Raw genomic sequence first — 65,537 nt, forward strand, 5'->3', positions numbered from 1 at the left:
GTTTAATCATCCGATTCACAAAGTATTTAATTAAAAATTTTGAACAACAAAATCGACTGATATTTTATTTATGAATGAATGATAGAGCTATACATATGATAAATTGATATATTAATCTATTTTAATCTCATGATGTATAAAATTTCTAAGGATTTGTTAATATTTATTTAACTCATTTATTCTTACTGTTATTAAATACAAAATAAATGAATTAAAAATTTAAATATTAAATTAAAAATTTTGAATACCAAAAATATACCGGAAAATAGTAGCTGAAATGCCAGCAAAGAAACCTTTGATGCCAGATGTTCGCATAATATTTTGACAAATTTGTTTATATGAATGTATGCTATCATTAGCTTGAAATTGTGTTTTTATCACATCTAAAGGATAATTACATATCCATGACATAATACCCGCAATACCTAAAATATGAATGAAAATTAAATTATTAATGATATTTAATTAATTATTTCATACCAAATGATAAAATTATAACTAAAAATTATGATATAATTTTGTGGAGTAGAAAGAAGGAAATCAATTATTAATGACATTTCAATTAATTATAATATATTAATATATTAAATGACATAATAATATATTAAATGACATAATTGTGATTGGAAATTATGATATAATTTAATTGAAAATACAAATATATGATTAATTATAATAATGATTTTTTCTTTGTGCAAAGTACTATCATAATTTCAAAATGATATATCGTAGTGATAATAAATGTTATGATACGAATTCATTTTTTTTTTTTTTTTCATTCAATTAATTAATAACCTGGAAAAAAAAATGTAATAATAACAATAGTAATAAAACAATAATAATAATAAATATTAAAAATGATAATTCTTTTCATCCAATTTTTTTTTTCATTTCATTTCTCTTTCATTTTCATTTAATTAATCAATAATTTGCAGCGAAAAAAAAAAATGATAATTAATAATTGGTAAAATTTAACCTCCAGCTAAAAGTAATTGAAATGTAGTTAACGACGAAGCTGTACCATCTTTACTTAACTTTTGTGTACAAAATTCATATGTGACAAACCACATGCCATAACCAGGACCATCTCGTGCAACTGTAATCCATGTACCTCTTAAATAACATATTTTTCAAGTGAAAAAAAAAAAGAAAACAAAAAGAAACGAAAGACAAGATAAAATAATTCATTTTATAAATTTGAAATAAATTTCAATTATTATATTACTAGAAATTATATTTATAACTTTTATTAACTTATATGTAGAACATACTTATATATCGAGAAAAAACCATGTTGTTTTACCATTTGTTGAGCACAATCATATGATGATATATACAATTTTTGTCTGTTATCTTTCTAAATATACAAATATATATATGTAATGAAATTATTTTTATTTATATAATTTGAATATAAATTTAAAAAAATAATAAATTTTCTTGCCCATTCTTTTCTTTCTTTCCGTTTTTCTTGTTGTTTGTTTGTTTTTATAACAAAATTAATTTGATAATTTTATAATTAAGTCAATAAAAAACAATGGAACAGAAAAAGAAAGAAAAAAAAAGTTCGCTTTTATTTAAAACAATAATAAATTATTAAATATCATTTTTCAAAAATATCAATGTCCTGTAGTAATAATTTAGATGAAACAAAAAAAAAAATTTATAAAAAATAAGAGTTTGTAAAAAATTTTATTCGTCTTTATGCAACTAATAGGGGAGAAAAAAAGGAGTAGAATAAATTTATTTAAAACTAAGAAATTTATTCAAAAAAAAGGAAGAAAAAGTAAATTAATTAGCAATTGAATAATTTTAAAAATGATTATCAATGATATACTTTTATTTCTTTTACATATTTAATTTAACAAATATTATACTTGTAATTGTAACTTTATTTTAACTAAATCTGATGGAATACATATACTGCATTGTGCAATACCAGCTATATTGCCAGCAATAAATGAGCCAAGTAAATTGTGATAATTATCAAAAAGTTTGATTGTATTACCATAAACACCAAATGCTATAGCATGAATTGCTGTAAAACTTATCAATGGACTTGACATTCCTGAAATTAAAAATTTATGAAATAAACTAGAAATAATAAAAATGACTTATGATATTAAGAAATTAAATCAAATAAGCAATTAATATTTAAAATTTTGAAATTTAAAAAAATTTTTCGAAATAATATATAATAATGTGTTTTTTTTTTCTTTTTAGAAATAAATGATAATAAACATTAGTCTTTCCAAATTCACTTCAGAATCATTTTTTATCATTTTTATCATGGAAATCAATTTTGTCATTATATGTAATAATAATAATACAATTTAGTTCTCTCTTTTTTTTTATTTATTCATTTGTTTCATTTATTTCAAAATTAAATCTGAGCGATAAAATTTGCTAAATTTAATGTGTAATATAATTTCAATATTTTATCACAAAATTTTATTTTTAAAATGGTAAAAGAAAAGAACTTTGACCTATTTCTATTCTTGAATAGCAAAGTTTTTCAGTAATAAATAGTAGATAAAAGAGTAGTAAACATTGTTAAAAATATCATTTGACGTAAACAAACAAAATTTTGCACCTTTAAAAAATCCCAAAATGCTCTCATTTTGTATGATTGATGAGCAACAACGATAAATACTTTGTGTTTCAGTTTGTTGACGTATTTTAACCGTATCCAATGGATGACCTGTTAGCACACCTGCTGCACCTATAAAAATCTTAGAAAATCTATGATTAAAAAAAAAAATAATAATTTGTGGGTAAAAAAAAATTTGATAAAATCCAAATTAAAAGATAGTAAATTCCTTATCAATATCAACAATTCTCTATTTTTTTAAAAAAATTAATATTGATATGTATGATTTACTCAACTTAAATATTTAAAAAATATAAAATAATAGCATAATTAATGAAAAATATTAGCAAATAATTCATTATTCATTACAAATTAAATTTTTAATCATTTCCGTAAATATTATAAAACTAAGAAGTAAGATGATAAATAGAAGGAAAATAAAATAGTAACAATCTTGCATAATATTTTTAGTTAAATATTATCACAAATGAATTCAAATCTTTATCTATCTATTGATTGATCTATTGATCTATCTAAATACTGTAAATGCAAAATACCTGCCACAACACCAATTAGATAGTGTAGTATAGGTTCAAAATAGCCGAACCGTTCGAGCTTTCGATCATAATGCTCACTACAATAGCCTATAGCAAGCATTATCACAAAATAGGCGTTGCTGATATGTTATCACAATAACATCTAATTTGATAATTGATAATACACGGTTTACAACTGATTAAGATATCCTAAAATACAACCAAATAATGAAATTAAATGTGAAATTATCACACGTAACAAACAAATATATTATCAACAATTTTATATTTAAATTTACATATTATAATTTAACAAAAGGTTGTTTGTCATTTGATGATGAATTAAACATTAAGCAAAATTTGAATAGAATTAGCAACTATTTGGCTATTTTATTTAAAAATATAAATTATAATTAAATAAAATTAATTTAATTTTAAAATTAAAATATGACTTCTAAATTACTTGTTATGAATTTTTTTGTTTATAATATAGCTGAACTTTTTTCCACATTTTTTTCTTCTTTTTTGTTGTTGTGTTAGAAATTTCATTCAATGAATAAAAAAAGTTAAAAGTTAAAAATTGCTGAACAACTAACTATAATGTATGATTATGTAACATTTTATTATTTAATTCTCAAAATAATCCTTATTTTTTTCAAATTTAATTAATTCTTCTTCCATATCTTTTATAAGCCCTAATTAATGAAAAATGAGTGATGTTGCAAATGGATAATAATTAATTGTTTTATCATTTAAAATAATTATTAGTAATAATTCCATACCTGAATACAAATATACACTAATGCTATCTACAGGATAAAATATTCTTGGAACGATAGCATTCATTGATTTCAATGAACATTAACATAACTCAATGAGGACGGATGTTTTTTTTTTTTTTTCGTCCCCCTCTCTTTCTCCCTCTCTCCCTTTCTCTCTTATTTTTAACAGTTTTAATTTTTAAAAACACTCTACTCTTTCTCTAGGCTAAATTTCCTCTTTCTTTTTTTGCTCTATCTATATTAACCAAAGATCAATGATGTTTTGAAGTTGTTTTCAAGCTAACAAAACAAAAAAAAAAAATCTTCAAATCATTTTGCTATTAATCAATGCATATTTTTCACTCATTCGTCTGAAATGTTGATGATTTGAATACATTTAAATTATTTAATAAGGCATTTGAAAAGATATTTCAGTGGCACAATATATTTTTTCAAAAAAAAAAAAAAAAAAGAAAATTGAATAAGGTATACAGTTCAAACGAAAAAAAAAAAAAAGACCGAATTCCATATGGAAATTTCATTTTGTTAAAGAGATAAATTGATTGGAAGCTAATAATAATAATAATTGTTCATAACATCATCATATATCATTGAAAAACTTTTACAATCTCATTTGTTTAATTTTAAATAATTCATTCTGCATGTATACATATATAAGAAAAAAAAAAGTAAAAAGAAAAATAAATTTTTTAGAAGCTAATTAACATTAATCAAAGTAAGAAATCAAGTAAAACGGAATAATCTCAACCTGGCATACATACATATATATGTATTTGTTATCCAAAAGCTATGTCCCGGTAAATTCCAATAATTTATCACATCATCAATTATTGTTAAATCTCCCTTTTTATTTGTAATTCTATAATCTTTTAAATCTTTAATCTTTGAATATTATACTATAAAAAAGTTTCACTTCTGCATTAATAAACTTTAACATGTTAAATGAGATTCTAATTACCGCTCAAATTAAATCTGAAGTATTTCCATCGATTTTAGAATAAAGACAAATGTTTAAACAAATTAAGAAATTTATTAATGAAAGAATAAAACTTCAAAAGAAAAAAAGGAGAAAGGAAAAAGTTTTAAATGGAATAATTCACAAAAGACCGGAATTTTTAAAATTTTTCTATGATGATAAACTGAAATAGAATTGAAGAAAAAAAAAATAAAAAAAATGGACCAAGAGGCAAAATCAAATATACCTAGTAATGTAAAATATGCAAATCAAAAGTTTGGAAGAAATGTAGTCAAATTAGAAAATATGATAAAGCAGATACAAGGAAAAGAATTGAAAGCACATCAAACAGAAGACCTCAACACTGCCAGTACAATAATTACAGTGAGACATTGGTGGAATAATAGTTTCAATCATAGTTCAAAAAGAAATTAGGAATTTGTATTTTTAAAAAATGAATAACTTTCAAAAAATTTAAATAATATAAATGAATTTAGAAATAACAGCGAGAAGATTTATCATTTCTAAAATTAACTAAAACACTACACTAATCAAGAAATCCTGATTTTCTGAAAAGATTGATTGTGGAATTAAATAAGGCAATAAAATGAGACCGTAATTAAATGTAGTAACGAAGAAACTGAACAACAAACAGTTTCTACGTTCATAACTTTTTCCGGAAAAGAAATATTTTATATGAAAAATTGTTGTCTGAGGAAAAAAAAAAAATGCATACATAATCTAGTAACAAAGCAATACTAATCTATTGCTAGAATTAAAAGACAAAAAGCTAAAAAATTATAAGAAAATAAATTGTTTAAGGCATAAAGCTAAAAGGCATTGCATTACAATGACCAAAAGAACTAAACTAATGCAGTAAATGTAGTTTTAACTAAACGAAAAATTAAATAAAGAAGAAAATGGAATTCTTTGATAAAGATATAAAAAAACCTAGAAGACATTTACAATTTAGATAAAAAATAAATCATGATATGTTTTCTATAAGCACAAGCATGATTTTTTGATTTGAAATTAATTAGCAATTTTCGAATGTATATTAAAAGTCTCATCTGAATTTTTTAATGTTAAGTCTTCGTAATACACTTAAAAGAATTAGCATAGCAAATACATTTTCAAGATGGAAATCAGAAATAAATTCACTAATTGAAAGGACAAAAATAAGGGCAATATTAATTGTAAGGCTTTTTAGCTGAATGCAAATGATGTAACAATATTTTACTTCCCAAATTTCTCATGAACAGATTGAGAACTGGATGATGAAGAAACAGCTGTTGTTGTTGTTGTTGACTGAGTGCTATCAGTAGTAAAATTTTTGATTGAATTCCAAATTTTTGATAACTGTGGCACCGGACTAAACGATCGTACCGTATCTGTAGCATTCAGAAGATTTGTTGAAGATGAATAATTCGTCGTTAAACCACCAGCTGATAATTTTGCTTCTGTAATGTTTGAATTTAAATTTGTATTCTACAAAGATTAAATTTTACAAAAGATTTGTAAAATCATTCATTAACTATCAACAATAGCACAACAAATATGATTTTTAATAAAATTAATATACACCATTTCACACAATTATATGATCCTCTTTGGAGCAATTAAATTAACTCAACTTACAAAGAATAAATTTGACAGGAAAATATTTTAAAAAATATCACAACTAATTTGACCAAATTCTAGGAGTGAACAATTCAGTCGATAGTCATATCAAATCCGCATACCACAAGAATTTATAGGCTACGAACTCAAGTGACTACAACTCCCAGTTAAACAAAAAAGGATCCAATAAACTAGGATATTAAAACCGATCTACTGGTTTCTTTTTTTCTCTTTTTTTAACCAATACTCAAAGTTTAATATAATATTATTAAAAGAAATGAAAAGAAAATGATCAAGAAATCCTCTAATTGCATATATTACATTAATAATACCTATTTAGGATTGTTGCAATCTATACAATATCACAATTAAAATATAGTATATCTCAACTTCTTTCATAATTTAATATTTAAAGAAATTTTTTTTTTTTGCTAAAAGAAGGAAACACAAACAGAACAAAAGTAAGTTAGAGCATGCACAAGAAGACAGCTGACCGATGCTGCCACTAAGCGGCAAGCTAGCACGTCTTCCCATGCTGCTTGATTGTTCAGTAGTTTCCTGATCACGTTCAATACATGCTGAAGTATAATTCCCACTTCTTCGTCTTTCTTCCAAACTTTGCTGTAATGCCACCGGTGTTAACCATTCTTTGGGTAAACAACGCTCCAAAAATGGTATCGAACTTGATACAGTAGCAAGTCGATTTACCCATGAGGGTATTTCTTTTCCGGTTAGCGTCTAAAATGAAATAATAGCTGCTATCATTGTAAAAGTCATAAATTATTTGGTAAGCTAAAATGTTATCATATGTATGCTATAGAAATTGTTTTCATTCATTTAAAAATTGACTGGTTCATATTTATTTTATGCAAGTTTCAATTTTTTTTTGAATAATATTTCTTTCACTATTTGAAATGTTTCTTTAACAATAGCTCCTATGCAGACTATATGCTACATTAAAATATGAAATTAAACTTGATAACATTATATAATATTTCATTTTTTCCGACTCATGATTATGCCTCCATTGATACGCTTTTCGACTTATGTATTTCCATTTTTCATTTCACCATCAAATTTTGCATATTTTTATGTTACTCGAGAAAAAAAAAAAAAAAAAAAAAAACTAACTAAAATTACTTATTATATACCTTAGCCAAAGCAGCTGTGAAATGATTGCAATTTTTTGAAATTAAATGATATTTGTCGCCTCTGTATTCACTTCCCAACATCTGGATAAGATGTCTTATATCAGTAGCACTGAAGTCGGTCTCTCCAATAAGGATACTTTCTCTGAAGGCATTCGTTTTTTAGAAAATAATCTTACTAGCAATTTTCATAGTGCCTGTTAGTATGCTTCGAAGAAATGAAATAATCACAAGATATAAACACCATGTAAATTTTGGATAAAATTACTCACTTAAATTTAAAATTCTCGCCTAACTCTTCTGCATCTTTTGGTGAATTTTCGAAAATTCCAGAAAATGAGAAAGGATGCCCACCATAAGCATATTCTGAAATAAAAAAAAGTAAACAAAAAAAAAGAGAACTTCTTAACAAATTAATTTGGAAATTGAGTTTTGAAAATAGTAGATGATTGTTGAGCTTCAGTGAAAGTATGTTAAGTTATGTATAAACTTGATTTCCTGGAAGTCAGACTTACCAATACCATATACTTCAATGCCTGTATGATACACTCCAAATCCAAGAGTAGAAGCATAATCGTTCAACCAGTACTAAAATAATGAAATTTAAAAGTAAACCAGCAAGACTCAAGCAGCAAATTAAATTCAAATATCAAACAATTAGATTTGTAACAAAAACCAAAAAAGGACCATAGTAAATACACTACAATCTAATTTGAAACATCAATCATCAATTAGTTCAGCTTTTTCATCTTTAATTTTCTCACATAAATCTTTTGATGAATTCTGAATTTAATTTGCTTCAGTTATGCAAAAAATGTGCAAATATATCAAAATGTTAAATTCTACCCCTTGAGATTGGTAAGAGAAGGAAAAAAATTTTTGTAACATTTGAATATTGCACATTTGTGAATGTTAAAATATCAAATAAGCCTGAATAAAATCAATCAATTTCAAACTATCAGTCATTTTTTAACAAAATTTCCACCGATAACTATATATGTAATAGAATTAGCCAAAAAAAAGTGATACTGAATAAAGAAATTAATGAAAACTTACCATATCGTAAACATTTAATCTTACTGGAGTTCGTGCCATGTTCAATGATTAATATTCCTTATTTCGAAAGAAAAACAACAAGAATCGATTAAGCAATAATTAAATTACGCATGACAAGAACCATATTTCTCTAATCGTCGTCAGATGATCCAATTATAAGCAAATGTTGATAATTGAGGATGAATAAAATGTATTCACCAGAAATATTTGTTGCTATTTTCACCAATGAAGTTAATTTAATCGTTAGTAATATGTAATCTTAACAAAATATTCAACAATAAATATAATTATTTAATTTGTAAAAATGACAAAGTTTATCACATATATATGTCTATGATAAACTTTAATCATTTTTAACATTAACACAGTTATATTACGCAAAAATATTTACATCAATTATTGAAAAAGAAACAACAATTAGGCATTCATTATTCAAATTGTATAATTTAATAATATTTTAATATTATTAAAATTGTTAAAAATGCTAAAACAAGACAATGAAAGAGCTAGAAGAAATATTTCCATAAAATATTACTGCAAATGCTTTTATTCTATCTTTTTTCTTTTAATTTTTATCAATGCACCACACATGTGTATAAATTTCATATAAAATATTACGAATATAACATAAAGACTTTATATCAAAGTCAGCAAATTTCGCACAAATTAATCATAACTACATTAAATGTCATATGTAAGTCTACAAACAAACAAATAAAGACATACATATGTAAGTCTACAAACAAACAAATAAACACATACATATATATATGCGTACGCCAAATCTACTAAACGTAAACGCACGTCCCATATTTACGTAACATTTCATATGAATCATTTCTATATAATAATAACCCTATACATGCATGACAATAAATGTCACTTTATAACAATAGCATCGACTATTTTTAATGATTCACAAAATGCTATCTGCTGTATCTGATAATAATAATAAAAAAATTCAGCAAAACCGTAAACAATATGAGCAATAATTTTATCAATTCTATGATAATATGGGAATGAAAGTAGCACATTACTCTATCATTGTGCTTAACTAATTATCAGAATTAACTTAATTAGTAATATATAACATGAATATTGCATGATAAAAATTGATAAGCTTTACGCATATTACGTAAATATAATTAACATTTTGGCTAATTAAAGTAAAATCATGCATTTGATTAATTGCAAATTTATCATTATGTTTATTATCTTTGCAATTTGTTAACAAACAAACTTCATTCAATGTTGCTGCATCTTGAATTAAACTTTATAAATTAAAAAATTATGAGAGATATTTAGGATCAAAGAATTTTGATGATTAAAACAAAAGATCAAGAAATCTCAACCAAATTTGTTATGCTAAGAAATCTTAACAATTGTATAAATTTATAAAGTTAATTTCAGATCAAATAATTCTTACTTACATCCTAAAAATTCCCATCCCAAAAAAAAAACCAATCAACTGATAATAGAAAACAACAATGGTATCACTCGAACTAACCTCGTAACACCGTTCCAAGAAGCGATATGCAACCGTTGGATCCTAGCAATCATTGTAATATAATTTTAATTTTGGTTTGAATTTAATTTTACATTTTTGAAGTGTTTTATTTACTATTAAATAAAAGGATTTAAGGATAAATCATCGAAAAAAGAACAAAAGAAGGTTTTTTTTTCTTTTTCCTTTTTTTCTTTTTTTCATTTCTTATTGAATGAAATGACAATTCATTAAAAATTTAATTGTAATTTAGATGGAGTGATTTCATTATGATTTCTTTTCTTTTATTCTATAGCAATGAAAAAGTGTAAATTGTGTAATTGTGAAAAATTCCTAGAATATAATCTAAGATATCTCAGGGTTTTTTGTACTTTTTATCTTTTCGAGAATTATCTTTCATATAATTGTTTTTCCTTTTTTCACTTTTTTTTTTCAGTAAATTTCAGTAAGAATTTCCTGTAATCTCATAATGCATTATGAAAATTTTGAAATGTTTGCAGAAATGTTTTAATTTTTCAATTTTTTTTTGACTTTTTCAGTTTCATAAATTGTTATCATTAAATAGTCCGTTTATTTTATTATACATCTTGAAAATTATATATACATTTTGAAAAATTTTGAAATTTTCAAAAAATTTTTTGTTCTTTTTAGAATTGTTGCAAAATACAAAATTTTTTTCTTCACAACAAATTAAAAATGCGTTTTGTTGGGCCAAAGTAAATTGTTTAAAAAAAATGCGTTCACGAAAAATGTGTGAAATTCAACTTAAACTTAAAATATAAGGCTGATGAATTTATCGAATTCTTAATTCTTTTATGATATAAAATGGTGATTTTAACAATTAAACTGACTGATCCCTTATCAGTGAATGCAATCAGAAGAACAAAAAGAAAAAAGAAAAGAAAAATATTTACAATTAGTACAAATTTTCCCAGGAATGTTTAGAGGAGAGAAAAAAAAAAAAAAAAAAACAATTATAAATTTACAATAGTTGAATATTTAACAATATCAAAAGAATATGTATATTTATATAAACAAATTAAGAAATGATAAATATTCAAAAAAAAGGAAAAGACAACAAAAAAGAAAAAAAAAACTGAAAAGGTAGAATATCATAAACAAGAAAAAAGATAAATTTAAAAATAGCTTATTTAAATTAAATGTAGTTGTAAAAAAAATTTTGGGAAGTTTTGAACAAATTCAAAAGAAGTAATATTGCATGATAAAAATTGATAAGCTTAAAAAAAGGGAGAGAGAGAGAGAGAGGAGAGAGAAAGGAGAAAAAAACTCTAATTTTCAACAACAAAAAAAACTTTGACTGCTTTTTCAGTTTTTTTTTTATAATTTTATAATTTTTTTTTAGAATTTCTTTTTGAAATTATTTCAAACAAAAAAGTTGAGAGAAAAAGAAAGAGAGAGAGAGAGGGAGAGGGAGAGATGAGAAACCAGACAGTAATTTATTTTAAGCTTTTCAGTTTTTTTTTTTTAATGAGCAAATAAATTAATGATTGAAAAGATAGGATTTAAATAAGAGAGGTTGATCAGATAAAAGGACGCAATGAAGTGGAAAGAGAAATAGAATTTAAAAAAAAATGGTAATAAACAAAAAAAATTTACCTAAGAAAGAAACAAACGAATTATCTTTCTTAAATTATTTAAATTTCAAATTCTTTTTTCCTTGCCCAAATTAAGAAATATTGGTAAGATACACAAATATTTGACAAATTTTTTAATTTCAATTTTTTAGTATAATTTTTGTTTTGTTTTTTTTTTCTTTTGTCCATTCAAATTAGAATAAAGAGATAATGGATGAAAGCTTCTATTTTTTGATTAAAATAGACATTATTGGGAGGAAAAAGAAAAGATAAACAAAAATAATGTTATTAAATTTAAATCGAAGAAAGAATACTGGTAATAATTTATTATTAATGGGTATGAAATGATTATTATTAATGATTATATTCTGATATTTGCCGTATTTAAAGTAAAATAAACTGTTATCAGCAATATGATATTATCATAACACTGTTAACAGGATACTGTTATTATGATTTTAATGATATTGTTCATTTATTACAATGAAAAAAAAAACAATAATAAAACAAATATGAATAAAATAAAAAATTTTCCACATCAATTATTTATTAGCATATTATTTACATTTAATTGTACAATAATTCTATAAACAAATTAATCACATCCATTCACAAAAAAAATAAGTAAAAATTTAACATAAAAAAATCCCAAAATTAAGCATAAAAAAAGCGATGAAAATGATTAAAAATTAATATATGTATTGGAAAATAAAAGAGAACTTTTAATTATAAAGCAACTTAATTAGCTAGAAAAAAAAAGAAATAATTTAACGTCGATGCAATTACATTTTATTATTTTATTAAATTAATATCGCTAATCAAATATTGTTACTAGTAAATGAAATTATACAAATATATATAATTAGTATGATTTGCTTTCAAGAATTTCATTATCACAATATGTTTAATATATATTTAATATATATTTTCATCTTATCACTACAGCTATTAATCACATAATCAAATATTATAATCATATTAGAAATAAATATTAAAAATAAATATTCAGATAGTATAATAGTAAAAGTAAAAAATTTGTTATTTACTGTTATCATTTATTCGCTTATTATATTCATTCATTTCATTTACGATTAAATTTTCATTCTCAAATTTAATAGTTAAAAAAATTTTTTGTTGAATTTATTTCAGTTAAATAAACAAGTAAACAAGAAATATCACTCTATTGGTTTCATTTTTTATTTTTAATTATTTCATTTATTTCAGTTTGTGAATAACAAACATTTACACTTATATCTCTTACTCTTTTTTTTTCATTTTCAAACAATTTTATCATTTTTTTTAGCATTACATTCAATCATTGAAATATATGATGTTAATATTTTATTTATTTATCAATTTGTATTGATTGATTAGCATAAATTATTAATTTGAATATTAATATGAAATAAATGTGCTTTTAGTTGTATTTCAGTTTGAAATTTTTAGTTTTATTTCAGTTATAAATTTTAATTACTCATTTTTATTATTTAAAATTTACTTTTTGGATCATTTTCATTTGGAAATGACATTGGAAATGGTATAATACTAGGATGATTTAATTGCAATTGCACTTTTCGTGAATGAATGGTATCCTCGTTTTCTTCTGTTAAATCTTCCAAATGATGTGGCTCAGTGATAAAATTAATTGAATCATGTGAAGTACGTGCTGATAATGTTGAACGAAATGGTAAATGAAAATAATCACCTGTAAGAAAACAAAACAAAAATTAAATTTAAAATGAAAAAAAAAAGGAAAAGTACTTATTTTATTTATAATATCCAAAAAATTGATTAAAAATTTACTTTATAATTTGCAAGAAAAAAAATGAGTAAAATTGATAAACAAATAACAAATTAATAGCTTTTGCTAAGCAATAGCTGATAATTATTTAATTTTTATAAATTATAAATATTTATCACTACATATTTTGATATAACTTTTATTAAGTAATACTTGATAATTATTTAATTATTATAAATTGTAAATATTTACCAGTACAAGTTTTGGTATTAATTTTATTAAGTAATACTTGCTAATTACTTAATTGTTATAAATTATAAATATTTAATCATAAATATTCATTTTTTAATCATAAATATTCACTTTACCTAAACTAAATCGTCGCCGTGTATGATTGGCAGTATCAACAATTTGTAAATCGTTTCCACATTGATCATTTTTTAATAATTCTTTATCATTAACATCTTCAACTTCACTTACTGATCTAAAAATTTGCATAAGAAAAAAAAAGTAAAACAAAAATTAAAAAAAAATTGTGAAATTATTTTTCTGTCTTTTTTTTTCATTTTTCATTCTATTTTCTTATTCTTAACTATTTCAATAATTTAAGTAATACTATTGAAATGTAACGAAATGTCATTTTTAATTTCACTTATTTTTTATTTTTTAAATTCTTGACTATTCCAATAATTATTGAAATGAAAATTACTTACTTATTACGCTTATTAAAAGAGTAATTTTGTTGAAAGTAATGAAATAATAAATTAAAATGTAAGATTTACCTAGTCCATGAAGTTGCTTTTAACAAATAATCTAATGGATTTCGCATAGAATCTGTGCTATGCGGTAATGGCATCATTTGAATTTTTTTATCACCTGATAATCTGAAATTAATTAAATTAATTAGTGAAATGATAATAAGAATTCAATGAAATAATTTTAACTCATTGTAAAATTTCATTTAGCGTAAATGCATTTTATCGTTATTAAAAATAATGCATATATTTGTAAATTTCAAAAAATTAAAACTTTAAATTTTTTTTTAGAAAGATCAAATTATAGCAAATTTAGAGCAATTTTATAATTTATTAGTTTTTTTTTTTTTTTATGACTGTAATATTATTAGCACTAATGAAGCATACGATTAATTTTATATATGATATATTCATTGCTATTTTTAATTAAGCAATACTCGTAGGATTGAAATAGTTATTAATCGTAGACTAATAATTGTTCATAATAAAATAAGTATTATTAATTTCTCAATTTATTTTTTCAACGCAAACAGTTGAAATTTTAAAGTTAAAAATTTATTCATTCGAAATTATAAATCCATTTGATATTTTAAAACTCAAAAAATCCTTTTTCTTGTTTTTTTTGGATAAAAATTTATAACACATTTTTTTTAAGCATATAAAAAATATTATGTATAAAAATAAAAAAAATCTAATTAAGATTTTTTTTTTGAATAAAAAGTTAATAATGCAACCTAATATGGGCAAGTGAACCGGTAATACTACTCATTCGTCGTTCAAGTACCATCGATTGTTGTGTATAAAGTGGTTCAATAGGTCCATTCCAAAATGCATCTTTCTCAATTGCTGGCGGTTGATTGTAACCCAAATCAACGATCATTAAGCCTACCTGAAATGATTGGTTGCCCAAATCAACAATCATTAAGTCTACCCGAAGGGATCGTATCCCAAATCAACGATCATTAAGCCTACCTGAAATGATTGGTTGCCCAAATCAACAATCATTAAGTCTACCCGAAGGGATCGTATCCCAAATCAACGATCATTAAGCCTACCTGAAAGGATTGTTGCCAAAATTAACAATTATTAAGCCTACCCGAAGGGATCGTATCCCAAATCAACAATCATTAAGCCTACCTGAAAGGATTGTTGCCAAAATTAACAATTATTAAGCCTACCCGGAGGGATCGTAGCCCAAATTAACAATCATTAAGCCCCTGAAAGGATTGTTGCCAAAATTAACAATTATTAAGCCTACCCGGAGGGATCGTAGCCCAAATTAACAATCATTAAGCCCCTGAAAGGATTGTTGCCAAAATTAACAATTATTAAGCCTACCCGAAGGGGTCGAAGCCCAAATCAACAATCATTAGATGTCGTGAAAGACGAAATATTTAATTATATCCAAAACTAACAAATTCCTCTTATCTGATTCCTTTTCCTCACACAACAAAAACCCTTTGTTAGCAAACCCTTTGTTAGCAAAACCCTTTATTAGCAGTCTTTGTTTCACATCAGTTAAATATCCTCTGCCGGATATCTGGTCAGCTCAGTTATGCATATAAACCATCGTCCTCCATACGGTGGTTCATTCTGCATTTTGGGGTGGTTTTGATATCATTTTAATGTTTTATAATTATATCTTTCGTTACGCGTTTGTTAATCGGTGTAGCATCCGTATGATATGTATAAAGCGCTATTATTTGCTTCATGTTAAATAAAGGTTTAATTACCCAAGTTTGAGGTTTCACGACATTAGACCTAACCTAAAAATTACCTTTTTTCTGCGGTGATTTTATTTTTTAGCTTAAAAGATTTGATTAAAAATAATTTGGAATATAATTAAATATTTGGCATTTTCTTTTTTCTATTTTTTTTAGTCACAATTTATGGTACACTTATTATATTTATATAAGAAATTTAGTTAATTATAATATGCTACTAAAAAATTAAGAAAAAAAAAGAAACAAACAAAAAGAAAAATTTTTTTCTTTCTCTCTGTCTCTTCCGCCTTTTTATATGTTTTTCGAATTTTTATAGTTTTAAAAAAATTAAAAATTGTTGAAATTCATTTTTCATGACATTTACAGTAATTGTATGATAACAGAATGACTAAAAAATTATTTTGCCTATATTTTTATTTCATTTAAAAAAATGATAAAATTTTTTTATTTTTAAACTTCATGGTTGTTGAAGTAATCAAATTAAAACACAAATTTTTATATGCCAAAATTTTTAATAAAAAGAAAAAAAAATTTTTTAATTTATTTTTTAATTCAAATAATTTACTTTAATAATTTTTTTTAAATTAATATTTTTGATGATAAAAAATTAATTAAAACGTTCGATAAATTATTAAGAAATTAAAATTTTTTTTCAACAAAAATTTAATTTTCAAAAAACATACAGCAAGATTTTTATCGAGTAGAAAATTACATTCAAAATCATCGTCATCTTCACCAAATGGATTCAGTAGTACTTCGGCTACTTTTAACCAACCCATATAAAAAATAAATTGTAAAACGGACATAAATGGAAAAAACGCATCGACCTGAAAATAAAATTGAAAATAAGAAGTGAAAAAGAATTTTTTTTCTTTTTTTTTTGATTGAATAAAGTAATATAAAATGTGGAAAATTTCAAATATTTGCTAAATTTTTAGCAAATTATTTTTAAAAATTTCCTTAAGGACTTTGTTAAATTTAGCTTTATAATTTATAGCTTTCAGTTTTTCATTTATTTGTTTTTTTCCTTTTTTCCTTTTTTTTTTTTTTGATTTGTGACTAAGGGATTCAATAATGAAAGAGATTTAATAATTTCTTTCTAATCCAATTAAAAAAATAAAAACAATTTTTTAAAACAGAACTGAAAGCATTAAATTTATTCAAATTTTAAATTATTGATTATTAAAATTTGAATTTTAATAATCAATAATTAAGAAATTAAGTAAGCTATTGCATGTTATAACTTTTACTTAAAATGAGCGATATAATGCTAAAATTAAGTAAATAAAACTAAATCAATAGTTTCATTTATTTTAATTTTTTCAAGAAAAACAAAATATTACTTAATTTTTTGCAATATCAAAAAAAAAAAAAAAAAAAAAACAGAAATAAAAATTTGTAAGCGTCGAGTTTCTTTTTTCTTTTTTGACTAAAAATAAAATTTATAATTAATTATTTACTTTAGACTTATTTGGTGCTTCATCTGAAAGAATATGTTGTCGTGATATGGCGCACACAAAAAAATACAAATGAACGCCAAGGACAACAATTTGAGCATACATAATTGGTAATGGTACCCAATCGAAATTGTATAAATTTGCCATATTTGTACGAAATCGTTTAATTTCCTGCAAAAAAGAAAATAATATATTTTTTTATTTTATTATTAATTATTGATTTAATTATTGTTTTAAATGATTAATAATTCTATTCCTTCAGCAATTAGTTAAAGAAACTCGTTTTTTTGTTATTATTATTTTAATTCAGTCTCAGTTTACATATGTATTTTTTTTCTCCCTTAATTATATTCGTATTTATTATTAATTAATTAATTAGTCGATTTATAATTTGATAAAGTAATTCCATTCATTCCATTCATTCGATATTCATGTATTATAGTCATGTTTTTTTTTCCTTTTTCCAAATTATTATAAATTTTTTAAAATTAAAACTTTTGTATTTTTCACCCTAAAATTTTCCTCATAAATGCATTTATTTGTTTATGCTTACTTATTTATTTGTTTATATCGTCTCGAAATTAAATTTAATATAAAATAAAGTGTAAAAGTTAAAGTTTCATTCTAATTTTTCTAATTTTTCTTCTCTTCTTTAAAAAAAAAAAATACAAGAAATAATTAATTTATAATAGTAATTAACTTACTTCACAAACTTTCTGCTGTAACCAATCGCTTGCAATTTTTTGTTGTTGTCGCGCATCGTCACAAATTGCCAAAGCCCATTGAAATGGTATCCAATGCTTATCATAACGATAATGAATTTCATCTAATTTAGCTTTTTCATGTGACATCATAAATCCTTAATAATATTTGTTTACAATTTTGCAAATGAAATTTTGATAATTCCTTTTAGCATAAAATAGTAAATAATATAATAATTAAAATTGGCCACTTTGTTTTGTCTAAATTTAATTGCATTAAGTTATTATTATTACTAATGCTATTTAAATAATATTTCCATAGTGATATGGAAATATTATTTAAATTCTTAATGAAAAATCATTTAAATTATATTAAATTATCGTTGTTTAGCCTATATTAAATTTATCATTACTATTAGATCAAATTATATTAAATTATCATTATCAGACTAAATTTATATTAAACTATCATTATTACTTAGTTAATATGAAATTGTCAGATAAGATTATCATAATTAATTGAGTATTTTAAGTGATGAAGCATATGATTGAAATATAGAATAAATAAGTCGAATTATATGCAATTATTAGTGACTTTTATTAGTGCTGTTTTTAATAAACAATAATTTTCACTTTAATAATACTTTAAACAGCTGTTTTAATAAAGTTACTTTAATAATTGATACCCTCATTTACTGTTACCCATAGTTATGGGTAGAATATTGAGTAGAGAAGTTTATTAAGACAAAGAAAGCAGTTTACATGAATGATAATTCTCAAACACCTCAAAATATTTAATTATACAAATAAAAATTTGATTATACGAATGAATAAAAATCATTAAAAATTGTCATTTAAAAAAATCGTTTAATTATTAACTTTTTTCTATTTTTGATAGAAGAAATGAATAAATATTTGTTAATTTATTAATAATAATATAATTTATGAAAAAAAAAAAAAAAATTTTTTTAACTTTTCTAAACAAACCTGATGCAACAACAGAATCTAATGTTGGAAATCGTTTTCTTACTTTCATGCTAATGTCACGGAAAACAAGTGCTTGCGATAAGACGCAATAACGAACAATGTTACGACGCATTTTACGTGATCTTTCATCATCGCCACGTACATACGCTGCTGTCATTAATGCAATACTACAATTAATAAACAAATAAACAATGCTAGTAATTTTATAAAAATATTTATAATAAACTTATAATAAAAATTAAACTTTTTATGATTCACTGGATAATTTTATCGTTTTTTGTTTTATTTTTTTGACAAATAAATAAATTTAATATGTCAAAATAGTAATCAAAAAAAAAAAATTAGAAACTAATAAAGAAGGAAGAAATAGCACAAACTTGTCAATGTAACCAATATTATTAAAGAATTTAAGCCATCGATTGATGACAGATGTGACAAAAAAGCCAAGCATGAAATCAAGTGGTATTAGATTCAATTTTTCATCCAATATATGAGCAATCCGTTCGAAATCTCTATAAAAATATTATTAAGATTAGAAAAAAAAAAACAAGTAAATAAATTATACCTCTCAAAATTTATTAAAATTAACAAAATAATTAGAAAATTTTTGATAAATAATAGTATTTAGTAAAGTCAAAAATATTTCTGTGTCTTAATTTATTACCAATCAACAAAATGTTAATTATTCTTTCAATTTTTCCAATATTTATGCAAATTTCGTTCAAATTTGATACAATCAAATTCAGTATTAATTGCAATAAAATTTGTTGTTTGAAATAAACAAGAAAGCAAAATTGAATTGTGTAAAGATTTAAATAGAATTTGGTTTTATTAGTTTATTGTACCAATTGAATTTCAATAAAAGAATTTTTATTTTTTTATTTTCAGAATACAAATTTTTTCTCAAAAAAGAAATAGTATAATTGAATCATACCTAATTTGTTGAGGTGACAACATTTTACGATAAATAATACCGATAGTAAAATAAAGCAATAACCAAATGACAAGTTCAAAGGTCACCGACTTCCAAACACTTCCACGCCATCGAAATAATAATTTGAACAGGGTCCATGGTCGTGATGTTGATACAGCCAAGTTATATTTTACGGTCATCTTTGAAATAAAATTAAATAATCTGGAAAATAAATTTCGAACATTCAAATTTCACATATTAGAGATTTTCGGAATGAAATGATCTAAACAATGTAATTTAATTGGAATAATTTCAAATAATTCTAATTTGAAATAACAAAAAAAAAATGTTATTTGTAAAATGTAATAATAATAATAGTAATACTAATAATATGGATGAAATTTTTGATCTTTGGAATTAATCGTTGAATTAAACGAACAAAGGAAAAATGAATTCTTTGAAAATAATATTTGTTATTGAGCAGAAGAAAAAAAAAAACTTTTTTTTGTTAACTACAATAAAGAAAAGAATTATAAATGTCAATAATACTTTAACATTCATAAACAAATATATAATTGTAAATACAAATGTAAATAAACAAATATACATATATTTGTAAATACACAGACACAGACAAAAACATATACACAAATACAAATATATGTAAAAAGAGTTAAAAGGTTAAATTAAGCAAGTGCAGTCGAAAAACTGGTGATTTAAGAGTGGCGTTGACATGACAATTGGTGACAATGACAAGGTAAACATTTTAATTACACAGGAAGGTGACAGTAACAAAACGAATGTGAGAATAATATTTACTAGAATGAGTGAATTCAATTGGTGTAATAGTATAGGATGGAAAAGAACTTGCAAAAGGTTAAAGGTTGAAAATTAGAAATTAAAAAACCTAAGCAAATGAAATGAACCATTTATTGTTTTTATTCAAAATAAGAAAAAATAAACCAAAAAACCAGCAGTTTTTAAATTATTGTTTATCGTAATTAAAGTGTTTATAACAATTTTTAAATGTCAAATTTTCTATTAAAAAAATTCATTTTTCTTTTTAAAGTAATTTACTTTAAAACAATTTTAACAATGAAATTTCAAGTTTCTTTGTAAGAAAAAAAAATTAGTAAATGAAATTAATAAATCCATTACTACTGATCCAAATTTTCATTTTTTTTGATCTTTTACAACTAAATGCATTTTTTACCAATCAGTAATTGTTGTTTTATCAAGTAATTAGAGAATAAAAAAACTTTTCTTTAAAGAAACTTGAAATCATAAACAGTAAAACTAATCTTTGATCTTTTCATGTAATCATTATTTCATTTTTCTGTTTATGTAATAATTATTCGTAAGATTCTACAAAAATTCGATTTATTGTAATTCAGTAATGTAATAATAAATAATGCAACAATTGACAAAACAACAATACACAATTTGCAATGTAATAATAAGTCATTTGGCTGAGTTTTCATAAAAATTTGTCAAATTCAATAAATTAATTACTTGAAGTTATGCCTAAAAATAAAATATTTACTTTGCATATAGAATTTGCAATTACATTTCAAAAAAAAAAAAAATCAAACTTCAAATTTTATATTAAATGATTTGTTGAAATGTCATATCCAAGATTTATTCTCTAAATTAACTTCTGGACATGAATTCTGCCTACGAATTGCTGTTTGAACAAAAGCGCAATTTGCATCATTCGATGGAACACTTCGTTGTCGAGTTACAATCAGTGATGATCCATCGACAGCACTAATCCGTACGTCACTATTCGGTGACCTTACGTAATTCACGTAAGTGTAGCCAGTGACAGGAGCAGTATTATCTGCTTTGGTATTTTTCCTACTTATAGCATCTTCTGTTTCCTCTTCCAAATCTTCCAGTCTGTACAGCGTTGACGTTTGTGACAGTGCAGCATGGCCAGTATGTCGTCCATCACTCATCGATGTTTGCTTTAATGTAAGGGGCAAATCTTCATCTATAAATTTAAAATTATAAATTTAGAAGGTCGAAATTTGATTAAAATATGAAAATTTTCCATTTAGAAATAATTTTCACACACTTTTTGCTGATATTAATGATGATATTAAAATTTAAAAGTTAATACTGAATATTTAAATAACCTTTGCAATAACCTTCCTCATCTTGCTTTGCTTACCTGATAAGTTAACATTTGGATTATCATATGATTCTTTGATAATAGTCTCCAGAACACGATTTAAACTGCTTCGACGGCTTTCACTGTTACTTATCCATTTTGAGTAACCTTTTTCCACGACTGACAATTCGTCCACAGTTTGATTCGTTTTGTTGCTGTTATCATCGGCATTTTGGCTCGTATTGAAATGTGAATGACTTAATGACCTAAGAATATGACCTTTGACATAATTCTGCAATAATTGCTAATATCAGTGCAAAACACTGATAACATTAAACTGATAACATTTCTCGTTCATTCATTGATTATTGTAAACATAGAGAAATAATTGAATGAAAGATAAAATTTTGCGTACAAAAAATACAAAGATTGATTTAAATTAAAGAAATAAATTTCTATATGTAATAATTACCTTACCTACCAAATTTTTGACGAACAATGTTCATAATACCGCCATGATGATCAGCTCTAAAATTTAAATATTTTGAAATTAAATCACTCTATACTTTATCATTAGAGTTACTGTGATATCACTTATTTCGCACTGATATCATTTAATGTTACAGCTAGCACTTTCAGAAAGCTTTGAAAGTGGATTTTTTTTTTCTTTTTTTTAAGATAAAATGATTAAATTGCATTGAAACAAATTAATCAAAGAATTAATCAATTGAACGAAATTTTTTTTCACAAAATTTAACTATTTTGCAACTTTATAATAATTACTTAACAGAAATCTCACTGTTTTATGCCGCATTTAATCAATACATTTATCACTTTTTATCATCATATTAATCACGTCAATTAACCACGTCACATCACTTTTCATCATAAGTAAGTATTACTTTTTACTTACCTTCCAGCACGCAGACTATGCCGCATTGAACTTCGTAAAAGTTCCGAAATTGAATGATGATTGTCTAATTCTCGTGATAAAGGTAACATTTTAATTTTCCTATTTTGATCAGTTAACCTAGAGAGAATTGCAATGATCATAGAACAGAAGAAAGAAATCAATGAAAATGAAAACTTTTTTTACTTCTTTTGAAATTTTAAATTTGTTTAGAAGGAATCATCGTAAATAAATTCAACAAAAAACAAAATTCATACTGAACATTTGCGGTTGAACCAGTCAAACCGGAAAGTCGATATTCTCCACGAGCCGATTCCGCTGAATACAAAGGTTCAATTTCGGTTTCGCTCCAGAAAACATCTTTAAGTAATGCCGGTATTTTGTTGCATCCGTCATCGACGATTGTTAAACCTACCTAAAATGAAAAAGTAAAAACAAGCGTTGATGCATGTCATAGCATCGTTTTTGATTATTTAAATTCTCATTTTAATTATTTAATTTGCATATTTATTAGTTCGTTCAATTTTATACATTTCCATGTGTCCACTTTCAATCAGATTTTCATTAAGGAAATGATTGAATAAATTACGCTAAGATTTTTGTCGAGCAGAAAATTGCATTCGAAATCGTCGTCGTCTTCACCAAACGGATTTAGCATTGCTTCTGCTACCTTTAGCCATCCCATGTAGAAGACAAACTGAATAATAGTCATAACCGGAAGGTATATATCCAACTGCAAACGGAATATTTTAACAGTTCAGTAAAAGGTAAACAAATAAACAAAGTGCAATTTTTGATTCTTTGCCGCTAAAATGATGTAAACTCAGAATTGGTTGCAGGATTTTGTGAAAGGATTTCATGACTGTCACTTATAGGTCTGTCTCGAAAAGTTGTTGCTTGGATTTGGCAGGCCTTTACCGGTAAATTTACTGTAATTAGACAATCAGGCAGTTATGATGCCAAAAATAAAAATAGTTATAAGAAGGCTCTGCCTTTCCTTCCTGATAAATCTCTTAAAATAAAATTATCTCTCAGAATAAAAATTTTTCAAAATTTCGATTGGTAAGATTAAAATTTAAGAAATTAACGTTTTAGAGAATCAATAAAAAAAATCTTAAAACAAAATATAAATAAAGAATATTAACCGTTGATTTATTCTTTGCATTTTCACTAATAATATATTGCCTGGCAATAGCACCAACAAGAAAATATGTGTGAACAGCTAAGACAATTAGTTGTGGGTACATAATTGGTAAAGGTACCCAATCAAAGTTACACAAAATGGCCAAATTCGTACGAAACTTTTTAATTTCCTGAAATTCAAATTAATAAAAGTGGTTGAAGTTTTGCTAATTTATGATTGACAGAGGCGAAGAATTATTTAAGATTTGTGAATGTCTCTTCATTTTAATTTATTTAAAAAATTTTCAGGCCAAAAGAGAAGTGTTTGTATATGAGACACTGAGAGTCTCTAAATGTCCTTTGTTAAAATTCAAGTCGAAGTGATATTTCATAGTACAAATGACAAAATTTATACAAATTTAATTAAAATAAAGGAAAGAAGAATGTTTCTATCATCCAAATTTAATATTTAATTCAATTTAAATGACAATGATAATTTCAGGAAAGCTATGATTATGCATATATGCTGAGATAATTAGATAAGCAGAAATTTCTTTGAGAAAATAAAAATTTCTAACTGTGTTTGGCTTAAAAATTACATATTAATTGTATAAATTGACGTTTTGATGATTAATTCTTGAATAATTTAAAAATAAAATTGATTGATTGATTAAAAGTGATTCAGTTCAAAGGAACCACTTACTTCACCAACTTTTTCAAGCAAAATATCACTGGAAATTTTTTGTTGATTTCGTGCTTCTTGACAAAGTGACAATGCCCACTGGAATGGCATCCAATATTTAGCATAGCGATATTGGATCGCATCGTACTTTTCCTTCTCGTGTTTCATCATGAAACCTATTATAAATACTCAATGTATTAAAATTTCGTTAAATTTAATTTTACCAATTAATTAAAGTATTTTTGCTTAATTTTAATTATACAATTGTGAACACTTAACACATATTTTATGACTGTGTTAAATTTTGATCACTGAACTGAATTGAATTAGAAATTGTACCGGCGGCAACCAATGCTTCGATGGTCGGAAATCGTTTCCGGACTCGCATACTGATATCGCGGAAGACAAGTGCTTGTGATAAGACACAATACCGAATGATATTTCGGCGCAGCATTCGTGCCCAATCATCCGAACCTTTTACATATGCTGCTACCATTAAAGCTATACTATAAATTAGCATACTTAATAAGTTTACTGTATTTTTCAATCTTAGAGTCACTTTTTTGCACGATGACACTTCCATTTTCCGGAATTCCGTTCAGTATAGTATACGGAATTCATAGCGTTTTACAAGAAAAATGGCTTTTAACGAAATAAATAACTTTGTTTTTCCAAAACTTTACTAAGTGTAATGCTCGGTAAGCCCAATGATTGGTACAAATTTCTCGAAATACTTTTAATGATTTCTATTAATTATTGCAATTTTAGTTAGTACCAATACTAATCAAAGATCCATTACAAAAAAGAAAAAAAATTCATTAATAAAATACAATATTTTACATTTTAATAATAATTTTAAATATCTTTTCACTTTATGAATTAAATTAGCGAATAATAAAGTTTTTGCATCATTTTACAACTCAAAAACGAAATGAATAATTCAATTACTAAACTGAAACATATTTTACAAAATAAAGAAATTTCTGAATTAAAAAAAAGAAAAAAAAAAAAAAGTTAGCTAAAAGAAATAAATTCCTGAAACGAACTTGTCAATATAGCCAATATTCACGAAAAAATTAATCCATCTTGAAACAACGATTGTAACAAAAAATCCAAGCATAAAATTCAATGGAATGTAATCCAATTTCTCATCGCAGTAATGTACGAACTGCTCGAATGTACTAAAATGATAAGTTAGCATTAATATAAACTTAAGTAATAAATGAATTTCTGAAATCAAATATACTAACTTATGCAAAATTGAGTTTTTGTTCAAATTTTCAGAATATTATTTAAAAGTTTTACATAGACCAAATTTTCTTTCTTTTTTTTTTGATCATTGATGGCATAAATTATAATATTTAGCAGTTATTGCATCTAATTTCAGTAACATTTAAGTTATTAATAGTTTTGAAATAGTTTTCAAAATAATTTCAACCGAAAATGATTTTAATTTACAAACTTGAAATTATGCTATATATATCTTCTTTTTTTTTTTCGGCTTATGTAAGGGTCCTATAAAATACCTTTATCACTATTATCACCAATTTAACAGCTGACATTTTCTTTTTGTATTTTATTAATTTGCTTAAATTGAATTTTCTTGGAAAGATAAAATACCTTTATCATTTCATAATGTGTCAACATAACACTGTAATTTAAGTTAGTAGAAACTTATAAGTAAATATAACAGTCAAAAAGGAATTTTAGATTTTTGTGTGCATTTTCCTCAAAATACTATTTTAAATAACTGAAATTAAAATTTGAAATTCTTTTGCGATTATTTCTATTTGCAGAATTGTATGTAATGTACCTAACTTGTTCATTGTTTAAAGCAACGCGGTATATCACTGATATTACGGCAAATAACAACAACCAAACAAATAATTCGAGAGTTACTGATTTCCAAATACTTCCGCGCCACCGGAATAAAAGTTTGAATAAGGTCCAAGGCCGAGAAGTTGACACATCCAAGTTGTACTGAACAGTCATCCCTGTAAATTACACGGTATGAGAGCTCTCACTGAGATTCCCCACAATTTTACCGCATTTCGATTTACCGATCGCTTTCAGTTCGTTGTTGAAAACTTCCATCATTAATCATAGCTTCTTTTCTCTCTCTCTCTCTCTCTTAAATGAGAAATTAAACAGTAATGGGAAGAGGGCAATCTGTGTATTTGTCCTCAATTTTCTAATTTCCCATTAATTTCTAAAGAGAGAATTTCAAATTTTCATTTTTTTTGATTTTTATTGAAGATTATTTGTTCGTTTTTTTTTTTTTTTTTTTTTTTTTTTTTTTTTTTTTATAACACTAAATGAATTTGCGATCCGTTTTGCTTTATCTTTGTACTAAATGCTTGCAAATTTTACAGTTTTCCTTGCCGTTCAGCGATCGATCAATTAATTCTTAATTTCTTATTTAATTTCAAGACGATAATATATCCTTCCATATTACTTTTCCGTCCATTGCATTTACCTATCGTTGTTTGAGATTATTAACTAATTTCCTATTTATAATATCTAAGAATCAAACTAAATTAAGCGCTGAATCCAAATTTTAATTTAGCAAAAGTAACCAAACACAAAATTATAGAATTTGTTATTTTTCTTTTTTTCTCACTGAATCTTGTGATAATATTTGACAAAAAGGAAAAAAGTGGTTGAATGAGTTTTTGTGATAACATAAAAGCTCAATTTATAAAAGCAAATTTGTTGAGAAATACAAAGATTGAGCAAAAGAACATTTATGTGCTAAAATAAATAGTCTTTATAAATTGTATTGTGTGAGAGATTCCCTTGTTGTATTCAGATTTTCAAGTAACCTTTCTCTCTCCTCTCTTCCACTCTTCTCTCCCTCTCTCTCTCTCTCTCCCTTTCTTCTTCCCGCTTTCATTCTCTCTTTGCTACCGAAAATAGGAAAGAATAAACATTTCCATTCCTGGAATCACTAAAAAAAAGTAATAACAACCATATTTTTTTATTATTCTCGAAAAAGTGTTTACTTCCATCTCTACAAATTTCTTTTTTTTTCGCATTTTCAAAAGTTATTAATTCAAAATTTCAATATGAAACGAAATTGCTAATTACAGTAAAAAAAAAAGTTTCCAAAAAACGAAGAAAAAATTCGCATTAAAAAATTATGTGAACGCGAACAACGAAAAAACAAATGGAAAAAAAGGTAGCGAAGGTCTACCAATTAAAATATATTTCGGGCAAATTAAAGGAAACTCTAAATGAAACATGGATAAGAAATTAAGAAATGTTTTTTAAAATTAAAATCTATTAAAGTTTGCAAAATTAGTAAATGTTTAAAATTTTAGTAAAACTTTTCAAGATAGTGACACCGTTACGAAACTATCATTACAGCTTCCCGTAGTATTTTTTCATTTGACAAGGGAAGTGAGGTGACAAGGTTAGTTTGTTAAATTGATTGGACACCAATTGAACAAATTCCAGTTCTAATCGAAAAACATAAAAGTAAAAAAGTGAAAAACTGAAGAGAAGCAGGAAAAAATGAAAAGTATATAGAAAGGTTAGCTGAAGAAAGCTCAAAACTCACAGTAATATGATTTACTTACTTCGCTACCTTTCTACCTTTCTCAACAAATTTAAATGTTTTTTAGCTTTCTCAAAATTTTTATGATGTCTAATTTTTATTTTCATTTAATATAATTTCAACTTCTGCAACAATGCTTATTTATTTTTTCGGTTCAAAAATGCTTTTTTGACTTTTTGACATTTTTACCAAATACACAGATTTGTGATTTTTCTGCGTAAATTTGATAAGAAATATAATCATTTTTCTATATATTAATTAACAATAAAACATTGAAAAAAAAAAAAAAAATCGTAAATTAAAAGTTTTTTTTTTCTGGTCGTATTCGATATTTCTGATCAAAGAAAGCAAAATTATTGATTTCTTGGTCACTCTAACTGATAATACCAATAAATTAATTTGGGAATGAAAAAAGAGAGACAAAGATGGAAGACTGTTCAGATAGTAGAAAAATTCCAAATATGACACTTAAATAATTTACATTCAAGAAAAGCGTTTTTCCGGATAGAATGGTAATGCTTGTTTGTTAGCATTTGCCCATGGGAATAAATAATGGGTAAGGTATCACAACGGTATGCATAACAAAAGTACAGTGAACTACAAACTCAGCGACAATACTGAATCATACGCCACTATCACTAATTTTAATGAATTACTCAAGAAATTGCAAAAAAAAAAAAAATGGGTAAATTTATAAAAATGCTCATTGGTGTGTTTTTATATCAAAAGGCGAAAATATAAACAAATCAAAATGATAGTGAATTTCGCTTTATTTTTGCAATAAATTATATGAATGTGAGCAAAGGAAAAAAAGAAAAAAGAAAGAATAACTTTTTTCCTTTTCTCAAAGGTCAACCAATTAGCTTTTCGAGAAAATAAAATCTTAAACGAATTTTTGAAAGAAACTTTTTTCCTACATTTGAGTTGCCGAAGGTTAAAGATTTATTCAAACTATTTAAATTTTTATAAAAAAAGGGAAAAAAAAAAGAAATTTCTGCAGAAAAATCAAAGAAATGGATGAATGTGTTTCATTTTTATTGCAAAGTACGATTTTCAAAAAGTACATAAAATTTCTTTAAAAAAAGTAAAAAAAAAAACGAAAGACGAAAACATCAGTATATTCATTTAAAAAAAATCTCAATGCCAAAATAAATGAAATGAATAAGAACTGCAAAATCGCATATAATATCAACAAAGTGACATTTGGAAATTAAAAAAAAAAAGGATAACAAAAAATTTCGCAAACTCATACAAAATTAAACAAAATGAAACAAACAAGAAAGGTGTCATTTACCTGAGAAATAATTGTTAAAGAAAGAAATGAAAACAATTTAACTTATTTTATCAATTTTACCTGTCCTTGTCTCTTCTGCCACAATTTATTCTTTCTTTCTTACTGCTTATTTTGACACCTTCAAGTTATCATGCAAATAACAACGCTGCAACATCCCAATATTAATGCACGTGAAAATGACAGGTAGACTCATTTAGTTTTTTACTCATAATAATTCTTAACATATATTTGCACAGAATGATCAAAAATCATAAATGAAATGTGAGAGAGAGAGAGAGGGAGAGGGAGAGGGAGAGGGAGAGAGTTGCAAAAGGTTATTATTACGGATTTACGGTTCCTACAATTTGAGTCAAATGTCAAATTAGTAGTATAAATGCTACCCAAAAGTTTTGATGACACTTTATTTATGAAAGATGATAGTATTAACGATTATTTGGAATAAAAATTTCAATTTTATCACTGTACGATGCACATTTAATGAGTCATTTGTGACTGATAATTAATACTATAACAATGAATTTATTAGTAAACAGTGCGGTAAAATGAAGTTATTGAGTAATGTGAGATAATGATCAATTAGGTAAGTTGTATGGTAGTTGCTAATTCCATGGCAATGGATTATTTGGGTACCAGTTCTGATCCATCCATAACATTGGCTCATTTTGATAGCGATCCAGTTCCATTCACCTATAACATCACCTTTATTTTGGAATATTTGAATCACAAATTAAGTTGAATTAAAGTTTTCTGTGGAAAAAGTAGCTATAATTGTGGGATAAAGTTTAAACTCAACATAACAGAAGTATACACTTCTGATCTGATCTTTCAAGATTGTTGCATATCTCATGGAATTATTGTTTGTTCAAAATCTTTGGTCAATTATGGGAGATATAATTTTTTTTTTTTTTAGGATCAAATATATGAATTACTACTATCCGTTCTAGCTCAGAAAGGATAAGAATTAACTCAACGATTAATCACATTCATAGAAATTCGACTTATACTGTCTTTCACACTTTTTTATATATTACCTATTCCTACATGTATCATAATTTATAAACATTGATAGCTTCTCATAACAGAAATACATTTAGTAATAAGTGCAGCATGTATTTCCTTATTCATTTGTTCGCAGATCCGATTACTGATCAGAATTAAATTTTGCTAAAATTTAAATGAAATTTTGCTACAAATTAAACTTGACATTCAAAGGACATTATAATACCGAAAAAAAGACACATTCGGATTACTTACAATCCGGAAAAGTTCCGATATCGCTCAATCTAATAGCTGGTTTCTGCGTTTCTACTCGACTTATTTATACCAATTATACCAGTATTTTGCCCAGCGATTTGTAATTCGATTGTATTATTTAGCGCATTCTTTTGAAGTCACAATTTGGCGCACAATGCGACACATCAAATAGTCATCTTTCATTCCATAACTTCCACATCAAACGTTGTCACCAAGGGTGAGGCAGAGTAACGCTGAAGAATGGCACTATCGATTGGTGCGTATCCCACTGATTATTTTGGAATATAGCAAGAAATACTGAAGTGAATGCATCAAACAAAATTCATATTAATAAAATCACCATCATTGTGGCCTAACGATGTTTGGTTGTCAGAAGTGGGATGAAGTATTTCACGTGTTGTTGTGTTGTAAAAGGAGGGGAGGCGTTCGTCGGTGGTTGTGTTACACACATGCATGTATGTGTATGTGTGCATGTATGTATGTTTGTGTATGTGTGATGTTATTTGTATATATACGAGAGTCGAGGTCGAAAAATTGGCTCGGCTGTTGTCAATTAGAATTGTTCACATATACATTTTTCTTGATTTCATTTGATTTCAGGCACAGATCAATGATTCATTTATTGCTAAATATGGATTTGAACAAATAACATCGATGGTTGACGGTAAAGGCGACGAAGGAATCGTACAAAGTGTCGCTGATATCAATGGTTAATGCTTTTTCTCTTTCTTTAGGAGTAAACGAAAATTATTAGTGATGGAATTTTATTTGAGAGAATTAAGCGGAATAACCTGATTGTTGGTATTATAGGTAATTTGGAGTGAATGCAATTGATCGGTTGTCACACGATTGAATTGAATGATTTTGCTGAAAAGAAGAGGAAAATATGATTTACATAGCCTTGTTGTAATCATTTTATGATTAGGGATGAGCATAGCAGTTTTTCTAAATTTATTTGTTGGAATATTTGGAAGTTATGCTTCTTTTCAACAAATATTTATGGCTAATCTTGCAGAAATGAGCGAACAGGTATTCGATTATTTATTAGGAACAGTATTGTTGGAGCCTTGTTTCAAAGTTCATCGAATTGCTAAAATTACAAATGCTGTGCTACCACCACCAGTTGGTTGGTTTTAACTATTTCCAATAAAAAGAAACAGAAAACTCATTAAATTGAAGAAAGATAAAAACTCGCCTTTAATTTTCAACTACATTTCCGAGAAAAGCAATATTTTGTGTTCTTTTTCTTTTGAATTTGTACTTTTAGTTTTAGTGTAAGTAATAATACATCTGAAATAAATAGCCATATGATGGGAAATAATTAGTATTTTGCCTTCTTCATTTAATTAATATAACTTTCTATGTGCATGGTTCTTTTTTATTTTAGATATGCAAAATGAACCTACTATAGTGGGCGAATATGATATTTTCGGCAGTACATTAATCTCACAAACGAAACATCAAAAAAATATGGACGTTATATGCGATGAATGCAAACGACCTATCGCAGCGTGTCGTTTCGCTCCGCATCTTGAGAAATGCATGGGAATGGGACGAAGTAGCTCGCGGTCTGTGCTCATTATAATTAATAAAGTAGTAAAACAGTATAGTTTGCTGTAGTATCGAACAGTAGTACTATTTTAAATTGTATGTCGATGTATCACTATATCGAATCTAATATATTTATATAACTTTTTCACAACTGATTTGAAATGGGATGTTTTAAAGAATCAAAGAATTAGTGTTGAACCATAAGTTATTTAAAAACTGCAATTAATTTTTGAAAGATTGGAAATTATAAGGAATGGGATAATGCATTGATATGTTTTAAATAGGATGAGAATTAGTTTCGTGTGTAATTGTTTTCTGTACGTTGGTGCTTTTCGTTTCCATCCTATTTGTGCAACACCTTTTATATGAGATTCAGCATTGGAAAATCTCCTTCAAAAATATTTCTTTATATTTCTTTATACCGTGGCTAATTTTACTATTATTAAACAGCTTTTAACTATATTCCGAATGTATGGCAAACAATGAAGCATACAAGTAAAACGTATGGTTATAGGATATTTTATATTAGTTCTGGAAATAAGTCAAAATTGAAGCAACTTGTATAATTTCGTTTCTTCAGAGTTGCAAAACGTCGCATAAATCAAGCAATGAACTACACCAGTTCCATGAAGAATTCGCTTTCAGAAGGTCGTTTACGTGAATATTCTGGTCGAGACAGCGATATGGATCACTCTGATGTAAGCTATCACAAGCAATCTATCAACCTTATCATTGTTTCACTGTAGCAGCTTTATTGGAGAAATATAATTACTTGAGCTGATTGTGTTCGGTTAAATTTTGAAATAGTGCTAAGTAGTGATACATATTTCTGAAAACTTTGAGCTTGTCTAAAAGACTTTTTATCATAGTTGCAATTAACTAGTTTTTTACAAAGTGCTTCTTGGAATTTATCTGCACTGTATCAGTTGCATCAGTACAAAAGGATGCGGCGCAATGAATGATCTATAATTCGAATTGATGGATCAGATGATGAATTATGATCAATCGTCAAATAATAGATACTAAGGAGAATTATTCCGAAATTTTCCTAGCAGTAAGGTTTTAATCTACAAATAGTAATTAGAAAGACTGCTTAGAAAAGAAGGCTAAAAGACATAAGTTTGGAAGATTTGGTTTCAGGAGGATTCACATCATACGGGAGCGGACGATGATGAAGATTGGGCAAGCAGCAGAAAGTCTCGAAAGTCGAAAAAGTCAAAATCAAGAAATCGGACAAAAACGGTGTTCTACTGAGCTATTCTTCTCAATTATCTTTTGTTGGTATTTTTTACCAGTGCTTGCTATGAAAGTATGACTTTTTGTTCAAAGATATCATTCTTTTTAATTGTATAATAAATATTATATTTAGGTATTTATGTATAATAAATATTATATTTAGGTGTATATATGTAATTGTCGTTTATGGTATCTGTCCTACATCTACCATTTGCGTTAAATTTTCCATATTTGATCTCTGAAACGAGGCATAATTTGTATCGATGACTTCGATTGCTTCGGTTCGTTGTAATTTGAGAAGAAATAGTTAGGGATGTAATTTTTCGAAATACACTTGTTTCTAGGCTGTGCTTTAAATTTTTCAGAGACTTTTCTCTGTTCGGACTTCCTCTGCAGTGCATTATCTTTTTTTCAACATACCTTTCTAATGGGCGCTAATCGTTGCTCCTTCCTTTTTTGAACTAATAATTATGATGCGGTGACTATGAATGATTATTCTATAATGGCTCACGTGGTGCTCATTGTTGTTATCAGTTCTGAATTGTAAAAAATGGAATTTTTACGTATGTTTAATCAATTTTAAGGGCCTACCTTTTTATGCTCATCTGTATTTGTAAACTTTTTCTGGAATTAACCTTATCAAATCCGTAATTGTATTTAATTTTGCTGTTCAAACTTGGCATTCTTTATTTATTGCAATGAGAAAAAAAAAGGTAATATACTAACATGAAATATAAAGTTTTCCTGAGTATTTCTCGCTCTTCTTTTCTTTTGTAAAAAAGAAATGTCAGCACTCAGAACTAAAAATATTGAAATACTTTTGAACCTTAACTATTTGTATCCGTGAACTGCACTGAACTTTACTGTTTAACTTAAACTTATTCTTTACTTTTTGGTATAGTCCTTTATATATAATCAACCAGAAGAATATCTCATCCTGCAGAAATAAACAATGTAGAAAAAAGAAAGAAAATAGTAAGGTCTGTAATAATTAAACGAAATGAAAACTCATTTATCTACAGAATTCCGATTTATCACGAAGAACGGGAAGATGAAGATTTTTTATTAAATTTTAGTACCATTAAGTTAAAATAACGCTATTACCGTGTAATAGATTCTATATATTTACTAGGACGATCTGTTATTTACAAAATTCCGTTTTATCATGGAAGACGGAAAAAACTGGTAGCCTGACTTGAAGTTTGCATAAAGATTCATAGATATTTCAGTAAATGATGTGATCCTTACGGAGCCGAGCAATAAATGGAGAGCGGTAACTACCTAAATAAAGGTATTCATTGGCTTCTGTCACCTGTGACACTTCTTTAATTATTTGGCCCATTGGATCGTGAGCGCTTGCTACTATTTGGCCTTTTTCATTAAGTTGCAAAATCAACGCATGCTTTGTACCGAATATTGACATTAGCCATTCCCATTGTCGTTCCGGTACCAACTAAATGAAACTTTAGTTATTGACCATTCTTAATCTACTAAATGTAGAAAATATAAATAAACTTTTTGTGGTATCACTGAGAAGAACAGATTTACCTGAATTTCAACTATTTCAGTTTGAAACTTGTAGAAATTTCACCTTTATTTATCAACAAATCTACAGCTTTTACCTGAAGAATACATTTCCTTATGTATGGTTTATCAGCGAGAAAATCCAACATTGAGAACTGATCACTGTGACGCACAGCTCCCAAACCTATCCAAAATGTTCCATTACTACCTAAGCGTATATTATCCGGTAAACCAGGTAGATTATCAATGAAGATTTCCGTTTCACCCATTCGTGGGCCTGCAATCCAATGCCTGCAAATATTTGCATGTCACCTGGACGAAGAGAGTGTCCTCATCATTACAAATACAGGTTTCATACCTTTAAATACTATCGTCGACTACTTTAAATGTTTGTCAGCAAAAAACAAAAAACAAAAAAAAAAAGGAATAAATAAAGATGGTAACTGACGATTTCTACTCCTTTAGTTGTTAACAATTAAATCACATTGCCCCTCATAAATGCTAGTTGAAATCATAATTTAAAAAAATGTTTATCTTTTAATCCGAGCAGCGCCTGTTTCCGAAACCAGAAATGACTGTTTGTCAGGAAATAGCTGAATACCGTTCGGAAAATATAATTTATCCATAATGACTTCAATTTTTCCAGTTGATCGTGTTAGGCGCAAAACTCTGTATAAGAAGCATTATTCATTGTTTTTGTTCTAGAATTCTGATCTTTTTGTTTGAGAAAAAAGAAACAATATACTGTATATTTGGAAGCAATTAAGTTATTCTTTTATTCTTTAATTTAGGAAATTTCTAATTCAATTTTGTACTTTTACTTCCAAATCTAACTTTTAATTTTATTTTAATTTACAGATTGCCATTTGTTTACTTCATTCTCTACAAATGGAAAACAAAAATCTTTGCCAATATTTTTTATTTATTACATTATTATTAAATAAGTTTACGACTACCTCAAACTTTCCATCAGTTAATTTAATGCTAATTACCTTCCATTAGGAATACCCTCCAAGAGAATATTCATGAAATGGCGTCGATCCCACTTGCTGGAAGAATCCGTAAATATCAGTACGTCCCGATCAACCACGTCAATATCGTTCAGAAATTTCATTGGTTTACCATTTACTTCCGTCTGATTCCCTAATATTACCATATGTTGTCCTTAAACCTTAAACTAATTATATTTGACATTCTTTTATCTTACATAATCCTAGTTAATTCCATAAAAAACAACTAAATTTACTTTTCTAATCATTAAATTAATAGCTTATAACGCACAATACCTTCGGACTAGGCATTCTATCGATTATAAATTGAGCCATCTTTTAAAATTTTTTTTTTATCTTAAAAAAAAAATTAAAAATTTTTATCTATTAAAAATATATTAAAATATTTTTATTAAAAATTTATTAAAATTTTTTTTTTTAATTTGATTCCACATGCGTAGAACATTTTTACCATTAGAATGATTATTTCGTGCTCAGATTTTATTTAAAATTATCGAAATTTTATAGAAATGTTTAAATCACTTAAAAAAACAATTTAGTTTGAAATTCTGTCAGAAGAACGTTATATTCAACGTAACCTTTTATAGCGTATATACGTAGTAATGACCGAACTCAAAGAGAATTCCGTAAAAAATCACGTGACAATCGCAAATTCTTACCTTTTTCAAAATTGACGGAGAAAATGCCAAAATAAGTATCAATGGCCAAAATAGTTTCAGCATTTAATCGACGAAGACCTAACGGTCGACCACATTTCGGTTCCATATCGAATCGACCGTCTTAACAAATGGGTCATTTGTTAGAAAATTTTACCTGAGAAAAGTAAAAGTTTATAAGTTAGATTTAAATGCAAAAGTAAAATTTAGAAAACAAATGTTCGGAATCTATAAAATTTTCAATTTTTAATTTTTTATCACATCGCCACTCTACTAATTACCTCATTTTTGTCTTAAATGTTAAAATCTACAAGTTGGGAGTTTACTTACGATCTAAACTTTTCTCTAAAAGAAGTAAAAATAACCGCAGAGATCGAGATTGACCGACCCAAATGTAAGACTTTTCCGAATAACTCCAGATTCTGCCGAAATTATCATTCCATTTTGCATCCCTGTCACAATTTTATCTAGAAATAGAATTAGATAACAATAAAGAAGAATGAGCCTAATGATAACAGTGATAATAATGGTGATAACAGTGATAATAACAGTGCTATTAAGGTGTATTTTGAGTAAAAGTATAGTAAAAAATCAAAGATCAAAGAAAGAAATTTTGGATTAGCAATGTTTCTGGTAGATAATCTCAACGGAATGATTCGAAATATTTCAATAATACTAACCTTTCTCCACAATAATTGATTCTGGGCCAAAAATTTTATCCTTCAGAAGATATTCTGCTTTTGTTAATATATTATTTACTGCTAAAATGCCTTCTAACTTTGGTGGTTTCGGCAATCTAAAGTAATTTGCAGATATTAACAAATTGTTGAAATATCCCACATAACATTTACCCAATCTAACTTAAATCAAAATCTAAGTTAGCTTATCATCGACCACTACGACTGATTCAAGCGTTACCTAAATGAACAATTAGAATTAATGAATCATCAATTTTCCCAAAAAATTAGTACATTTCAACAATTTACTTTCATTCGTCGACAAAGTGTCAAACTTTTTAAATGTTTTTTTTTCTGAATTTTTTGAAGTTATGCAATCTCACTTTGCACATTACTCACAATCTGCCAGTTTGGCTCATTTTTTGGAAAAATTCAAAACTTACTTATAGTGTTCACATTGAAATACTGATGAAGGTGTTACGATGAATGTAATAATGGCAACGATAGCAACCAAAAAAGCCAAAATAAAATATCTATTGAAAAAGGTAAATGATAAAGAAGTATAATTAATTTAATTATACTATCACTAATAATAATAGTAATAGTTAGACAAATCTCAAACATAAAAATAATCTTTTCATCATTTGCTGTTGAATCATTCAAATACACTAATTTGATCAGTTAAAGCCATCGATCAGTTAAATCAGACAATTTTATCAATTTATTCTATCATTTTTTTCATTTTTTTTTTTTTTTTTTGATAAAAAACAGAAGAGCAGGCGCATTTTTAAGAAAGGAATGAGAAGACAAAACAAATTTTTTAGATAAAATCAAGTTTTCATTTGAAAGAGTAAGAAAGAATGAAGAAACGAATCACCTGTTCATTGCAAATCAATTTTGAAATGATAATAAAAATGAGAAAAGTGCTGATGATCTGTAATCAAACCTTATTGATCTGTAATCAGAAAAAGAACAAAATTTCTGATTAATTTACTGATCACGAAGAGTAGCGATCACAACGAAGACTCAACGGAAATTTTAATAATTTCAGTAATAGAAGTTTCATTTCAAGAGTTTCCGAAAAAAAAAAAGTCTCCCGGAAATCATTCTGGCATCTATGAATCCATAGATGTGGAAGCAATCGAGTTAAACCGGAAAATTGTCATTAAAGAGAAGTACGACGACTTTTTCCATAATGTTGCATATTTCAGGTCAATGCTATTGATGTATATGACATTGGTACAATAAAAATAAAAGATACTCGATATTTATATTATCGGAGAAAATATACTTTTTGACTTTCTTTACTGAATTTCAAAATTACCAGCATAATCGTCAACATAACAAGTAGCGATCATACATTAATTATATTCCAATCAGTAAAGGATGTTAGTTGATTTTCCGGAAACAGTTCACTGCATAAGTACTCGACCAATCAGTGACAATAAAAATTGAAATCACAGAACAGAATAAAAAGCATAAAGGAAACCGACATTGTCAAGAGATTACGATATTAAAATGACAAAAGAATCTGTGTGACTTTATGATGGACAATTATTAAATATAGTTTATTCGAAAAAGTTTTAAATCGGAAATTATTTCTAAAGAAATGCGAAAATATAAGTGTAAACGGAGATGATAAGAGATAAGCAAACAGTAAAGGAAATCTTTTTTTGCATAAATTTTAAATTGAAAAAAAAAAAATAAAAAGGAAAGAAGAGACCAATAAATGAAAAGTGTATAATAAGAATAAATCATTTCGTTCTTCTTTAAAATATTTTTTACAGTGAAAATTAATATTGAATTTTTTCAAGTTTCGACATTTACTGTCAATCATTATTAGATGGTTTTCATCCATAATTAATAATTAATAATAACAATAATAATAATATGATTAATAAATAATAATAATATTGAAGATAAAATGTTGATGTGAAAAAAACTTTTATTGATATAGAAAAATCGAAAGAGTGCGAACGGTACTAGTTTGATGGGAAAGTAATGGCTCGAAGAGAGGCGGAGAGGGAGAGAGGAAGAAGAGAGAGAAAAATAAATTTAATCAGAGGTACGGTGTAAAGTGAAATGTTTTAAAAGTACAATCAAATAATTGCGACAAACTTATGAAACTTTGCACATAACTCCGATTGCATTAACTTTAAAAGTAATCGGTCATCAGTGGCAGCATTAGTAAATTGAGTTTTGATTTGTTTATAATTAAAATTGCTCATTAATGCTAGAAAAACAGAATATGTTTTCTACCAAAAAAAAAAAAAAAAGAATTAAATTAACTACACAAAATCGGAATACAATTATCGAAGAAAAGTTAAAATGGATAATGCAACATATTCATATTCTTGAATTTGGCTTGACAATTATTCATATGCATCAAAAGTATGGAAGAGGAAATTTATGTAGAAATGACAGATGAAGAAAAATGTAATTTTAAAATTATTTTATTAAGAAACAGAAGTTAAGGCATTTTTGAAATTATACAAGAATTTTATATTGAATCCATAAAATAAATATACCTAAAATTGATAACTATTTTGCTTAAAATTGTATCATAAATAATTAAACCCACCTAACGCGCATAAAAACTAAAATTTCATTCATTGAATCGGAATTTATCTGCCAGCATTATTTGAGAAATAAAAACTCAGTGAATTTAGAGAAATGAAATTGAAATAACATTAGCGAATTTGTGCACTGTTTGCGCAATATAAGTCTAGGAGCATCACTTTCGCAACGATTCGCATATATTTGCGAAAGTGAAGGAAAGATGATTGTGTTATTACGAGTTGTTGCGAAAATGATATTATCACTAGCATATCAATTGTGAATTGTTGCGAAAATGATATTATCACTAGCATATCAATTGTGAATTGTTGCGAAAATGATATTATCACTAGCATTCAATTGTGAATTGTTGCGAAAATGATATTATCACTAGCATATCAATTGTGAATTGTTGCGAAAATGATATTATCACTAGCATATCAATTGTGAATTGTTGCGAAAATGATATTATCACTAACATATCAACAAAATTTAGTATACAAATGGTTGATTGTGTTGCTATGTCGTAGAGAAACTCAAAGTGTTGAAATGAAATGAAAGTATGAGTCAAAATCATTTCTCACTGAATCAAATGCCATTATATCAGACAAACAAGTTATTTCAAATATATGTGAACTAATGTCCTAGTGAACTAACATGGATGATTGATGAGTTTTGTGAAAAAAAAGAAAATAAAACGGATCCGGCATTGGAGATAATTATAGTTAAATTAAGCCTAAATTGTCTTCAAAGAATTTGTATAGCAAAAAATTGTTGAAAATTAAGGCAATTATGCTACCATTGCAAAAGGATATATAGCATGACTTAACGCTATGTGTTACTCCACAATAAGATTCTTAAGCTAAAGAATTTAAATAAAAAAAATATTAATGAATAGTATAGGAGATGATCAAAGAGAAGATAAAAGAATTTGATTTCTGTGTGAAGAAATTAAATATCATAAACCAAACTAAAAGTTTTGAAAATTTAACCAAAAACATCATTAGCACTATTCGATGTAGGATCACAATTAGCATTCATTTCAACAAATTTTGTTAATCGATTAAAATTTAAAGGAACAGAAAATGAGGAAATTAGTATTTGGTATATTTATTTGCCAATAAAACCCTGAAAAATAATGTTAATTTTATTTTTTTGTGCAAGTCAATTTTATGGGATACATAACGAATAAGTTGCAAACGATGAAAAGAAAGAAGAATCAATAAAACAGACACTTACTAAAAGCTATCCTATATTTTAATTAGCGTTAAAAATTTTTTCAGTTCATTTCAATTCAAATTGAGAATTCAAATCTCGACTTCAATGCTAACGTCAGCCAGAAATGGCAATATAAATAGTAAATCAGATAGTATAGCTTTGAATAGTACGAATAGCCACCATTACACTGACAATTCTGAAAATTTAAACTCCTCAAATTCAAATTCAATTCAATCAAAGATATAATTAATCATGGAACTAGAAGAAGTACCAATTGTACTGTCGTCAGATTCAAAAATGATAAATTAATTGAAGTTACCACCCAGAGTCATACAAAACCAGGTGTGCATGAGATACGAAAGGTAGAAGAAAAAGGAAAGTAAATTTGAAAGGTAAATATGATGCATTCCAAGTAATCATAATTGAATTTATATCACAACTATAGAACTTCCTTTCGCAAAACTCAGATAATACAATTTATGGTAAAAAGTGCTATCATAATTAGAGGAATCTGAAATCGAATGACTTTAATTAAAATATCAGTTCACAGAAGCATATGACAACGAACGAAGAAGATATAAAAAAGGAGGAAAAAAAATTGCTACAAAGGTATTACATGTAATCTATAAATAACTGATAAGAATAACTAAGAAAATTTTGAGATAAACCATCGGAAGAAAGTGATTAGAGGAAAAGATGGTTGTAAAGAAATAAAAACTAAGGTATAAATTGAATATTCAACAAATGAAAAAAATTTCGATGATTTTTATTATAATATTTCAATTGATTTTTTACAATCTAAAACTTTCTTAATCATAGCAATTTTTTCTTTATAAAATTAAATATGACAAAAAATCAGAAAAAAAACAGGCATTAGTAAAATATTGTTACCAGGTATTAAATAATACTTTTAGAATTCTTGATGTATTTTGAAAAATATGCAGTAATATTTAACTAATCAAAGAATATATGGATAGAGTATTGAGACGTCAACATAAACACGTAAACAGCACATGAAAATGAATTTAGTGTTCGGAAATTTTTTTTGCAACGAGTAGAAATTATCAGGTACAAAAAATAGGAAATGAAGAAGTAAGAAATACCTTAATAGAATTTCGATATGAAAGATTCCTTAAGAGCAGTGAATATTTTGTACTCACAGAAAATCAATGGCGAAAGAAATTGCAAAAAAAAAAAAAATCAACAAACAATATTTCACAATTCAATTTAAAAAGTTGATAAACAAAAAGAAATGTTACAAAAAGTGAGATTTGAGCTGAAACAATTTATCAAATCAAATTTAATTGTGAATAGATTTTCTTTTTTTTAATTTCAATATTTTTATTAATATCCCTTCAAGTAGCATAAATGAAATATCTGGCACTGAATATATGACATTTTGTTAAATAATCTTTCAAAAATGAAATTGTAAAGAAAATTTTCAAATCACAATCTCATATCAGCTAAAATTATCATATATCTCATACATTTACATTTGCGCACAAATACCTATGAATTAAATATAGCAAAATTACGCCGATGATATGTATTAATGCTATTCTCAGATTATCACTATTTGTAATTTTTGATCAAAATACTATTTCAACAATGACTAATATTTATATCAAAATACTGAAATTTAGATAATAAAATAAAAGAAAAAAGTAGACGCAATAAATTTGAGATAAGTCTCATTGAACAAGGTTTGTGTAATTGAGAGTTATACATGAATTAGAGCAAATCTTATGCCTTTTAAAAAAAAAAAACTAAACTTCAAAAGTTTAAAAAACACAGACTTTAAAAGTAAAATATTATTTTGTACGCAAAAAGGAATTACTATCAGACTTTGTGTTGCTGAAGACTACGAATGACAAAATTGAAAATGTTTAAAAAATTATTTTTTTTTTAAAAAAATAATTTAAAAAAAAAAATGGAACAAAACAAAAACAACAAAAAAATTACTTATATAGATGAAATTAAAAATTTGATGCTTTAATATACTGAAATCATACAGTTATAGATAAACTGCAGAATTCTTTTTTTTGCCAAAACAAAAAAGTGGAACAGTTATGAAATCAAATTGTAATTTCATCGAATCATGATTAATAACTGCTGATATCATTAAAATCATTGATATCATTAAAAACACCAAATTAAATAGTCAAAATTCTAAAAGTTCGAATTTGTATTTGAGAGGTCAGTTAATTACGAGAGAATTAAGCATTAAAGAAGAAGCTGAATCGATTTAATACAAGAAATGTCGAATTTCTATAAATTTTTGATGTTTTGGAGGACATAATACGACTGTTTCAAATTAAAATAGAATATGCATACAAAACATAGAAAAAAGAAGAGAAAATGCAGTAATGAACTGTTGGTTTTGAAATTTTGTGAGATAAGTGATATGGCAATAATAACAAAGATTCAATGATTCTTTACAACATTTCTACTTTTTTCAAACACTTAAATTTAAATTATTACTTTTGTTGTCGTTATTATTATTGTCATTTATTACTATTATTATTATCATTATTAATATTATTATTATTATCTTAGCATGTCTATCGTGTTTCAATTAAAATATTTGAATTTAATGTAATCTTCGTATGAAAATATATCACAATTGGTTGTTTTTACTTTGCTTCTTTGTATCAAATCAAGTAATTACGAACTAATAATTCAACTTTTACCGCAAAATTATTATTTAAAAAAAAGATAAAATCAAATCAAAAGTTAGTAGCTATAAAGTATGTAATCTTTTGTAAATCCAATAAATTTTTAAAAGTTATAGTAGACAAATTTTAGGTTGAAAGTTTTAATGCAAAATTAGTGATTAATTCAAGATTTAATTTGATCCAGAAACAATCCTGTACCTAATCAACAAAAAATGTAACATTTATTCAGGGAAAACATTTATTTCTTTCTCTGGGAAAGTAATAAATTTGCAAAGTGAAAAATTGATCAGATGATGGGTAAAACTACTATAGAAGAAGAAATATTAAAAATTGTAAAGTTTTGTAAATATATCACTATTGGTATAATTATTTCTATCATATAGGTCATGCTAACTATTATTAAATTTAAATTTGATTTAATTTTTTTCCATTTTAAGTCAAAAAGAATGTTATTTTGCTTCTCATGGAAATACGAGTTTTTTTAATCATAAATTAAAGATCAAAATTCATTTAACGAGCAAAATATTTTTTGTTCCATTCTTTATATTCAGCAATCAAATTGATACAAACTGGCTCTTTCATTTTTTATTTTTTATGAATTATCTATGAAGAAATTTGTGTTTTTTTTTCTTCCTTTATACATATTTATTTGAATTCATTTATTGATAGAAATTCATTTCTATCAGATAGAGAGGTAACACTAATTTACATTTTAAGAAATAAATAGAATTGAAATAAATTAGTTTTTGTTGTGAATGGTTTGAATTGGGTTGGTTTACTTGTACAATTGAGTCGAGTGCTCAATCTTGGGTAATTAAACCAAACAAGCAATCAGTAGTAGGACAATTTAGTGAGGACGATGAGCTAAGCAACGGGGAGAGTGGGAAGACTGCCCCCGGTTGAGTGGTAATTGCCCTTATATAGGATGATTTGAGGGTGGAGAGATAAAGCGATTGAAAAAATGGAAGCTAGCAAGAAGGCTATGGGAAAGATAGTTTTTGTAAACGGAATTAGATAACAAATAAGGATGGGAACAGATGTGCATTAGATAATATGACAGATTAGCATGGGAATTTGTTAACACATTACCATCTATGAGTCATTAAGGAATTTGAATTACAATAAAACTTACAATAAATGATTAACATGATTTGCTTAAATATAAATACATTGATTTAAATTTGACCTTTTGCTAAATTCGATTGTTCGGTACAAAGATTATTTCTAGTGGAATTTCGAGCTTGTTCTCGACACTCCCGAGGGAAGAGCGAAAAGTATTCTAATGGATAGATTTGGGGTTTATAGGATAAAACATTGTGATCCTCAACACTTTCTAAACCTTGATTATGGGTAGTACAAGTTTGAATTAAATGTACAGGGATGGTGGTAGGTATTTCTCTGTTTCTAGATTTTCTAAGACATATGAATCTTAAGATTGAGATAACCAATTGAAATTTCCATCTAAGAATAATCAGCACGACTAACAACGCGAAGACAATTATCGCAAACATAATCAATCGCCAATGCCAAATGAGATCCGAAAGTTCCTTTTGTATGGCCTTGGTAGCTTTGCCCAGTATATCCTCCAATTGGTCTTCGAACTCTTCGCCTTGTTGATTGATTTCCTGCCAAAGAGATTCGGTAGTTTGTGTTTCGGATACCAGCTGAACTGATTCCTGTTTACGAGCCAATATTTCTAGCTCTGCGTCTATCCGTTCATTTTCAAATTTGCTGATTATTCCGGCTTCGAATTCGACGGTAGTTGAATTCATTTCTTTAGATTTACAAGGAGCGACCAATAATTTACCATTGATTCTCCTTGCGATGATGTCGTTTCGTTGTAATATGAGCTTCGCAGCCAGAGTTGGATTGTCGTGTGATAGCCACTCGACTAGTAATAGAAAATTATTCCGATTTTGGCAGCTTCTTGGATTGAGGATATTGAGCTCATTATTAATCTGCAGTTGCATATCGTCGAATATGTACTGATATTTCAGATTTTCTGGATCAAAGGTTTCCTTGGGGCTGATTTCCAGCATGAATAGCGGTGAATTTGTTTCCCGATTCGGAAATTCTATTGCAGTCGCATGCGTTCCTTGAACCTCGTCAATGACAATTCCACCTTTCATTTGATGGGGTTTGACGAATCGACAATTCGAGGTGATTGACTTCCGTGGTGTCCCCTTATATACAAGGGAGGTTTGTAGCTTGTGGACGACGACGTGATTTTCGTATCGTTGGGCGTCAAAGGTCCCAATTCTACGATAATTGCATTCTTTAGTTGGATCCGTCCTATTCCAGAGCACAATACTGGTTTTCGTTATACATTCCCCTGCTTGTACTGAACAGTTTTCTGTATTTTCCAGATCAGATACCAGGCCTCTCCCTTCATCGAGGAGTAGTTCACCCTTCATCAATATGAGGTTCGATGTGGATTGACACTTAACTCCTAGCCAACCATAGGAGTATTGTATCTCGTTATTCGTGGTCCATTTATTCGGAGAGGTTTGTACCAGGGGAACGCTGTTAACTTCCATTCGAGAGTGTAGCTTTTCACAATGATGTGCGTCCATTGCGGAAGTTGTCGTCAAGTCCGAAACTACTGATAATGATATTCTGAGGAATGCTTTAGTGCACACCGTTCGAGTAATGTTATGGCATTTAATAGCAGGTATTCTCACATGAACATGCGTGTAGACTGTAATTCGAATCGGTGTGGCGTTACGAGTTTCAATTGTTTTGCAATTCCATTTCTGAGGCATGTTAAATGGAACACCTGATGTCCACTTGCATTCCTTCGTTTCTGCTGCTTGTAGAATTATCGATATTGCTACTGTTAACAGTAAGTTGGTTAAAACGAAATTTGACTTCTCCCTTTTTTGTAAATTTGTCTGGCTCCGTGTTCGATGAGCAATAGGTTGCTCCTCACCACTTTCACTCGAAATCTTCGTGTTAGTTGTGGTGTTTCGGTTTTGGATAATTGGTTCTGCTCTCTCTGATGGGTTCGCGGGGTTCTCCGGAGTAGACTGTTCTTCTGGAGTAACTTCAAGTGGATACAACGTGCTTACAGGTCGATTTAGAAGTTTTCCTGACGATGTTTCGATCTGAGCGCTCCTGACGTACCCATCATTGGCTACGTTTAATTTCTTTATCCTTGCTAGTTTCCATGTACCACGTGGTGCATGAGGCTCATTTAACAGTACCACTTCTCCTTCTATCGGCTGTCTCTTTTCTACATTTCTTGGAGATTTATGTTCTAATTGGTATCGATCCTTTAAGCTATTCAAGTATTCGTCTTTCCATATCTCCCAAAATGTTTTCAATGTTTCTAGGGTATTCGACCAGTGTTGAAGTAACCTTTCTTGTGTGGTTAGACTATAAGGTGAGAATTCGTCTTCTCTGTCGTTATTGCTATTCAGTATAGACAAAGAAGCATTGGGAATGATGAAGTCTATTGGTCGCAAAATAATTGAGTCGTCGAAATTTACGTAAGTTAAGGGGCGAGTATTAAGAATGCTTTCACTTCGATAATCAGTGTGATTAGTTCCCCTTCCTTAAGCAGTCGTCTACCGATAGCTCTTCTTAAACTCCTTTTTGTTAGCCCGATTAATCTTTCGTAGATTCCGCCGCTCCATGGTGCTCTCGGTGTTATAGTCTTACATTTGATTCCTTTCTCAGCAAGGAAATTAGAGAGTTGTGATTCTTGCGTTTTTATGGCTTGAAAAACTGCCTGAAATTGGGTGGCATTGTCCGAAAGAATGAGTTCGGGATAGCCGCGTCGCGCAACAAATCTTCTTAATGCAGTTAGGAAACTTTCCGCTGATAGATCGTCCACCATTTCCAAATGTACCGCTCTGGTGGTGAAGCATGTGAACAAGGCGATCCATCGCTTTGCTTTTTCCAATTGTATCTTCACAGTAATCGGCCCCAAATAGTCGAGGCCAATTCGTCCAAACGTTCTTGATTCAGTGATCCGCTCTTGCGGATAATTTGGCATAGGTGGCAATTTGAATGGCTTGGCTTTCCAGCGTTTGCAACTCATACAGCGGTTTAACACCTTCTTGACTTCAGCCCTTCCTTTCGGAATCCAGTAAAGCTTTCTTATTCTGGAAATAGTTTGAGGGATACCTCCATGATGCGTCGTTTCGTGGTGGTGTTGAATAATTAGTTCTGTTATTCGATTGTGTCTGGGGAGATATATTGTTTGGGATGAGTATTCCCTGTCGTTCGGCAATTGTAGTCTGCTCTGGAATCTCCAGTACCTGTCTGCATAGTGCAGATTGTACTTTTCCACTTCTTCTGCTGTTATACCTTCCGATTGGGATTGTTTTATTAGTAGTTCCGCAGCGAGATTGTAATCCTCGGGTGTAATCGGATTCCTTTCTGATACGCTGCTTAACCAGGTTAATTTTCCTTTAGATAATTTTTTGAGAAATTTTAGTATTCTTACTGTTGTTCTTATCATCTTTGTCCATTTACTGAATCGTTTTGCCTCCAGGAGATTGATTCGATTTGTATTGATGATTTCTTCTGTGGTTGTTGTTGCTACTATATTCTTATCTTCTTCGTTATCCTCTTCTTGTGGAACGTCGTATTCCCAATGAGGCCAATTCGGTTCATTACCATTGATCCATGTGGGCCCGCTCCACCAAGGCTCGTAACTTATTAGACGAGTCGGAATGATTCCTCTGGTAGCAATGTCTGCTGGATTGTGTTCGCTTGGGATATACCGATATGCGAATTTCGCCATTTGTATTTCTTCCACACGATTCTGTATAAATAAAAAATTGAGGCGAGAATTGTTTTGTATCCAATGTAGTGCACAGCGAGAGTCCGACCATACCACTACCTTTGGATTTTCTAATTCCATTTGTTTGATGACAAACTGAGCTGCGCGTACACCGATGAGAATAGCTAGTAATTCTAGCTTTGGTATCGTCATTCCTTTAATAGGTGCTAATCGTGATTTAGCAAAGAGTAACGACGTATGCGTATTTTGATGGGCGTATACTACTGCAGCATATGCCACTGTAGATGCATCGGTGAAAACATGAAAGGTAATTTGTTGTGATAAATCGATTGTGAATCGCGGGATTTCCTTGATATGAGTTGGGCATTCTACCACAAGATTGTTCCAGGTTTCAATCAATTGATTGTCGAGGGGTTGATCCCAATGTATGTTTTTTCTCCAGAGTTCTTGGAGAAATATCTTGAACGGTACTATCAGTGGTACTAGGAATCCAAGTGGGTCGTATTGTGAGGCGATGAACCGTAGAATAGTTCTTTTTGTTGTTGTTTGTTCGGTCCATGGATTTAGTGTTATTTGGATATGATCCTTGTATGGATTCCACTTAATCCCTAATATTTTCTTTATTTGACTCATTCGTGCTCGGTCCGACTTGGGTAGTTGCTCATTGAATGTCTGGTCATTTGAGAGGAATTCTCGCACGTTCATTGACGCATCCTTGAAAATTGATTTTGTTTCTTCATATTTATTCAAGGCTTCCTTTTCATGGCTCGCTGATAAGATGATATTGTCGACGTAGAGATTCTTCTTGATTTCACGTGCAGTTTCAGTCTCATAATGTTCCAAATGATAATTGAGAGTTGCTGATAATAAAAAGGGTGACGATATCACTCCAAAGGGAAACCTTTTGAATCGATAGCATATTAAATTATCTCTGTCCACCTGTTTCTGAATATCTTTTACCCATAGAAAGCATGTGCAGTCCCGTTCCGTTGGCAGCAACTCTAATTGTAGGAAGGCTTTTTCGACGTCAGCTATTATGATGATTTTCATTGTTCTTAGTCGAATTAATATTCCAGCTAAATCGGGAAGGGTGATAGGGCCTCGATACAAGACATCGTTTAAGCTTTTCCTGCCTCTGAGGTGAGCGGAAGCGTCATAAACTATTCTGACCTTTGTCGTGGTGTTATCTGATTTTACCACTTCATGATGGGGCAAGTAATGGATAATACCTTGATGGTTTGTGAAATGACTTACCCTTTCGATGACATTGGATCTTAACTGTTCATTGATTGTTTCATTGTATGTGGTAAGTAGATGTTGGTTGCGGTGAAGTCGCTTGATTAACGACTGTAAGCGTCCGAAACATAATTCGAAATTGTCGCTTAATTTGGAACTGGTGTCTTTCCATGGCCATGCGACCTGGTATCGTCCATCGGATTTTCTAATCGTTTTCTTAAATTGTTTTAAGGCTTCTTCATCGTCATTGATCTCGGGTTTGTCTTGTATGCCTATTAGTTCCAGTTTCCAGAATTGATCTAAATCTGGAACGTTGATCGTGTTAGCGGCGTAAACTATTTGTGAGGACATTCGTGAATTGGGAGAAATTTTCTTTGTATAGCCAGACCCAGCCAGGATCGGGCCCACTTTAGTGTGGAGCAGTGTGAATCCCGATTGCAGATTCTCTGCTTTGTCGAAATTGATGAATTGAAAGAAGTGGTTGGCTCCTATTAATATATCCGGTTGCTTCCATTCACTGTGGAAATCAATTGTTGGACTTCCTTTGAGGGATCGTATGTCGCTTTCACTTAAGTTGACTACTTGTAGTTTGTTTGTTAAATAGTCCACGGTGTTCGCTTCGAGCAACACTGTACGGTCCTTTCCGATTTTTATCCCTATTTCAATTCTGATGGTTAGATGCGTGTTCGGGTCCTTTTTGCGATGTTTAAAATGAAGCGATGTTTAATTTCCCTTCATCTGTTTCGTTAAGCATTAGTTGTTTGGCTAAGTTCTTTGAAACAAAGGATAATTGTGATCCAACGTCGAATAGGGCTAAAGCCCTTTGTTGAGTATTTGGATTAGTTGGGTTGAACACATTTATCTGCTTGCATAAGAGTAGGATGCGCTTGTCACGTTTCTTCTCTTTTTCGACTATTATATTTGTCGTGGTAGTGGAGTCTGGATCCTCTGGTTTATTGGGCATTTCCTTGAATTTGTTAGGGCACAGCGCGGAATTGTGTTGACCCTTGCAGTGGAAGCAATTCCGTTTCTTGTTTTTGCATCTGGCTGCCATATGTCCGATCTTGAAGCAGTTGAGGCAAGCGTTTAGTTTCTTCAGACGTTGCAGCCTTTGTTTGAGAGTGGGATAAATCTGGCACTCTTCATCCCAGCGATTCTTGTTGCATAGTGCACAAGGTCTTGATAGGGCTTTGATGATGGGTTTCTCCGGAACAGAGGTTGTTAAGGCTGAAGTCTCATTGAGATTGTGTCGTGGTCTTGGCTTGCCTTTTATTGGAGATTGATTCTCCATATTCCCTTTAAACCATAGGGACTGGCTTTGTACTACTTCTTCGTTCACAGATGCAAGCTCCGTGAGGAAGTTTCGGAGTTTGGTGACAGACCACGATTCCTGCCTCTTTCTTCTGTAAACCTGTTCTAGGATCCAGGTTGGCAATTTCCCTTCCACAGCTATTTCGATACCGGACTGCTCTAAATTCTCACCGATGGCTTCCAATTGTCGAAGTGTTCGCTCAATGGCCTCAAGCGTTGCTTTCCACTCTCTATCGTTCTTTTTGATGGAGTATAATTCGGTGAACAAGGCTCGTTTGATGGCGTAAGGCTGCCCAAACTTTTCGACGAGGACATTTCTTACGATACTGTAATTCTCCGGAGTTATGTCATAACCTCTGATAGCTTGGAGGGCGTTTCCTTTGAGACATGTGATGAGATAGTTTAGTTTATGGATATCGGGAATTGCTTGTTGATGTATAGCTGTATCAAAGCTATTCCAGAATTCCCTCCAGCGTCTTGGATTCCCACTGAATGTGGGCAGTGGTAGTTGTGGGAGATTTACTGTAGGGTATTTACCCGCTTGTGTGGGTTCCTTGGGTTGAGTTGTTTCCTCCCTTACCATAGACTGATTTAGCCGTTGTAATATGAACTCCGAATCATTTTGATACATTTTTAAAATGACTACAGTTTGTTTTGCTTGTAAAATTAAGTTGGTAATACCTGATTCATCGTCGTTTATCTGAAGGTATCGATCTTCTTCTTCTTTTCTTTTGGTTGAGACTGAAATCTGCTGGATGAATTGTTTCCACTCTGTATTGACCGATTCCAACGCCTCTATGTATATTTGGATATGCATGATTTTTTCTTGGGTGATCCTTCTCCGTTCCTGATGAAGACGGATTGTTTCGTCGGTTGTTGTCATTTGGTCGACCGAATCCAAGTTCAGACGCTTGATTTCGTTGAGGACTTCACATAATCTTTGTTTTGTTTGGTCTGCGGTTCTGATGATGATGGATGACATGTTCCCGGCTCGTGGCACCATAAATTTGTTGTGAATGGTTTGAATTGGGTTGGTTTACTTGCACAATTGAGTCGAGTGCTCAATCTTGGGTAATTAAACCAAACAAGCAATCAGTAGTAGGACAATTTAGTGAGGACGATGAGCTAAGCAACGGGGAGAGTGGGAAGACTGCCCCCGGTTGAGTGGTAATTGCCCTTATATAGGATGATTTGAGGGTGGAGAGATAAAGCGATTGAAAAAATGGAAGCTAGCAAGAAGGCTATGGGAAAGATAGTTTTTGTAAACGGAATTAGATAACAAATAAGGATGGGAACAGATGTGCATTAGATAATATGACAGATTAGCATGGGAATTTGTTAACACATTACCATCTATGAGTCATTAAGGAATTTGAATTACAATAAAACTTACAATAAATGATTAACATGATTTGCTTAAATATAAATACATTGATTTAAATTTGACCTTTTGCTAAATTCGATTGTTCGGTACAAAGATTATTTCTAGTGGAATTTCGAGCTTGTTCTCGACAGTTTTACATAAGTTTTTTAGTAATAACTACTGCTTGAACAATTAAATTTAGGTGTTCAATAAGTAAAAAAAAAATTTTTGTTATACCAGCATTTGTGACTATTTATAATCAATAATCAATCAGTTACTGCTAAGAATTATTAAAAAAGTGCAAAAGTTGATTTAAACGATAGATCATTAGGTTATATTGACGGCACCAATAATTATATCAAATGTAAATTATACAAAAGATGTTTTAATTTTTCATACATTATTATTTAAACTATAAGTTTTTAAATACTTTAAATTAATTATATTAAAAATGATAATAAGTTTTTAATAATTATATTAAAAATAATAATAATAAATTTTTAAATACTTTAAATTAATTATATTAATGAAATAATGATTATATCATATTTTATTTGGGTTTATCATAACTTCGTCTTTCTTGAACAATCCTAATCTATTTTATTGAATTTTGTACAATGGTATATCGGGAAAATCCTAAAAATACTTTTTATAAAGACGAAAAAAAAAATCCTGTTGAAAATTTTTTTTTCTTTATAGAGGTGATCGAATATGTTTATCACCGTAAGCAAAAATTATTCTAATTTATCCAATTCACTTAGGAATGTATAATTTTATGACAGCAATTCTTATGTGTAAATGATACATAACTATTTAACTTTTCTAAGTGTGATATCATTTCAATGATAATTTCCAATAATACTTAGCAAGATTATCATCAGCAATTAATTATCAATTTAAATCTTCATACATCAACAATCAATTATTCGTTTAAATATTCATAGACGTTTTCTTTTGTACAAAACAATCTTACAATTTAGGTCTTACTGAAATCTAACTGCTACACAATTATTCTTTTCAACAAAATTCCATATTCACACATTTTTTCGTTAACAATCTGATAGAAAAATACAATCTATAATTGATGAATGGATATATATTCAATGGGTTATCTGTTCATTACAATAATGTCAGCAAATGTGATTAATTAAACTCAAAATAAAATTTTTGTTACCTAAATATATCATCTTTGAGTTATCCTAGAATTAAAAAAAAAAAAAAAATACCCTAGAATTAAAAAACTATGTCCAAAACTGAAAATAGCGATCAGAACAAATCAATAAGCGTACTGTGATTGACTCGTCACAATCAATGTAAATTTACGTTTTCTCTGATACTTGCCTTGTATCACTTCGATGTACTTTATTCACGATAATCAATTTTTTTTTTTGTTATTCACTAATTCATCAAAACTATGACTATCTCAAAATTAAAATTACTCTCTACATTTATAGAAATACATGCTGTTGTTGAAGAAATAGGAATGACCAAATTTCATATCGGTTTATTTTTAGCAAAAATAATTCTGCCAACACAACTACAAGATGTCTTTCTCCTTTTCAGCTTACAAAATTTAAATAATGGTAGAAAGGGAAGGATGGAAATGGTTAGAAGAAGAATGGCCAATCTGGGAATACAAGGTTAACGAGGATCATGAAGAATATGAAGAGATCCTAAAAAATCTTCCAGAAAAAAAAAAAGAAAACGATGATCAAAAGATTATAGGGCATTTTTTCTATCGATAAAACTTTTCAAATTCATCCACGAAGAACAATTTAACAAATGGTCAAGGATGGTAAAAAGTACCAAAACTGTATTGGCTTTGAGATTTATAAATTTAATATCCAAAAGAGGAATTCCTTGGTTATAAATCTCTGCAGAGAAAAATAATGACGATTATGAAGAAAATAATTAAGTGGAATTTATACTATAAATAGGAACTGGAAAATGGAAAATCGAAGTCGCTCGGAAAACTCAGAATTAAACAATTGCATGACTGAAATCTTCATACAACGATAACAGAAAGAACTGTTTCACACCGGAATGACTAATACGATTTCAAATTTGAGAAAATAGTTTTGGATATCGAAGGATAACAAAAAAAGTCTTGAATAAGTTTATGGCTATAAACTGCTAACTAATTATCTAGAAATTTGAGTAAGCTGTTTTTGAATATTTGCAAATTAGTCTGGATTATTTGGACGTTCTTTAAACTGAACCGGAGATGACAAAATGATGAGTTATTTTCTTGTCTTCACATGTTTCACTATTAGAAATAGCAGATAATTTCTTCGCAAAAAATTTCTTAAATGTCTTTAGAAGATTTATAATCCAGATGGTTATTCAAAATTAATTCTAAGTAACATCAGTTGGTTATCTGAACTATAATAGGATAAGAAACGCAATGGAAATAGAAAATATATTCAGTATTCGTCCACTAATTGATGTCAACTTCTGGCAACTTTATATTTCTAAAACCAATTGATGAGAGAGGAAACTCCTGACATTTGCTTAATAATATTTACTGGAAATAACGATAACCGAAATATGCTTTTAAATACTTCGCAAAAAAAACTCATCAAATACTGATCTAGTATAATAGAAAATCTTGATTTACATCGGAGAATATGGAAAGATTGATTACTCAACTAGTTTAAGAGAACGTACATAAGTAGAACATAATTTTCCAAAGAGTAGAAATAAAAACAAAAATTGTGATGCAAATATTTTACATTCAAATATTTTATCGCACAAATTATATTGAGTGAAGATTTATTTCGTAAGGAGCTAAGAGACAAATCCATTGGTCGGTATATCATATAATTGATCCACAAATCCGGAGTAGATAAAATACTGTGCACCGATGACAAATCTGCAATAGTATTGAAAAAAAAGAATGTTCACAAATTTTAGAAATAAAGTAAAACGCTGAATTTAAAATCAATAATATATGAAAAGTATAATTTAAAATACTCCGCAAATAAACAAAATGCTAACTCATTAACCAGCTGAATTTTCAACTTTTTTGATTACCATACAAAATTTTCTGATTTGATATCTATCACTTCCAATCGCTGTAATCCGATTTTCCTTTACACAGTCTTTTTAATTCCCATTTTTACATCCCGTAGGAAATTATTAGATGTTTAACTATAAGAAAATCTCTAATAAAGAAGACCATGTATAGAACTATTTTTTTTTTCTTTTTTTTTTCGAGAATAGGAAAAATGCATTACTTATTCAAATATGAAAAAACAAGAACCAAATGATTTAGATTGCTTGAAAGGAACGTTCCATTAATTTTTATGAAAAATTTTATAAATAAGGATATAAAAAAGAATGTGAATGAAATACCTTTTTCAACTGAAATTCTAAAATCCATGCAATTGTGAATAGAAAGCAATAAATACAGAAAATATTTCACTCTTCCATGATGTTGAATTTCCGAGAGGAATTTCAGAGAGACGAAATTCCCGAGAGATAGCCTGTAGGAAATAAGAATTCTCTATACTATGCTGTTGAAAAAGCAAGATGACAGTGACTGGTCATCTTGCTTTTTCAACAAGATTAGGGTACGCTTATCCTTTTAGAACGCATAACAGTTAGCACATTTTTGTATTTTTTAATGTAGTTATTTGGAATGGAAATTATGTACTTTGGTGGATTCTTTTATTTACTAAATCGTTTGTTCAGTTTCTCTTCTTCTGTAATATTTTTTTTTTTTTTTGTTTTTTTAAATCAGTAAATCAAACTGTCGGATTATTTATTGACTTTATATTTCTTCCAAATTTTCTTGCTATGTTCAGCTTAATAATACTTTAAATGTATTTTAGGTTTAGGGATTGATCCCTCATTCTTCCATTCCTACTCCTTCCAATTTTAACTTTTAAAACTTTAAACCTGTTTTGACATTTCTGTATATGTTAGTACAATTGTTGGGGATGGAAATTCTTTTAATCGGGAATTGCAATTATTTCCCTTGAACGAGGAAGCCCTAGTAAAAGTCATCAGCTCACTTTAAGTACATTTCTTTTTTTTAAGGTAAACATGCTAGCCACATGCAACCAATAAAGCTTTCCATACGTATGTGATATTTTTATGTTTCAGTTGAATTGTCGTATCTACTTTGAAACAGTCAAATTGTGCAATATTCTGAATTATATCGCTTTCGCCAGAGACATCTCCGTCTGCAACTGTAGCTCAGTTCAAAATTTGATTTGAAGTGTTTGCTGTTACTTCGCGAGAAAATTCTGTCATTCTTATTGACTACATATTTTTTACCTTAGCCTATATCACTAATTAAATTCATTAATACTGTGTAATTATTAGGTGCATTAATAATGTCATGGCAAGATTAAGTTAATTGTAAAAATATCATTATTAATTAATATTCAGTGAAGAAGTGGTATTAATTTTAGTTAAAGTAATAATATGGTTAATAAAGCATTTAAGTCATCTCCTCTACATTTTCATGGGAAGTCTTTTTAATCAATAACTTCCTTTATGGAATTGATGGAAGAAATGAAATATATGTCACGTTGTGATTTCTTAACAGGTACAATTAAGACATCGCGGTGAGGAAAAAAGTAACTTTTGAGACAGGTGTTAACATAAATGATCAAAGTGACAGTTAATGGTTTTAAAAATATTTCAGTCAGTACAAATAGTTAGATATGCTTTTGTATATGCATCCTCAAATCTCTTGCTGATTTTCATCTGTAATACATTGTTGATTACCGATCAAATATTTAGTCATTCACTGATATAAATTTGACGCTCTGCTGTAGATCGCATAATTATATAGCTTTATGAAATGATTAAGAAGATTCTTTTCTTCCCCAGAAATTTATTTCTATTTCATTTATATAATAATCAAGGGAGGAATACATATGATCAACTACATTCATTAGTAATATAACAATAGCGATATTTATTCGCAAGTTCTTCGTACACAGCATGCAAGATTACTTGTAAATGAAATCGATACAGAGAATATAAAAAATCAAAACAGAAATAGCAGAGGGCATTTATTTTGTTTAAATTGGGCAAGTTTTAATGATTCTTCATGTGCGATTTCAAACCGGATTTAGTCTGAAAATCTTTACTGCATACAGTACACTGGTAGACAGGTCTATTCATGTCATGAATTACCATGTGAGTCTGCAAATGGTGTTTATGTATGAAACCTTTTCTGCATATCGAACAACTGTACGGCTTTTCACCAGCATGAGTCGTCATATGTCTTTTCATATTATGGAGATCACCGAAATTCTTTTTGCATATCGAACAACTGTACGGCTTCTCACCGGTATGAACCACCATATGTGCTTTCATACTGCTGGACTGAGTGAAATTCTTTTTGCATATCGAACAACTGTACGGCTTCTCACCGGTATGAATCACCATATGTGCTTTCATACTGTCGGATCGACTGAAATTCTTTTTGCATATCGAACAACAGTAAGGCTTTTCACCGGCATGAATCACCATATGTACTTTCATACTGTCAGACCGACTGAAATTCTTTTTGCATATCGAACAACTGTACAGCTTTTCACCAGTATGAGTCATCATATGTTTTTGATTATGCCCGAATTGAGTGAAATTTCTCTTGCATACTGGACAACTATACGGCTTTTCACCAGTATGAGTCATCACATGTTTTTTCATATGTGTTATTTCCTTTTGACATATATCACAACGCCGTTTCTTTCCTGTGCTTTCTTTTCGTTTTGATGGTTCAATTACTTCCATCAGTGTTTCTGTTGGAGCGAGTTGTCTTCGCGGTTTAATTCGTTCATCACTCACTCTCTCCACTGATAAGCCTTGCGACTTATTTCCTTCCTTTTTCACTTTTGGAGCTGATAAACCAAACGGTTTTATTAGAAGTATTTGCAATCCACTCTTCTCTTTTTCTTCCACTGATAAGCCTTGTAATCCATCTCCCTTCTCTTTTACTTTTGATATTGATAAATCTAACGGTTCTGTCTGTTCCGTTTGTGCTACCTCAAATGATATGAAATTATCATTATGTAAAATCACTGTGTAAAATTTTAAATCCTGATGGTGCTGTAGCCTTATGTTGCATTTTTAGCATTAAGTGGACTTACTGGGTTTCGAATATTGCTCAATTGGAAGACAAAGAAGAATAAATAGATGAAATGCATGTCAATGAGAATAATTTGTTGCCAATTCTAAAAAACATTCAAATTTATTGACGGTTGCTTCTAAAGAATAATATCGCTGCTATTTGACAAATGCGCAAAGGAGATATTTCTTCAAGTAAATGCTTATACTAAATATATTAGTTTATTTACAAATTTATCATCTAATTCCAAACTCAAAAGTTTGAAAAGAGGTAACGTCTTCTGTCGAAATGAATGAAACAGAACTTGCTGAATGAAAATTGTAGGAGAGTGTGACAGAGGCCAACCGATCAATTCTGTTAGATATTGTTCGATAATCGCATGTATAAGTTCTCATTCAGATGGGGGTGGCAAACTACGTGTATTGATAACTTACGTCTACGTATAATAACGTATGTATAGCAATAATAATAGAATATATAATAATGTATAATAAAATGATAATAGCACTACTGCTTAATCCTTTATACTGAATCATTTCTTTTCAGCTTCTGTATTTTATTGTTATAAATAATTTATGCAAAGCAGTTGTGACACTTTTTGTAATTTTATTATATTTCGCTTCAATTTTTCCACATTTTCAAATTTTTGGGAATATTAGCAAGAATGGAAAATTACATCGCTGCATCTTTTATAATTGATAATGTTAAATTTATAAATGCTAAATGATTTCAACAGATCTTTCCAATCTTTTTCTTGCACACATTCTAACATATTTAACATACGTCCTTTGTTTCCTTTAACTGAAGGCATATCATATGGACATATGATATTACAAAATGGTTGAGATAACTGTGAATACAAATGACTAAAATGATTTGATTGATTTGTTTTTTATCCTCAAATTCTAAAATAAATATCAGTAGTAATTTCCCAGATTTCCTTCAAAATCCAAAAGCTTTATTTATTCAAAACAAATCCTTTGCTCCACGAAACTAATCACTTTTGTTTCTTGTCGCTTTCTTTTGCGCTATCAATTTTCTGACATTAGTCAATTAATTTAATTAATTACAAGTAGGCGATTAAACAGTATTGGTAGACACAGTTGCATCACGCAAAAAAAAAAAAAAAAAAAGAGTAAATAGATCTGGAATAAATAATGCAATAAAATTGAAAAGGTCAAATATATATCACATGGCGATTCCTTAACAGGTGCAATGAGTGACATCGCAGCGACAAAAAAATAAAATTAATTCGGTTGGTAAAACTTTTGGGATATCTGTTAACATAAATGATCGAAGTGAGAATTATGGTTTTAAGAATATTTCAGTCAGTGCAAATAGTTTAAACAATTGTGATATTGTATGTACCTCTTCAAATCTCTTGCTGATTTTCATCTGTAATACTTTGTTGATTGCCGAATAAATATTTAGTCACTCTCTGATATATGTTTGACGCTCTGTCGTAGATCGCATAATTAAACAAATTTATAAAATGATATGTTGTGATTAAGAAGATTCGTTCCCAAAAATTTATTTTCATTTCATTTATTCAATAGTCGAATTCAATAATCGGAGGAATACATATGAGCAATTCCATTTCATTACTAATGTAGTCATAGCGATACTATTATTCAAATTTTTCGTGCATAGCATGCAAATGAAACCATTAGAAATGAAACCTTACTTTTCCATAAATGATTTTCGAGATTCCATTCTTAAATGATGAAATCTTTCTTCCTCTTCTGAATTATCTCTGGATGTTTTTATAACATACTGAAAATAATTATTAACCAATCTCCGATTAATGATTCAGATATCTTATACAGTATATTTACTCCGAAAATGTATCAAAAAGGTGCAATAATTAAAGCGAAAAGCAGATTTAACCTGAAAAAGCAAAAAATATTTAAACAATTAAGTTAAAAAAATCTAGCAATTTTCTTTTCTATTTTTTTCTAGTTTTTCAAAAAAAAAAAATTTAGCACTGAAAACTAAAAACATGTTTGCATGTTAATAAACATTGGAATGGGCTTCTTGGAAAATATAAATGTTTTAAAATAAAAGGAACAGAATTTTGATCACTTGTAAAGAAAGCAAACTTTTATAAATTTCAATATATTTCGCTAACAATATGATATGATCGAGGAAGAACATAAGAAGAAAAGTAGAGCACATCTTGCTAATTAACTGTTTCCTTCATGAATCATATCTTTTCAATTTATTTTCAAGCCATAGATATTGTTATTCGTTATCATTCCTGACATGGAGTCAACTGATAATCCGTTTTTGTTTTCTTGCCAGTACTGAGATGAAAGCAATTTCAATGCCACTAGTGCTCTTGTATATATTTAAATTATACAGTATTCTAAGACATTCTTGCTAAAGCAGACATTCTTTCTTACAATTACCAATATTTGAAGTAAATATGCTGCTGGATTCTTAACATTTTTATACTCCAAGATCGAGAAAAATTTGCTTATGAATATCGAACATAGTTACTTATAACAATACCGCTCTCGTTGCTCCAAAATTGCGTGAAGAAGAAATTTTTTCAATAAATGCTTTTCTAAATATATGTAAAATGTCTCAAAATTTTCTCATGGTGCCAAAAGTTTGAAAACAGTTGTTATCCGCTGTGGAAAAAATGACTAAAACAGTTTGATTAAGTTACTCTTTATTCTCAAATCTGAAATAAATACCAGTAGTAATTTCATAAATTCTTTTCAGCATTTATAAGTTTCACTTATTCAAAACAAATTCTTTGCGCTAAGAAACCAATCACTTTTGTTGCTTCGTCGCTTTCTTTCCCTTCGTTGCTTTCTAGGAGATTAAACAATTTGGTTCTCACAATTCCAGCATGTTAAAAAAAATCATAGAAATTGGAACAAATGAAGTGATTAAATTAAAAAGATAAAAAAAATCAAGTATATACCAAGTTGTGATTTCTTGATGCAAAAAAAAAAAATTTGGAAAAATGACATCGCAATGAAGGAAAAAGTGGTTTGGCTGAAAAAACTTTTGCAGTGTTGAAATAATTGATCAAAGTGAGAGTTAATGGAACATTTCAGTCAACACAAATAGCTTAAATAGACGTGCTATTGCTATGCCTCCTCAAATCCAGCTGTTTTACTTTGTTGATTGCCGATTAAATATTTAGTCACTCGCTGATATAAGTTTTACGCTCTGTTGTAAACCGCATAATCAAACAACATTATGAAATGATATGATTAAGAAGATTCTTTTCTTTCCCAAAAATTGATTTTCATTTTATTTATGCAACAATCGAGGGAGGAATACATATCAGCAATTTTATTTCATTAGTAATTAAGCAATAGCGATATTTATTTGCAAATTCTTCGTGCATAGCATGCAAGGTTATTTGCAAATGAAATCAGTGGTTGAAGTTAATGCTGAAAAATACATTGCAGGGATAACGAAAAGAAAGTGATACTAGTATGCATATAAGATCAAAGAACAAACAATAATTTATCAATAAAAAGTAGGAAGTAATCAACAATAACAGAATTAGCAGAGTGCATTTCCTCCGTTTAAAGTGCTCAAGCTTAAATGATTCTTCATATGCAATTTCAATCTGCATTAAGCCTGAAAATCTTTACTGCTTATCATACAGTGATAAGTCTATTATTCATTTGATGAGTTACCATGTGACTTTGCAAGGTGCATTTCTGTGTGTAACTTTTTCCGCATATCGAACAACTGTACGGCTTCTCACCGGTATGAATCATCACATGTTTTTTCATATCCCCGAACTGAGTGAAATTTCTCTTGCATACTGGACAACTATACGGCTTTTCACAAGTATGAGTCTTCTTATGCCTTTTCATATTACAGAGATCACCGAAATTCTTTTTGCATATGGAACAACTGTACGGCTTCTCACCGGTATGAACCACCATATGTGCTTTCATACTGCTGGACTGAGTGAAATTCCTTTTGCATATCGAACAACTGTACGGCTTCTCACCGGTATGAACCACCATATGTGCTTTCATACTGCTGGACTGAATAAAATTCTTTTTGCATATCGAACAACTGTATGGCTTCTCACCGGTATGAACCACCATATGTGCTTTCATACTGCTGGACTTAATAAAATTCTTTTTGCATATCGAACAACTGTACGGCTTTTCACCAGTATGAATCATCATATGTTTTTTCATACTGTCAAACCGAGTGAAATTCTTTTTGCATATCGAACAACTGTACGGCTTTTCACCAGTATGAGTCGTCATATGCCTTTTCATATTACAGAGATCACCGAAATTCTTTTTGCATACTGGACAACTATACGGCTTTTCACCGGTATGAGTCATCACATGTTTTTTCATATGTGTTATTTCCTTTTGACATATATCACAACGCCGTTTCTTTCCTGTGCTTTCTTTTTCTGGTTCAATTACTTCCATCAGTTTTTCGATTGGAACAAGTCGTCGCGGTTTAATTCGTTCATCACTCACTCTTTTCACTGATAAGCCTTGCGATTTATTTCCTTCCTCTTTCACTTTTGATATTGATAAATCCAACGGTTCTGTTTGTTCCGTTTGCGCTACCTTAAATGATATGAAATTATCAATGAAAAATCACTGTGAAAAATTTAAATGCCGATGGTATTGTGGTGTTATGTTGCTTTTTTTTTTTTTTTAACTTTATGTGGACTTACTGGGTTTCGAATATTGCTCAATTGGAAGACAAAGAAGAATAAATAGATGAAATGCATGTCAATGAGAATAATTTGTTGCCAATTCTAAAAAACATTCAAATTTATTGACGGTTGCTTCTAAAGAATAATATCGCTGCTATTTGACAAATGCGCAAAGGAGATATTTCTTCAAGTAAATGCTTATACTAAATATATTAGTTTATTTACAAATTTATCATCTAATCCCAAAATCCCTGTCATAACTCAAAAGTTTGAAAAGAGGTAATCTTCTGTCGTCTTCTGTCGAAATGAATGAAATAAAACTACTGAATGAAAATTGTAGGAGAGTGTGACAGAGGCCAACCGATCAATTCTGTTAGATATTGTTCGATAATCGCATGTATAAGTTCTCATTCAGATGGGAGTGGCAAACTACGTGTATTAATAACTTACGTCCACGTAAAATAAGTATAGCAATAATAATAGAATATATAATAATGTATAATAAAATGATAATAGCAGTCATTGTTTAATCTTTATATTGAATCATTTCTTTTCAGTTTCTGTATTTTATTGTTATAAATAATTTATGCAAAGCAGTTGTGACATTTTTTGTAATTTTATTTCATTTCGCTTCAATTTTCCACATTTTCAAATTTTTGGGAATATTAGCAAGAATGGAAAATTACATCGCTGCATCTTTTATAATTGATAATGTTAAATTTATAAATGCTAAATGATTTCAACAGATCTTTCCAATCTTTTTCTTGCACACATTCTAACATATTTAACATACGTCCTTTGTTTCCTTTAACTGAAGGCATATCATATGGACATATGATATTACAAAATGGTTGAGATAACTGTGAATACAAATGACTAAAATGATTTGATTGATTTGTTTTTTATCCTCAAATTCTAAAATAAATATCAGTAGTAATTTCCCAGATTTCCTTCAAAATCCAAAAGCTTTATTTATTCAAAACAAATCCTTTGCTCCACGAAACTAATCACTTTTGTTTCTTGTCGCTTTCTTTTGCGCTATCAATTTTCTGACATTAGTCAATTAATTTAATTAATTACAAGTAGGCGATTAAACAGTATTGGTTAGACACAGTTGCATCACGCAAAAAAAAAAAAAAAAAAGAGTAAATAGATCTGGAATAAATAATGCAATAAAATTGAAAAGGTCAAATATATATCACATGGCGATTCCTTAACAGGTGCAATGAGTGACATCGCAGCGACAAAAAAATAAAATTAATTCGGTTGGTAAAACTTTTGGGATATCTGTTAACATAAATGATCGAAGTGAGAATTATGGTTTTAAGAATATTTCAGTCAGTGCAAATAGTTTAAACAATTGTGATATTGTATGTACCTCTTCAAATCTCTTGCTGATTTTCATCTGTAATACTTTGTTGATTGCCGAATAAATATTTAGTCACTCTCTGATATATGTTTGACGCTCTGTCGTAGATCGCATAATTAAACAAATTTATAAAATGATATGTTGTGATTAAGAAGATTCGTTCCCAAAAATTTATTTTCATTTCATTTATTCAATAGTCGAATTCAATAATCGGAGGAATACATATGAGCAATTCCATTTCATTACTAATGTAGTCATAGCGATACTATTATTCAAATTTTTCGTGCATAGCATGCAAATGAAACCATTAGATGAAGTTAACATTAAAAAACATATTTGCAAGAATAACAAAGAAGAAAAAGATATTAGTATGCATATAGGATCAAAGAACAAATAATAATTTGTCATAAAAAATTAGTAAATATTCAACAATAACAGAATTAGCAGAGTGCATTTCATCCGTTTAAAGTGCTCAAGCTTTAATGATTCTTCATATGCAATTTCAATCTGCATTTAGCCTGAAAATCTTTACTGCTTATCATACAGTGATAAGTCTATTATTCATTTGATGAGTTACCATGTGAGTCTGCAAATGGTGTTTATGCATGAAACCTTTCCTGCATATCGGACAACTATACGGTTTTTCACCAGTATGAATC

At 28.3% G+C, this 65,537-nt stretch overlaps 6 protein-coding genes across 6 annotated transcripts in view; 1 reads left to right on the top strand and 5 right to left on the bottom strand.

Moving 5' to 3' along the window:
* Positions 1 to 3,247, bottom strand: part of Bma-slc-25A29 (Uncharacterized protein) — a gene marked incomplete at both ends in the record, with an annotated part of 3,758 nt that extends 511 nt beyond the window's left edge. The window contains 6 exons of the mRNA XM_043082237.1: positions 260 to 425; positions 977 to 1,113; positions 1,272 to 1,357; positions 1,878 to 2,068; positions 2,594 to 2,722; positions 3,148 to 3,247. Coding sequence (XP_042938171.1) covers positions 260 to 425; positions 977 to 1,113; positions 1,272 to 1,357; positions 1,878 to 2,068; positions 2,594 to 2,722; positions 3,148 to 3,247 — 809 coding nt within the window. The remainder of the gene's footprint in view (positions 1 to 259; positions 426 to 976; positions 1,114 to 1,271; positions 1,358 to 1,877; positions 2,069 to 2,593; positions 2,723 to 3,147) is intronic.
* A 2,852-nt stretch (positions 3,248 to 6,099) lies between these two features.
* Bm3870 (CGI-146 protein, putative) lies at positions 6,100 to 8,726 on the bottom strand (the record flags this gene model as incomplete). The annotated part of the gene is made up of 6 exons (XM_001892050.2): positions 6,100 to 6,323; positions 6,978 to 7,221; positions 7,635 to 7,776; positions 7,904 to 7,997; positions 8,147 to 8,219; positions 8,688 to 8,726. 6 exons carry the CDS (start codon positions 8,724 to 8,726, stop codon positions 6,100 to 6,102), a joined length of 816 nt encoding a protein of 271 aa, XP_001892085.2.
* A 4,547-nt stretch (positions 8,727 to 13,273) lies between these two features.
* Positions 13,274 to 20,264, bottom strand: Bm10674 (Uncharacterized protein; the record flags this gene model as incomplete). The annotated part of the gene is made up of 10 exons (XM_043082238.1): positions 13,274 to 13,491; positions 13,896 to 14,011; positions 14,310 to 14,411; positions 15,017 to 15,171; positions 16,690 to 16,833; positions 17,467 to 17,634; positions 18,168 to 18,322; positions 19,152 to 19,318; positions 19,529 to 19,663; positions 20,086 to 20,264. 10 exons carry the CDS (start codon positions 20,262 to 20,264, stop codon positions 13,274 to 13,276), a joined length of 1,539 nt encoding a protein of 512 aa, XP_042938172.1.
* Positions 20,265 to 21,689: 1,425 nt separating this feature from the next.
* On the bottom strand, positions 21,690 to 26,883 carry Bm17784 (Uncharacterized protein; the record flags this gene model as incomplete). The annotated part of the gene is made up of 11 exons (XM_001897229.2): positions 21,690 to 22,057; positions 22,238 to 22,443; positions 22,655 to 22,705; positions 23,091 to 23,207; positions 23,345 to 23,502; positions 23,677 to 23,820; positions 24,233 to 24,400; positions 24,913 to 25,067; positions 25,231 to 25,397; positions 25,938 to 26,072; positions 26,705 to 26,883. The coding sequence occupies 11 exons, from the start codon at positions 26,881 to 26,883 to the stop codon at positions 21,690 to 21,692; spliced, it is 1,848 nt and encodes a 615-aa protein (XP_001897264.2).
* Positions 26,884 to 31,375: 4,492 nt separating this feature from the next.
* On the top strand, positions 31,376 to 33,800 carry Bm17785 (Uncharacterized protein; the record flags this gene model as incomplete). The annotated part of the gene is made up of 6 exons (XM_043082239.1): positions 31,376 to 31,450; positions 31,596 to 31,704; positions 32,011 to 32,121; positions 32,383 to 32,563; positions 33,127 to 33,244; positions 33,687 to 33,800. 6 exons carry the CDS (start codon positions 31,376 to 31,378, stop codon positions 33,798 to 33,800), a joined length of 708 nt encoding a protein of 235 aa, XP_042938173.1.
* A 1,207-nt stretch (positions 33,801 to 35,007) lies between these two features.
* Positions 35,008 to 38,534, bottom strand: Bm17786 (Uncharacterized protein; the record flags this gene model as incomplete). Its single annotated transcript, XM_043082240.1, has 9 exons — positions 35,008 to 35,235; positions 35,405 to 35,583; positions 35,908 to 35,975; positions 36,299 to 36,470; positions 36,976 to 37,095; positions 37,338 to 37,439; positions 37,653 to 37,768; positions 38,093 to 38,182; positions 38,527 to 38,534. 9 exons carry the CDS (start codon positions 38,532 to 38,534, stop codon positions 35,008 to 35,010), a joined length of 1,083 nt encoding a protein of 360 aa, XP_042938174.1.
* Positions 38,535 to 65,537: the final 27,003 nt, after the last annotated feature.

The sequence above is a fragment of the Brugia malayi genome, assembly GCF_000002995.4.
Source record: "Brugia malayi strain FR3 genome assembly, contig: Bm_v4_Chr4_scaffold_001, whole genome shotgun sequence".
Lineage (NCBI taxonomy): Eukaryota > Metazoa > Nematoda > Chromadorea > Rhabditida > Onchocercidae > Brugia > Brugia malayi.